This window comes from Humulus lupulus, chromosome 3 (assembly GCF_963169125.1).
Source record: "Humulus lupulus chromosome 3, drHumLupu1.1, whole genome shotgun sequence".
Classification (NCBI taxonomy): Eukaryota; Viridiplantae; Streptophyta; class Magnoliopsida; order Rosales; family Cannabaceae; genus Humulus; species Humulus lupulus.
In genome coordinates this window covers 224,594,104-224,666,192 of record NC_084795.1, presented here as the reverse complement: position 1 = coordinate 224,666,192, position 72,089 = coordinate 224,594,104, and the positions used below count along the sequence as shown (strand labels likewise).

Genomic DNA, 72,089 nt, shown 5'->3' with positions numbered 1-72,089 from the left:
GTTTAGAGAGGATGCCCGCATCTGCTGGGATATAGTGGTTCAGAGAAGGAATGTGGGAGTCATTACCTGGGAAGAGTTCAAGAACATCTTCAACGAGAAATATTGCAGTGTGGCAGTCTGAGCTGCAAAGGTTGATGAGTTTATCAGCCTGACTCAGAATCGGTTGACCGTGACTAAGTATGCTTTGAGGTTTGACCGGTTAGCAAAGTTTGTGCCAGATTTAATGCTGACAGATGCGGGAAGAAGAGATAGGTTTGTACGTGGATTGAACGTTATGATCGCCCGTGATGTGAAAATCACTTTGGATCCAGAGACTGCTACCTATGCTCAGGTTGTGGACAAGGCCCTTACAGCTGAGGGGGCCGGGGATTACATTTGGAGAGAGAGCACTGTTAAGCGCGATGCTAGGAGGATAATGCCACCTTTTATTGGATCTAGTCGGGGTAGTGGCCCCAGTGAGTAGAAGAGGAAAGCCCCAGATTCCTTTGTTCCTCCCAGCTCAGACAGAAGGGCACGGGGTGCTTCTACTGGCCGTCAGGGTGGAAGTGACAACTGGAGGAGTTTTCCGGTGTGTCCACGGTGCAGACGTCGGCACCCGGGTGAGTGCAGGATTAAGGCCTGCTTTGTCTGTTGGAGTGCTAACCATCTGGAGAGGGACTGCCCACAAGTCAGGAAAGAGGAGCCGAAGCAGAGTGACAGTCTCGCTCCTGCCAGAGTATTTGCTTTGACTCAGACTGAGGTGGAGGCTAGCCCCTCAGTCCTGACAGGTCAGATTTCTAGTGCTGGTTCTTTGTATACTTCATTGATTGATTTGGGAGCTACTCATTCCTTTGTGTCTACTAGAGTGATAGATCAGTTGTGTAGACCTAGTGTTTTGTATGCTAGGGGTTTTCAGACTTTGTTGCCAACTGGGGAGCTCGTGGTCTCTAGGAGATGGATTAGAGCTTTACCGGTAGAGGTAGATGGTAGAGAATTGTCTGTTGTTCTTATTGATCTTGGGATGGATGACTTTGATATGATTTTAGGGATGGATTGGTTATCGAAGTATGGGGCTACGATTGACTGTAAGCGTAGAATAGTGACTTTTGAACCAGAAGGGGATGTACCCTTTGTATTTGTGGGGACGGTTAGTGGACCGTGGGTGCCTATAATTTCTGCACTGAAGGCTAGAGACCTAGTGCAGGAAGGTTGTATGGGATTCCTAGCAAATTTTGTGGATACCTCCAAGGTTGTGTCAGTTGGACCAGGAGAGACCAGACTGGTGTGTGAGTTTCCAGATTTATTTCCAGCAGATTTACTAGGTTTGTCGACGCAGCAGGAGATTGAGTTCGATATAGAGTTGGCACCAGGGGCGGAGCTAGTATCCAGGACACCTCATAGAATGGCTCCAACAGAGTTGAAAGAGTTGAAGATTCTGTTACAGGAGTTACTAGATTTGGGTTCATCAGACCGAGTTTTTCGCCATGGGGTGGTCCAGTGTTGTTCGTCAAGAAGAAGGATGGATCTCTTAGGATGTGTATTTACTACAGGGAGCTGAACAAGTTGACCGTTAAGAATAAGTATCCACTGCCAAGGATCGATGATTTATTTGATCAGCTACAGGGAAGGACAGTGTTTTCCAAGATTGATCTCCGGTCAGGTTACCACCAGTTAAGAATCAAAGAAGATGACATACACAAGACTGCTTTCCGCACAAGGTATGGACACTATGAATTCCTGGTTATGTCCTTTGGATTAACCAATGCCCCAGCAGCTTTTATGGATATGATGAACAGGGTTTTCAAGGACTATCTGGATAAGTTTGTGATTGTATTCACCGACGACATTTTAGTGTATTCTAAGTCAAAATTAGAGCATGATCAGCATTTGCAGTTGGTATTGCAGGGGTTAAGGGAGCATAGGTTATATGCTAAGTTCAACAAGTGTGAGTTCTGGTTACCACGCAGGAAGGTTGCATAGGATTCCTAGAAAATTTTGTAGATACCTCTAGGGTGGTAATAGTGGGACCGAATGAAACCAGATTGGTCTGTGAGTTCCCAGACCTATTTCCAGCGGATTTTCCAGGACTGCTGCCACAGCGAGAGATCGAGTTCGTCATAGAGTTGGCACCGGGAGCAGAGCCAGTGTCCAGGGCACCCTATAGAATGGCTCCGGCGGAGTTAAAGGAGTTGAAGATTCAGTTACAGGAGCTATTGGATTTGGGGTTCATCAGACCGAGTTTCTCGCCATGGGGTGCTCCAGTGTTATTTGTTAAGAAGAAGGATGGATCACTTAGGATGTGCATTGATTACATGGAATCGAACAAATTGACTATTAAGAATAAGTATCCACTGCCTAGGATCGATGATTTATTTGATCAGTTATAGGGGAGTATGGTGTTTTCAAAGATTGATCTCCGGTCAGGTTATCATCAGTTGAGGATTAAAGAGGAGGACAAACCAAAGACTGCTTTCCGAACATGGTGTGGGCACTATGAATTTTTGGTTATGTCCTTTGGATTAACCAATGCCCTAGTAGTTTTTATGGATATGATGAATAGGATTTTCAAAGATTATCTGGATAAGTTTGTGATTTTATTTATCGATGATATCCTAGTGTACTCCCAGTCAGAGACAGAGCATGAGCATCATCTGCGCCTGGTATTGCAGCGATTGAGAGAGCATAAGTTATATGCTAAGTTCAGCAAGTGCGAGTTCTGGTTACCGCAATTTACATTTCTGGGCCATCTTGTCAGTAAGGAGGGGATACTGGTTGTCCCAAGTAAGATAGAGGCAGTGAGAGATTGGCCTAGACCGAGCAGTGTTCCTAAGGTCAGAAGTTTTCTTGGGTTGGCAGGATACTATCGACGATTTGTAGAGGGGTTCTTCAGAATTGCTACTCCATTGACAGAGCTGACAAGAAAGAAGACCAAGTATGTGTGGACAGATCGATGTGAGAACAGCTTCAGGGAATTGAAGCGTCGATTGGTTACTGCACCAGTGTTGAGTCTGCTGACAGATAATGAGAAGTTCGTGGTTTACTGTGACGCTTCCAGACAGGGTTTGGGATGTGTGTTGATGCAAGCTGGGGAAGTAATAGCTTATCCATCAAGGAAATTAAAGGAGTACGAGTAGAGATATCCCACACATGATCTGGAGTTGGCTGCAGTGGTATTCGCACTTAAGGTTTGGAGACATTACATGTATGGTGAAAGGTGCTAGATATACACTGATCACAAGAGTTTAAAGTATTTCTTTACTCAAAAAGATTTGAACATGTGCCAAAGATGATGGCTAGAATTGGTAAAGGATTATGATTGTGATATCTTATACCATCCTGGGAAGGCTAATGTAGTGGCTGATGCATTGAGCTGGAAGGGCCCAGGACAGTTGTTTAGTTCGAGGCAGGTATCGGACAAATTAGCTGAGGAGATGACCAGAGCAGGTATAGAGTTAGTGGTTGGTAGGTTAGCCAACATTACTCTTCAGTCAACGCTCCTTGAGAGGATTATGGAAGGACAGGGAAGGGATCCTCAGTTAGTTGAACGTAGAGAGAATGTCCTGGCTGGAACGACTGGGGACTTCTCTATCTCAGAGATGGGTTTATTAAAGTACAAGAGACGGATTTGTGTTCCGATCGATTCAGATATTCGGAGAGAGATTCTGGATGAGTCTCATACCACTCCCTACTCTTTACACCCAGGTACTACGAAGATGTACCAAGATTTGAGATTTTTGTATTGGTGGACAGACATGAAGAGGGATGTGGTAGACTATGTGGCTAGGTGCTTAACTTGTCAGTAGATTAAGGCTGAACATCAGAGGCCAGTTGGGTTATTGCAGCCTCTAGGGATTCCTGAGTGGAAATGGGAAGATATTACCATGGACTTTGTGGTTGGATTGCCGAAGACCATGGGTCAGCATGATTCGGTGTGGGTGATTGTGGACAGGTATACTAAGTCCGCCCACTTTTTTCCAGTGAGAACAACTTATACCGTGGAGTAGTATGCTGAGCTATATGTGAAGGAAATTGTTTGACTTCATGGGGCTCCAAGGTCGATAGTATCCGATAGAGACCCCACCTTTACCTCCAAGTTTTGGGAGAGCCTGCAGAAGGCAATGGGCACACAGTTACGGTTTAGTATCGCTTATCATCCTCAGACAGATGGGAAATCTGAGAGGACAATTCAGATACTGGAGGATATGTTACGAGCCTGTGTGTTGGATTTTGGGGGATCTTAGAGTAAGTATCTCCCTTTGATTGAGTTATCGTACAACAATAGTTATCAGGCGACTATCGGAGTGGCTCCGTATGAGATGTTGTATGGGAGAAAGTGCAGATCACCGATACACTGGGATGAGACAGGTGAGAGAAGATATCTAGGTCTAGAGATGGTTCAGAGGACCAATGAGGCAATTGAGAAGATTAGAGCTCGTATGCTCGCCTCCCAGAGTCGCCAAAAGAGTTATTCAGACCTGAGACGCAGGAACGCGGAATTTCAGGTCGGTGATCATGTGTTCCTTAAGGTTTCGCCCTTGAGAGGAGTGAAACGATTCGATGCTCGGGGCAAGCTGAGCCCCAGGTTTGTTGGCCCCTTCGAGGTTATAGAACGAGTTGGAGAGGCAGCTTATAGATTAGCGATGCCTCCAGCTCTATCAAGGGTGCATGACGTGTTTCATGTATCCATGCTCCGGAAATATGTATCAGATACTACTCATGTGTTGAGCTATGAAAATTTGGAGCTGGATCAGGATTTATCATACGAGGAGAAGCCTGTTCAGATCCTTGATAGAAAGGACAAAGTCTTGCGGAGCAAGACCATTGCCTTGGTTAAAGTGCTATGTAAGAACAGCAAGGTTGAAGAGGCGACATGGGAACTTGAGTCTGTTATGCGAGAGCGGCATCCCGAGTTATTCAGGTAATTTCGAGGATGAAATTTCTGTAAGGAGGGGATAATTGTAACACCCCAACTTGCTAATAAGGTTTAGGACCTTGATTAGCGTGCCTGGTGGGCAATAAATGAATTAGCATGTTTATATATGAGTTTAAATGAATATGTGATTAGAATGTATGTTTAGGTGGAATAAATATGCATTTGGGCCCCGTTTGTTTGTTAGGGGCAAATTGGAAATCTTAACCTGCTGAGGGCATAAATGTAATAATTATGTTATATGATTAATACCATGTGTGAGTGGTGATATTATTGTGATGCACGTGCCGAGACGGTCCTAGGGAGCTAATTAGTTTAAAAGTCACAACGGAATTAAATACCCGGCTCGGGAGGAGCCTAGGGGTATTTTGGGAATTTTATAATTTGAGTTTGTGAGTTAATGGTTAATGGTAATTGAGTAACTTGAGTGACCATTGGTAACTATTGAGAGTTTCAATTTTAGATGAGAAAAATGGTATAATTGTAGGAAAGGTGAAATGGAAAAAATGCCCTTGAGGTTTAGTTAGGAAAAGAATTACATGGAGGGGTAAAATGGTCTTTTGGCAGAATATAGAAACCTTCAGCTGAGGGAAAAGATGATTCACGTTTTAACACTTAGGCATATTTCTGTTCTTGCTGAAATTGGAAGAAAAACTGGAAGGAAAGGAAAAGGAGAAGAGAGCTGAAATTGGGAGACCTAGGAGGAGAATCAAGTGGTTTGAGGCAATTAAAGTTGATAATAACCAAGATTGTTCAGAGCTTGGTTATCAAGAGGAGTTGGCATGAAGCTGGGATTGGAGAGTGTTCAAAGTCGAATTCTTGATTGAGGTAAGGGTTCTAAGCATTTTTTAATTTTTGTTTCTAGTGTGGTTTAAGAATATTGAGGCATGGTTTACATTTTACAAGCCTTGGTTTAAGTTTTAGAAGCTATGGTTTAAGTTTCTGAAATTTGAAACCAAAGTGTGGATTTTGGGTGTGATTGAGCTTGTTGTTGGTGTTTATAGGTTATTAGATGGTTCATTTGTGGTTTCAAATTGGTTTTGGGGTTTAGGCATGTGTTTGGGTTGAATTTGAAGTGTTTTGGCTCGGGGAAAATGCAGGGGAAAACCCAGAAATCTGGGTTCGCGAAGGGGCGCCACAGCCCTGTTCTTTGGTGCCGCAGCACAAGGCTGCATCAGGAGTTGGGGGACTTTCTGGGCGCCGCGGCCCTAAAAGGGTAGTGTCGTGGCGCTAGGTTATTTTCTGGGCAGGGAAATTTTTCATTTTAGGGCTTTTGCCCCCGGGGCTTGGGGGATGTTTCCGTTACATTGTTTTGGGAAATTAGAGGTCCCGAGAGTACGGGATTGGTCCCGGGAAGTGGTTTTGGATTGGTTAGTATTAAAGAGTGTTTTATATGTGTTGTGACTAGGTTTTCGGAGAGACTCGGGTTAGAGGACCGTGCTCGTGACTTTGGTGCATTGTGAAGCTCGGGATACAGGTAAGAAAACTGTAGTACCCGTAGAGCAGGGCATGGGCCCATAGTGTTGTTGCAGGGCACGTCCCTAGATTGTATTACATGTTCGGGTGTAGCCTTGATTGAATTATTATACGCTTGAATGTTGTTTGAGTTATGCTATGTGTGATTATAGTAGAATGAACGGCAAAGGAGCCGGGAACGGCAAGGAGCCGAGAACGGCAAGGAGCCGAGAACGACGAAGGCCGAGAACGGCAATGGGGCCGGGAAGAACACTTAGAACATGGAGTGCTTACTGATAGGGTGAGACCCCAATGGATACATGGGATATCCTTACGGTGAGAACCGAGACCCCAGGCTTTGGTAACGCTTCTGGGACGGCATGGTCGTATTTGTTTAGTCTGATGGACTATCTGTTTATCTGTTGATTATCTAACATGTTGATTATATAATATGCATATGTTATGTGCTGTATGAGTTTTCTTGCTGGGCTTCGGCTCATGGGTGCTCTGTGTTGCAGGTAAGGGCAAAGAAAAAGTCAACCAACCATGAGTACCATGAAGCGGCGCGTACATGTTTGGCCTGCCCGACTGCTTTGGTTGGGGCATTTTGAGAAATGGCTGTATTAAACTGTGATTTTGATGGTTAATTATTTGTAAATCTATTTTGGGTTGTAAATATTTTATAAACCTTATTTTGGGATCCCAAATGTTAGACACTTGAAATTTTCAATGAAATAGAGTATTTTCAAAGATTACAGCCTTGACGTTTGCTTAGTCACACTTTTGTTCTAAAAACCTCGTTTAGCGAGTTAATTGCACATTTTAAACCCACTTAGTAACGGCTCTAAGGTAGTAGGGCGTTACAATAATTGTTTGTTAAAGTTCTTTGGTGTATTTAAACTACTGTTTATATCAATTATATATTTTAGTAACTAGTTACACTAACAACACTTGATGTTTCTCGTCAAGTATTGCAACCGACTGTGACCAGTTATAGATGCAACAATCTCATTGTTCATGAGTACAAGTTCAGTAAGGTTGTTGTAAAAGATGAAAAATTAAAAGTTACAATTTGATCTATGTTATATTCTTTCTACATTTTTCAGTGACTATTTTCATTGGAATATATAAGTTCACCACTGAAAAAGAAAAAATAATGCAAATGAATACACAATCAATTTTAACCAAGTTGAAGTGTCAATAACATTACTAAATTTCATATGATCCATATAGTTGACCCCACCACTCTACTAGTTCGTCGTGGTCCATCATATCTAATTAATCTTGGTTGTTTTGGCCTCGTCCTTCAATATTTTTGGCATCAACTCCTTCAGTTGATCCTTCGTCTCCTTCGTACCAAAATCCATGTAAGTTATCAAATATTCCATTGTTATCTTCACTTAAATTGACAGTAGCAGCCTCATCCTCATTTTTTTTATCTAAATGAGTTGTCAGGGACATCTTTAATATTTTTCTTATGTTTGCAAGTGGTCTTGTTGTGCCCCAGCTTCTTACAGTTCCTACATTTTCTTTGCCCTTGCCCACAACAAAAGTAAATCATGGATTCCAGAGGGAAAAAAATGTCCTATGGTTTTTGGTTACAAATAACACAGCACCACTACACTTCTTCTTCATCTACCCGATCGCACACAAAGTTCAATCACTCAGTCGTGTATCTTTCTTCAAATTTACCTTGGTAAAGAAATTTACCTTGGAGAAGAAGAAAAATCAAAATTTAAAATCCAAAACTCTAATTAAAAATTTAGTTATATAAGTTAGTTTTTATTTGAAATAATCTTCTTTTATGGAAAATGTATGTTTTTCTTCCCTTTAAAAAGTATTGATCTTTCACAGCAGTCATACAACAGTTCAAAAAGAGTTTTAGAATGTTGTCCAATACATGAGAATGCTATTCTTATTTCTTCATTTTATTTATTTATGGTATTGTGCTTGGATGCAGCCTACCAGACGATGGTAGAAAATCGAAACTCTTATCAAAAGAAGAAGGATATTTTTTTTTATTCATTATACTTTTTAAAATGTATATTTGTGTTTTTTAAAGTTAAGTTGTCACAATTTTTTTTCTTCAAAATTTAACATAAGATAGGGTGTTAAAATTTATAAAATGTTGGACCTTATAATATAATTTAGAAGACATGCCGTGTTTGTTTTAATTAAATTTTTGTGACAGTATGTATTGGTTTCTTTATTTTCTCTCACTTTTACATATTGTTGACCCTGATTTTGGCCAACTGACACAGAGTCAAATTTTCTTGATGTGGACAAACACGTTGGAAAGAATATGATGACGAAATAATAAAGAACACAAGAGTTTATAGTGGTTCGGCCCCAGAATCTGGTAATAACCTACGTCCACTTGAATTGTTATTGATATAGAATTCAAAGGAGTGATCAAAGAACTAGGGTTCAATGAGTTTCAGCAACCTCTGAAGAACAATACAATATGTCAAATAGAATCACTCTAGTCTCAAATAATTCAAAGGCCAAAAGTCCCCTCCTTGAGCTATCTTTCTCTATTTATAGGCTCAAGGGGGATTACATTCATTTTTTACAGATATTCTTTCCTAAATAATAGGATACTCAGGAAATCATGGGAGTCCATTTCGGGATTGACTAAGATCTTTATAAAAATATCATGAGATACGCAGAACCTGCGACCATACTGGTCGCAGGTAAGCCTCGACGGCCTTTTGTTTGTAATATCTCTTCTGGTCGATACCCTAGCAGAATTCCGCCAAGTGTCAGCCACGTGTCCAGAAGTCACTTGCCACGTCATTCGTGCCTGTTTTTTGGATAACACATATTATTTTTGTTAATTTGTTAGTTTATTTAATAACTTTTGAAGTCCATCCTTCATAAAACTCGATTAATTTTCATAAAGTTTTGCTTTTAGAAAATAGTAAATAAGATATATGGCGATAATAATGTTTTTCTTCTTTATTTCATTGATAACCATTTCACTCACCCAAACTATTTTTCTTCTTCTTCTACTCATTTTTCATTCATGGTTGACCATCGTCAACACTGAAATGTGCCACCCAAATGTGTTCGCTAACCGCCGAAGCCCTCAACCCTAAAACCTCGTCACCACACTTAACGCTAACTATCATGGGTGCAGAAGATAGAATTTTGTTTGAAAAATCATGTGAGACCACTGTATGTAAAATTTTGATGCAACTAACATTACTCTATTGTAAACTAATTACTATTGTTATAATTTCTTTATTAGTTTTTATTTACTAATGTTATTGTTTATTGTTTGATTTAGATATAACTCAAGCTCATTTACTTATTTTGAGAAATTATTGTCATTAATTACTAATGTTGTTAGTACTTTATTAGTTCTTAATTCACTACTACAAATAAGGCCTTTCGCGCCCTAAAAAACTTTTTTGCGTCTCGTATACGCGAGGCGCAATAGGCCTAGACACAAAAGCCTTGAATTTTTGCGTCACGAATAGTGTTGTGTGAAAAATATTTTTTGCATCGTGCATTGATAGAGTAGTTTTTATAGTGTTTTAGGGAAGTTTTGAGCTGATTTAGTTTTATTTTTGCAGCATGACATTTTTGTTGCCTGTGTTTAATAATATATCGGGATTTATGGAAAAATTTGATAAATGACCATGTTTGGCCTCGAAAAGATGTGATTTGATGAAAAAAAGACATTTGAGCCGCGACACTATGCATTTGGGCCACGACGCTGCGATTAGATAGAGACACAAAATTTTGAGAAATTAAGGGCCGCGACGCTGCCTTTCTGAGCTGCGACACCATTAGTTGGGGAATTAGAGCCGTGACGCACATGCATTAGACTTGCGACACTAGTTGAGGCAGAGACAAAATGATTTCGAATCTTGGACACGTACCGCAGTGCTTCTTTATTGGGCGCGACGCTTGAGGTGGTCAGAATGCGAATTAGGGCATTTTATGCAGAGGCAAAAGTGGAATTTCACATTTAGAACACAAACAACTATATAAGCAGCATTAAGATGATATTTGAAGGAAGAACCCTAAAGAGAGACTCAAGAAAACACTCAGTGGAGGCAAAAGCTTGGAGATCAACTAGTTTCTATCATTCTTTTTCTACTTCTTCTTTTACTTTCTCTTGTAGTGGTGTTTATATTTATTTTGCTGGATTTGATAATGTTTAGCATGAAATAATTTCTTATTTAGGGTGTTAATGGATTCTTCTTGTAACCTTATGATTATCTAATGAAGTTTTTATGAATTTCCTATCAATATTGTAAATTATTTGTCTTGTGTTTAATTCTTGTGATTAATTGGCCCTTAATTGCATCATTTATATGATTTTAACCCTAGATGTGAGAAGTGAAGGATAAATATGCTATAGTCAAATAATCATAGATTTATATTGGATGAGAGTACGTGTATGATTTGTGTAGCTTAGGGTTTACGTATTTAATGTCTGGAAAATGTTAATTATAAAGCGCCCTAATCTACCTTTTTGCAAAATGTTTCAATACTCATAAAAATATAGGAGAAAACCACTTAACATATGAAATCTAGTGGGGCCTTGATAAAACATGCAAGTTACGCCCAATAGTTTAAAATAAAAAAATAGGTGTACTTATGCAACGTTTAAAAATAAATAAAGTTTAAGTCCCACTGATAGGTATAAAACATTAAGGTCCATAACATTATTCTTTAGAATCCAACACTTATGTTGATCGTTTATTCGTTCATAGGATACCCCCACACCATACACTCTGACGTTGGAACTCCTCACATCATAGCGCGTGCCAAAGAGAAACCCTATTTATTACCTGAAAGGGGAAAAGTATGGGGGTGAGCTAAAAGCCCAGTAAGGAAGTACAAGCAACATAAAAGGAAAACACAATAAGAACATATCCATATCGTAAAGCTCACAACATACATCATATCCATACATCATCATACATCATCATCATACATCATACATCATAATCAAACGTCATCATCATATACCATAATCAAACATCGTCATCATACTTCATACTCAAACGTCATCATCATATATCATAATCAAACATCATCATTATACTCTTTGTGATCATGGTGCCACTATTGTCCATGTCACATCTTGAGGTAACCAGTAAAAGCATAAAACTGGAAAGACCTCTGTGAGGTAAACAGGAGGCTCTGGTCCTTGAATAACCTTAGCGCGTCTGCCCTATGAGTTACGTCATATCCTTAGTAACTCGGGTTACGTCATATCTTTAGTAGGCCATTTGTTGTGTCACGTTCAACATGCTAACAACCATTTTCTTTTTCATACAACATACAAACACAAGAAATCTATTTCAAACAACACAAAGGAAAACACATGTTGCACACACATTCATCATAGCATTTCAAGATAGAATTCCATACTTCAAATCTCATGGTCCTTCATCGTACATAGCATATCATTATTCTCATAACAGACCATTATTACCATTTCATAGCATAAACATAGAAATTCTATCTAACTTCCTTACCCCAGGTGCGAGCAAAGAAAAATGAGAAAATCTTCACAATGAGCCTATAATCATAACAAATATTTCTCTTTAGAATCACATGTAAATTCTCGTGTCCAACACATATACCCCATGTGTGCATGGGCCATGCACACATGGTGCAAATTGTCCATTAATTCTAAACAGGCACATTTTCACATAAAATTACAAAAGAATAATATCAATTCTACCTATTATCCCTTCATGGTTACAAAGTAAAAATTATATCTTTGAATATTAGGCATGTATTTGAATGTAAAAGGGCATTTTCATGCGGCATGCATACGTGGGAGCATTGTTAAAAAGTGACGTTTTAAAACGATAATTTCATCAAGCTCATTTCTAACATTTTCAAGTAAAAATTCAGCAACATATTCTTTTTACCATTATTTATTTAAGTCTCAAAGTTGATTAAAATAATTCATTTAACCTCTCTAAATTTCTCATAAAATAATATCTTCTTTTATTATTTTAAATTGCTTAGAAACAATAAAACTTGTAATTATTTAGAAATACTTATAAAAGTTCATGTTTCCTTTAGAACATAACATTTTCTTCTAAATTAATAAAATTACAAAATTAAGTGTGAAAAATTATAATTTAAAGTGTGGGAAATATATTTTTACTTGTATTATTTATGACTTAAATTATGTAAGTGTAAAACCCATTACTTTTAAACAAAATAATTATTTTAACTTAATAACATAAACTTTCAGCAACTATTTATTTTGTTTAAAAATCATAAGTGAATTTAAACCCAAACATTTTCTCATTAAAAAAAAAAAACTACACTTAATAATGATGTGAATATTCATGGTTACATTTTAAAAATATCAATTTAACATATACATAACTTAGAGTAAAAATTTATTCAATATACTCACATTATTTATTTCATTTTAAAGACATTTCTTATTTTTAATCAAAACTTTCCGCAACTATTTAATCGCTCAAAAATCATAAACTTGGATTAAAAACTATGTTTTCTTCTTACATATACAAAAAAGCTATAGGTATTAATTGAGTCAAAACACCATTTTAAATGTGAAATAAAATACCATTTTATTTACATAAAATCAAAATATCATTTGAGACATCACTTATGCATGCAGATCATTGTTTCACCAAATTTACTCACCAATTATACACAAAATCAAAAAGCATAACTCTTCATCAAATTCATCTTTAATTCATGCTTCTCAAAAAAACTGAAACTCTAATCTTAATATATCACTAATATACCAATTTATAAAAGATTCAAGACAACCCTTCATTTAACCAATTAACCTAGCATGTTCTTAATATGCACAAGTGACACAAAATAAAAACAACACAACATGCATCAAACCCTATAGGCTGAAACCTCATCATCAACATTTCATGTTTCTTTTTGCATGTTTACAAAAATATTGGGGAGAATAAATTAGCATAAAAATAGATCAAGACAACACTTAAGCCATAGTATGCATCTTTTAACATTTTAAAGGAACCCATTCAAAATCATACAAACAACCTGTCATGTTTCTAATATTACATTTGGCATTAAAACATAAGATGAAACTAAGCATGCTTGAGCATCACCCCTAGGCCGAAACTCTCCTAGCCAAAAACAACCAAATCTTTTCATGTCTTAAAACATCATCATATATTAGTAGATCAACAACCAAAGCCCTTGCATACTTTTACATAGAACTTTTAAACCAAACAAAACATAGCATCAAATCATAGGGAAAACCCTAGGTGTCATTACATCAATATCACCAAATCAAACACACAAAAAGAATAGAACACTACACCAAATACCCCTTAGCATAACACAAGAATATAATACTACTGAAAAAGTATTATTATATACATATATGTTGTAAAATAAAAAAATGGCGTTAATTTATTTTGGTGCCCGCCTATAACTTGTTATATTTTTTTCCCCTCTTTTCCTAGCCCGCCTATAACTCTCCCGTTTTCTTCTTCGTACCCATCTGCGCCTCTCCCTGCTTGAAATCTTCCTTAAGCATCTCTACCATCCCGACTGCATTATGCCCTGGCTCACTCACCATAACTCCTGCTCCGTTTGTCGGTTCCGGTTACCCACAGAGCAAGCCAAGCTGGACTCTTTTGGGGTCCCCGGAAGGGGTTTTGAGGTTAAGGGACTTGATGATGGGGGATGAGGACTGGTTTGAGGACTGGTAGCGGCAGATTGTGCCAGTTTCCAAGAGGCGCATAAAGCCAGAAGGTATTTGGTTATTTAGGGTTGTTGAGAAAGAAGAAGAGAAAAGAGAAAGCGTAAGAGAAATCTCTGTACACAGTCAACAATGGGGTTCTCTTCTCTGCTCAGATCTACCAACGAAGCTGCTCTGATTGAAGCATCTAGACCTGAAATCTTTGCGCCTCTTGCTTCCTCCAATCCTCCTCCTAAGGTCTTCTTCACTTTCTCTCTATCTCTAGCTAAGCTCTCCCGTAAACCCTTGGATCATTTTTAGCAATCAATAATCTTTGTTGTGCCATTTGATCGACAATTTTATTCCTATTATTTTGCCTAGTCAAGCTTAACGTGTTTATATATATTCACGTGTGTATATAAGTTTGTATGCAGTTTTCTTTTATTTTCCTCAAAGACCTATCTCGATTACATATTCTTTTGAATTTATTCCTCTATATTTTACGGTTTAAACTTGTTTATTTTCTCGATTATCGGCAGCGCATTTTTTTGTTCTTTTGTTTTTTTGTTGTTAAATTTGTTCGGAGTTTATAAATATATTATATACAATGTTTGATGTTTAAAGAACTCATGTCTATACTGTTAATGCTTTTTCAATGCTTGGCTCATATAGGTTTTGGTCGGATTGGAAGATTGGTTTTACGAGTAGCAATATTCAGGGATGATATTGACGTCGTGGCAGTGAATGATCCTTTTATTAATGCTAAATACATGTTAAGGATGTCAAGCTAGCTGCCAATGTTGTTGCTATGCTCATGAATAGTCATTATAATTTATAAATTAAAATGGCACTACTCAGATGATGCAAAAATGTTTTCTTATGTTTGTAAGACTACATCGAGCATAATATTTGGTTGACATGTCTTTGCTTACAACCTGGTTAGATGTTTGCTTCATAATGTATAATGATATGACTTAAGTCAAGTTTTTGTGCCATGCTTGCTTGATTTCTTATTGTGTTAATAGTATGTTGTTGAATGTGGTGATTTTTTTTGTCTAAAGTGGCTAAAATGATTCTGCTCCACTTTAATATGGTCAAGGCAAACTATGTTATAAAGTATGTGGAAGAACGTTTAAATTTAATTTTATTTTAGTAGCTATTAATTTTGATAAACACCTCATAGGAATGGAGGTGCTCATTGTGTGTTCTCTTAAGAAATCATCTAGTCTCCTGGACTTGTAATTCACTTTTATGCTATCTTCTCTTCATAGTTTTGACTAAATAATTTCTATTCTCACTGCTATTAAATGTGAGAGATGTCTTAAATCCGGATAATTAATTGCTTTGAAATTATTTTTATCACCTTAAACCCTCTATAAATGTTACCAAGTATTTAGTTGCATATAATTATCTCAATTATCTATTGATCAAAAAATGATTCTATTCTTTCAGATCTAACTTGAATCATGCTTCTGCTTGTTGTGTGTAATGCTTGCAGTTTGGATTTTATTGTGATTTTTTGTGAGCTTATTTTTATGTCAAGTTGAGAGCATGGCAGCTTCTTAACTTGGCACTTTAAAATTTCTCACATTTTTTGGATTATGGTCTGAGGTGAGTAGTGGCTGTAGTGATGAACCATGGTCATTAATAGGCTTATGATGCTACCTTGAATGACCTTTATATTACATGAAATTATATGTATCTGAATGAAATGAGTATTTTCAGAGTAGTTTATTAAATTGATGTCCTTTGCTAATAGTTCAACTTAAGTAACAGTTACTCCTAATTGTCTTCTAAGGTCATCCCATTATGTGAAAATGGTTATGATATTTTCTATTCTTTATCCAGGCCTACATGTTTAAATATGACTCTACTCATGGATTATTCAAAGGAAGCATTAAGGTTGTAGATGATTCAACCATAGAAATCAATGGGAAGCAGATTAAGGTTGTGAGTAAAAGGTAATTTTCATCAGATCTTAGCATGAAAGTGTATACATATTCTTTATTTTGCTTATAGCACTTGCAAATGTGGGTGTTTTTTGTTTAAAGCTTAATGTATTATGACTGGTTGTGTCATAAAAAATAGAGGAGATCAGATGGGCATATATATTTATATGTGGTCTATGCTTTATTATACAGGTATATAGCTATGAACTTCAACTGCACAGTTCCTAACAATCCAAAGTTCCAATGCAGCAACAATTGCAACAGAGTGGATCTAATTTGCTTCCATCTCAGGCACAACAACCACAACAGCAAATTGTGTCACAGATTCAGTCACAGTCGCAGATGCAACAACAGTTGGGTTTGCAACAACAGCCAAATCCACTACAACGTGAAATGAGGCTTCAACCATCAGGTCCAAATGTAATTGATCAGCAAAAGCAGTTATATCAACCATAAAGACCTCTTCTAGAGACATCATCAAGTATGTTGTTGCCTTGTATAGTTTTGCATTGTTTTAAAGGTTTCTATAATTAGCAATTTTGCATTTCTCATATGATATTATGTGAACATCCTTTTGTAGCATGTGTCGATTCAGCTGCAACTGGACATGCGAGTGGAGTTGATTGGCAAGAAGAGGTTTACCATAAGGTAATATGACTTGTTCATCAAACTAATTCCACCTATCTAGCTAGGATTCTGTAGCTGTTATGGAAGTAATTAAGATAATTGTGGATGACCAAGAATGTGAAACATACATGTAGTAATAAACTATAAATATCTGATTGGGAGGATAAAAAAACAATGAAGACATTATATGAATGATAGAAATTATGGTTGTTATTATATTTCATAAAAGCATGTACTATGTAGCTGACTGATGCATGTTAATTTAAGTTATCGACACCTGAAAAAGTTAAAGTTAACTGTTTTTTTTTCCATTTGTCGGCAGATCAAAACAATGAAGGAACTATACTTACCTGAACTTCATGAATTGTATCAGAAAATTGCTGGCAAATTACAGCAGGTACGTTCTCATTTTTACTTACACGGATCTGTTCAAAAATATATGAAATTTAATTAAAATAAACAAATTAATGAAAACCCATAGTATAAAAGTAGAAAAGGGAAAGAAATTGAAACTTTTTAGCTTAAGTGAACCTTTTCTTATACTGTAAGCTTACTTGAGTCTGTTTTTTCTTTTGCCAGCTTACTCGATCGTTTAATGAAAGCGGTTAGTCATTGCTTTTTCCTTTCACTTGATAATGTATTCATTTTTGGTGGTTCCTCATTTGTTGTTGGTTAATGATTTATAATAATCTCTGGTTTCTAGGTAAAATCTATGTCACCTAAGGCATTGAGTGCTTCTGTCAGGGACATTGGCTCTGTTGTCAGCATGGTTGATAGGTTTGCAGGATCAGCTCTCAGTAATGGATCTAAAGCTGCAGTTGATGAGGATTTAGTTGCTATGACAAACTGTCGTTTACAGGTAAGAAATTTCATGAGCCACGACAGAACTAACGGGACAAGGAAAATGAAGCGCTACACTAGTGCCATGCCCTTAAATGCTGTGCTGAGAGTTCATTTTATCATATCCATTCAGAAACTTATACCTGTGAAGTGACTATGGTGATCTTGTTGCAGGCAATTCATGCTCTTAAAGACGAAATTAGGGAAATAAATCAGCGTCTTATTGACACTGTTATTGATATTAGTGAGGAATCAAGTGTTGTAGCAGCAACTGCTGAAGGAGATGAAGGGACCATTGTCAAGTGCTCTTTCAGCGCCGTGGCACTTAGTCACCATAATTGCTTAATACGGTTTTTTTTTCTGGGTTATTGATCTCTTATGTAATTGAAGTTAATTTTATTGCCTCTGAACTTATATTTATGAGAATTTCCATTTATTAATGCAGCATTTTAACTCATATCTTGTTAATGAATTTTCATAATTTAATCCGATAAAAATCAATTTTTTAGCTGGAGTTTATACTGCTTTTATTCATATTGTTTCTGATAGTTTTTAGTAAATTCTCTTACATGGTTAAATTGTGTCTACTGACTGCGCATAGTCAATGCATTACTTCATAAGACCACTCAAGATAGTTTTATATGTAGTTAAGGAGTCTAATTAGTTAGCATCGGGATTAGGACTCCTAGTGAGACTAATTAGGCTCTTGGGCTTTCATTAAAATTTTCAACCTTTATTTTGAATACTTGTGCTCTGTAACTGTAAATTTTCTATATACAGTGAGCTTTGGAAGATGAACTATCCGCAGCAGAGAGCCAGCAAAAACCTTAGACACAGTATTAAAGTAAGGTGTTGTGGATACAAAGAATCTAGAACATTACCTTCTAAGTTCATAAAAATTCTATGTAGATCATTTCCTCTGTTCGTATGGTTGCCAATTTTCCACCCATCCTTCACAGAATCTTTTACATCAATTAGCCAAGTTGTTGGTGTTAAAAGTTTGTGCTTTTCCCCAAATTTCCAAATGGTTTAAAGGTTCTTTCTTTGATTCTGAATCTTAATATATTTTTCTATATTATGACATAATATAATTGGTTTGTCTTTAACAGTCTCCAATAGGAGATGAAGTTGCCCCCAATCCGGGTTCTCAAGGTCAAATACCCTGGTCTTGTAAGTCAACACACCTCTATAATTTTTTAGGCTAATGAGTTCTTATGAATATTGTTGACTGTTTTTAATAATAGATAATTTTTTAATTGTTTCATCTTTCTTTTGTCCAAGTAATCTATAGTGATTACTTTCTTTTTTAATAGTTCAGGGTATTTATTGGTTTTGTTTATGGTAGTTTAGAATCACCATGCTTGGATTTTATGTGTTTATATGCATTATTTTTTACTAATGATATATAGAGATGTTGTGTTTCCTGTTTTGTTAGACATATCCTGTAAAATATATGTTAGTTATTGGAATTTTAATGAAGCAATAATACTTCAGGAATTTTAATGTTAGTTATAGCAAAGTCTATTCCTTCCTTTTGGTCAACTGCTGTAAGTGATCTGTGTTTTCCTTTCCTTTTAACTTCTATAAAGAGATTACGACCTTCTGTTTTCTGGTTAATGAATAGTTTAAAAATAATGATTTTTCTTCTTCTTCTTCTTCTTCTTCTGTACAGTTTCTGAATCACCCTGCTTTTGGTTTGAGCAAGTGTTGATGGGCTGTTCTTGAAGCATATATAATAGCTATTTTTGGCCAGCCATTATGTTGTTATTGCCAAGTCACACAATTATCTTGCCATATTTTACATTTTATGTTCTCAATGAAGCTTATTAGCATTCATGTATTTTCTCAATATATGTATGCTCTTCAGTGTTTCTTGCTTGTAAGTGAATTTACTTGCACCTGATTCTTAAATTTTATTTTATTCTGTTTTAGCTACATGATTTTGATACATGCATTACAAAAAATGAAGAAGCTATTCAAATTGATCCTCGCTTTGCTGAGTGTTATGGAAACATGGCAAATGCTTGGAAGGTAATCTTTAGTATCTTTTATGGTTCCACTGTCAAGTATTTAGCCTGCAAGCATCTAATAGACAATTATTATGTTTCTGCTGCAGGAGAAGGGCAACATTGATGTTGCAATCCGCTACTATTTAATTGCTATCAAGGTTTGTTACATCCATCAATCTAGTCCATAAGTGGGGTTTTTTGTGTGATGTGTTTGCAATATATACTTTTTGAGTTCAAATTATATTTTCTATTTTTGTCTTACAGTTATTAGTTAACTCCTGATATATTCTCTCCACTGGTGGGGGTGTTTATGTTATTTGAAAGTGTTAATAATCAATTCTTTAGCTGACATAAGTTGGTGCTTGCTTAAATTATTACTTTAGTGTTGATAAATTCCAGTGAACACATGTATGTGTGTTTTTTCATAAACACATGTTTGCATAATAATCTATGAAGTTTTTTCTGATTCTCTTGATGTGATAATGTGTGCATAGAATATGTTTGATTAAATTCTTGAATGACTTGTATTTTCTTTAACACTTTGCTTCATCCTTCCTAGTAGTACACATTGCTGCTCTGAAATATGTTTTTGTTCATCAGTGTCCTACTTGCTGGTAAAATATAATGTCTGTCTTTGTTTTGTTTTGGTAAAAGGTAAATCCATAACATTGACATATATAACTCAGCATTGTTGAGTTGTGCATTGAAAAAATTATAGAGCAGTTACTGAGTGTGTATTTTCTTCTCTACAGGTTTCTATTCTGTCGGGTAGTGCATGCATTACATGCTCCTACCTTCAATAAGGATGAATTCATACCAAAATCTATGCCTGAGCTATGATGATAATGTCAAGAAAACTACTGGTGGACGAAATGGGTATGGTGCTAAGCTCACTAATATCTTCTCAACTGAGTTTATCATCGAGACCGTGAATGGAAAGCGTCTGAAGAAGTACAAGAAGGTATAGAAGTTCATTTCTTGATTAGGATGTCAGACAAGTTATCTTTTTAGTTAATTTGAATTTTGAGCTTAGTATACTTGTTTAGTGGACTGGGTGTTTCGTGTTGAATATTTGAAGGTTTTCCCTAATTTGGAAATAATTTGTTTATTCATGTGTTTTATTGATTAGGGTTTCAGACAAGCTCTCTTTTTAAGTTAAAGATCATTTCTTGATTTGGGTTTCAGACAAGCTCTTTTTTTTAGTTAAAGATCATATCTTGATTTGGGTTTCCGACAAGCTCTCTTTTTTAGTTAATTTGAAATTTTGGTTAGCATAGTTTGGCAGACATTGTGATTTGATTGGGTTTGTGTGTTTACGATTTGAAGTTCTTCCATAAATTGGGACTAATTTGTTTATAAATTTCATTTCTTGATTTTGATTTAAGACAAGCTCTCTACTGTGGTTAATTTGAAATTGGGTTCAGCATACATATTGATTTGATTGGATTTTCTTTTGATTGTTTGAAGGTTTTCTCCAATAACATGGGGAAGAAAACTGATCCAATGATCACAAAGTGCAAGGAGAGTGACAACTGGACCAAGGTGACTTTTAAGCCAGATTTGGCTAAGTTTAACATGACACATTTAGAAGATGATATTGTTGCGCTGATGAAAAAGAGAGTTTTTGATATGGCTGGATGCCTTGGGAATAATGTGAAAGTGGAACTTAATGGAAAACGAGGTCCTGTGAAATCATTTTTAGATTATGCTGATCTTTATTTGCGCTCTGCCCGCAAATCAGATGCTACTATTCCAAGGTTTTTTTTTCACACTGATTCTAGTTAAGGTTTTTTTTTTCCCTTCATTTGTTATCTTTTTTGCTAACATACTCTTTTGACCATTTCTCTACAGGATCACAGAGAAAGTGAATGACAGGTGGGAGGTTTGTGTGAGCCTTAGTGATGGGCAATTTTAACAGGTATTTGAATTTTTATGTTAAATGAGAGTACTTTTGTAACGCCCTGGTTACCCCAGAACAGTTACGGTGAACGGTGAACCAAAAATTTGACTCATTGCCTGAATCCTTTGGTTAAAAACGTGTTCTAAGTGTTATTAACAGGTTAAGGTGAAAACCAACAAAAAGGAAAGGATATGTTTTATTGATACACAAAGTTGTTCATGGGCCCACAAGAACATTTACAAGTTATTTACAACTCAAAAAGGTCATTACTGTTCCAAAAGTTCAAACCCCGCCGACCTAAGCGACAAAAATAAGGGTAAACCCCCTAGTTCCTCTGAGAACTCCTTGGCCGTGGTGGTCAAGCGGCCGCATATGTACACATCACCACCTAAGCTCTCCACTCAAGGCTGGGTGAGCTTTTCTTTTCCTTTACCTGCACCACATAGCACCCATGAGCCAAAGCCCAGCAAGAAAACATAACACTATATGTAAACATCATCAAATGATTATCATTATAATCACAGAGAGCTCATACCTTTCAAACAGATGAGTGAATATCACTTGAGGTTCTGGTAAACCATACTGAGTGACTGGCAAGCAAGTCACTAATTCAAATGGAAGAGTGGCTGCTGGGTAACCCACTAGCCTTCAACAGGTTCTGGTAAACCATACTGAGTGACTGACAAGCAGGTCACTAATTCAAATGGAAGAGTGGCTGCTGGGTAAGCCACTAGCCTTCAAGCGCTTATAATATTCATCGAACTTAAGGTCGGTCTGGCATTAATGCTCTTTGAGTCATTCAATGCAGAAAGTCAATTAGATCTAATATTTGTTGGCTTGCATTGAACACATTAATGCCGTCCTGACTAATGAGTCAGCACTATGTGACCAGTGCCCAGTACCACTGCCGAACCTGACTAATAAGTCACAGCTTCACAACTGATACTAACACCTTTGCCAAATCTGACTAATGAGTCAGTACCATGCACAAGTGAGCAACATTTGATAAGTATTCCACATTCAATTCATGTCCACATTTATAAAACCAACATGCCTCATGAATAACAATGCATGTCACATTTGGGGTGCAGTTTTCTTACCTCTGATTCGAGCTAGAATGAACAAAAGAACGACCCTTGAGAACGATTTAGCTTTTAGTCCTTTCGCGGTTACCTAATCATAACGCATTATAGGATACCATCAATAACATGATAATCAAAGGTTCTCAAACCAATATCTAGCCTCCGAGAGATCAATCCAAACTAATCAAAGTAGTAGGGACACTCTCAAGGCCTAAAACTAGGTTCCCGGGGTCAAAACGAGCAAACGGGGCGAAAACTGGGCAAGGGCTGCGACCCTAGCACCTTGGGCCGCGGCCCCCAGAGTTCCCTGAAGCAAGGGCCGTCGTGCCCTCCATCAAGGGCCGCGGTGCTCAGCAGGCACAAAAAGCCCCACCTGCTTCTTCAAGACAAGGCCGCGACACCCCAACAGGGTCGCGGCCCCCAACTCTGGGCCATTCCCAAACGTGTTTTTAACACTCCAAAATCTCCAAAAACATACCTAAACATTCCCCAATCATCAAAACAAGATTCCCAAGCTTCCCAATGCACCAAAACCCTCAAAACCCAAGGTTCAAACGAATCGAAAACTCAACAATTCACTAAGTCCAATTCAAAGCATAGAAACTCTAAGAACTCAAAACTTTAAACTTATATTACCTTCGATTAGGTTGTTTTCTGTCAAATCCTTCAGTCAAGAAGCTTCCAATCTTTCCTAGGATCGCTACGCCTCGATCCTCACCTGATTCTGACTCCTAGAACTCAAGATTTCTTCAAATATGCTTCGGGTGGCAAAAATGAACTAACGAAGGAGAACGAGAGGTTTTCTAATCGTACGTTCTATCTGACAGCTAGTTCAAGCTTAAGTAACCTCAAATAAAACCTAATGCTTGGGGTTCCAAAAATACCCCCAGGGACATTATAGTCCAAATCTCCAGAATTTCACCCTGATCTCAAATATTCCCAATTTATCAACAAATAAACATTCCTATTATCCCAAAATTGACCCCGTTATGACAAAACCGCTAATCCACTAAAAATGACCGTCTCATGCCGAATAGCTCGAATATATCTCCATAATGATGGAATCTCATTCACAAATCACATCATGCACCTAGATACACAAATTTACCCTCAATGGGCCAAATTATCAAAGCAGCATAATATTTCAAATGTGGACCCACATGCATGCATATGGCATCATATTATAATATAATTCACATAAACATGCATATATTCATTTAATGGCGTAATTAAACAATTACGGCCCTCCCGGCCAACTAAACCGCCACTAAACCACATCGAAGAATTCGGGGCATTACAACTTTGATGCCGTTCTGCACTTTTAAGGGTGTTTTATTCTGATTGTTTTCTCTTGTCAAACCAGGTTAGCTTTGTAAATTTGATTGCCACAATCAAGGGTGGAACTCATGTAGATCACGTCACAAGTCAGATCACTAATCATGTCATGAATCTTGTAAATAAGAAGAACAAGAATGCCAACTTGAAAGCCCACAATGTGAAGAATTATTTATGGGTTTTTTTCAATGCTCTTATTGACAATCCTGCTTTTGATTCTCAAACTAAAGAAACTCTTACCATTCGTCCAAGCAGTTTTGGGTCTAAATGTGAACTCCCACCAGAGTTCTTAAAGAAAGGTTCGGGAAGCTCTTTGCTTGTTTATGTAGATGCACTCTTATCATTACTTTCTGTATCTTTGTTTATGTTTTACCTTTCAAACTTGCAGTGGCAAAGTCTGGCATTGTGGATAGTCTTCTTTCCTGGGCCAACTTCAAGCAGAACAAGGATCTTAAGAAAACAGATGGAGCTAAGACAAAAAGGGTTCACAATATCAATAAGCTGGAGGATCAGGTACTGAGTTTATATTTCAAATGAATTTCCTTTTGTTTCCACACTTTATTTAATAGTATTGAAACTTGAAAGAGCTTGGTTATATGTATATATATAGTAATTCGAATAGTAGTTCATAGTTATACCATCAAGACAAAATAGAAAAACACAGATTTTGGTGGAGCATAAACCTATACATATAATATAATCTAATTCAAAAAAATGAGGTGCACACCAACCGTTTGTTAAATGGTCTCTCAAAAATCTGTTATTGTCATTTGTATTAGTTCTATTTTGGATGCAACAAGTTAAAATGGTTGGTGTTGTCATTTCTTTCATTTTAATTAGCAGTTATTGTTGTCACCTAAAACTTAAATTAGTTATCAGTAGTGTTAGTGTTGAATTTATTCTTCAATATATTTATGAGCTTATATGCCTGTGGTCGTGCATTATGCAGGCTGATCATTCTCAATTTATTTTGGTCTATGTGTATTATTAATTTTCATCATGTCCTGATGCAATTTATGCTATTTGGTAAATGCCTTGTTCTAATTACAATTCATTTATCAACAAATTTATACTTATGGTTCAAGACTAGACTATTTAATTGGTGAAAAGATTATCTGGTCTAAACTTGCTAGACTAAAATAATTTTTTTAGTATCATTTGGTAGATATTGTCTTAAGGACAACTTTTTTAGCAATGATTTATGGCAAGATTTATCATTGTATTTATGTGAATGAACATATATTATAGAATCTGTATTTGTTATGCCTTTGACTTTAACTCTGTTTAAATATGTATTTTCTTGTTTTGAAATTGGAAAAGTCAAGAACACGAGTTGGACATTTTCTCTTTTTTTTTTTTCTGTAGTATGGATTTTGGAGTATGGAAAGAAAACAGCAGAAACACTTACAACAAATGGGACGGGGTTGCTCGCAGCACCACACAGGTACTCATGTCTTGTAACTATAACCAAATTTAATAGTTTGATCAGCAAAACCTCAATTTGATTCTTGTCATGACAATGAAATGATGTTTCCTGAGGTTGGTAAAATAGTGCATGGACCAATTTTTTTTCTCAGCTTTCATGGTTCCTAAATTGAACTCATTAAAGAGAGTTAGTCAAGAGCTTTATTTATATAGAGAATGGTAGTACAGAGGGGGTAGTTATGAAACTAACTACCATATAACAAACTCATCAGCAGACAAACTAACATAACTAAATAATATTAACAACTAGTGCTTTCAGAAGTGAATCATGTCTTGTTAACAGAATGATTTTTCAACTGGTTACAGGTCTTTCCCAGAGCTTGGACAACAATTTTGATTTCTCTAGTAATCTTATTCATTTTTTTCTCTGCTATATATATTGGGACCTGTTCATGTTTTCATTCATTAGTAATCTTATTATTATAAATAATATGAATATATTATCATTAGAAATATAAACAAATAAGTGGTAGTCAAAAAAGTTACCACATAAGAGAAAATTCCAATGCCATATCATGTGAATAGTCTTCCCATGTCAAGGGACATAGCTCCCTGTATCATAATTTTTTTCAACTCAGAAACTGACCCATTTAGTTTTGTAGCCTCTGCTTTTCTCTTTGAATTTATTTTGATTCTTCAATTCCTTATTTACTTTTAATCTGATACTTGTGTTTCTTACGTTTTGGGCATTAAAACTATGGTGTTTCCCTTTTTTGGCTCCTATACTTGTGTTACAGGAAATTCAATGAAATTATACATATAATGAATTATGTTTGTGTAAAAATTATTTATATAAACATACAATTAATTTCAGTCACATTTTTTTACAAGTGGTTTGAATCATATTCAGATTGAAAAGAGAGAATGAAAAAGATAAGTGAAGGGACTAAACTATAAGTTGCAATCAACATGAAGGGACTAAACAATAAGTTGCATCCATTCCATATATTTCATAAGTTAATTAAAGTATGTGATGATTCTCAATGAATCACTGATAAGTGAATTGGCTATATGGCACTTTAGTTAGTTATATAAACTAGTTCATATAACTAATTTAAACATTATATGCTTACAGGTGGAAACTAGCTTAAGTCTTATGTTCTTAATAATAAAAGGATTTTTTTTTTACAATGAGCAGGTATATTGAGATGATTTCTTTGGAGCAATTCTTGACAACATTTGTAGTTGAGGCCTTTAGAATGGAAGAATGTATTTCACTAATTTTTGTATACATTTCCTGTTTTGTATTTAGTGATAAAGGAATCTGAATTGGGCATAAATTATGTTGTAATATGATTTCTTAAGCCTAGACTAGTAGACTAAATATTGTAATTACATTTGAGTAATTAATAAAAATCTATTTATGTTACCTTATTTGGCTTCAACTTTCATATTTGTTTTCCTAGTTTTGTGTACGTAAAAAAAGATTATGTTTCTCTGAGCTAATATAACACATGTGTTATACTAAAGTGTAGTATAACACAAATAATGTGTTATAGTAAAGTATAGTATAACACAAAAAATGTGTTATACTAAAGTGTAGCATAACACAAAAAAAGTGTTATACTAAAGTGTAGCATAACACAAAAATAGTGTTATACTAAAGTGTAGTATAACACAAAAAAAGTGTTATACTAAAGTGCAGTATAGCACAAATTTATAAGTACTGAAATGTGTTATATAATCGACTATAAATAACTTAATTAAACACTTATCTATTTATTAAAATAACACAGATATTGTGTTATCGTTGACAGTATAATAACACATCTATATAACAATGATAAAGTGTTATGTAAAGTACCCTAACCTACGATAACATAGTCGGTCTTAACACATCAAAAAGTGTGATGGTATGTTTTGATAACACATTTTCAGTGTTATTAAAAGCATCTTTTCTTGTAGTTGAAGTGGATCCATTACCTCTCTTGATTGTAAAATCAACAACCCAAAATAATCACCACCTTTAATCAACCCCTAAGGATTTGAAACCCACAAAAAGAAAAACAAGAATATTAACATGAATACTAGAGATTAAGAAGATGAGAGGATTAAACCACCAAGAATGAAAGACACTCACCTAGGATTTGAAATTTCTTCCCCTTCCCCTTCCTCTTCCTTCTTTCTTTCTTTCTTCTTTTCTCTATTTCTCTCTCTAGCTCACACGCACTCTCTCTCTCCTCCTAGGCGTCAATAATAAGAGCACAGAATGCTATTCTCTTTTCTTTCTTTCCCTTTTATCACCCTAAGGCAAAACTAGTCCAAATAAGAAAAAGGGTAAGTTTCCTATTTTTGTGTATTTTGTTTTTTATTTGATATTTTTTCTTAAGTATAGGAAAATAAAATGTGTATAAAGATGAGAACTCTTTCCCTATTTTATCTAATGTTCATCCAATCAAATTAATCTAAGACCAAACCAAATAGGAAAGAAAATCGCTCATTTTCCACTCTCCTACATGCCACTTCTCCTTTCCTCTTCTTTTATTTTATTTTTAATTCTTTTTATTAAATAAAAAAACCAATAAATGAAAATTAAAGTGTAGAAAATCTATTGCATGCACACCATTCAACCATGCACATGGACACCCCCAATTTCTAAGGTGCATCTCTACTTACGATGCACCTTGGTGCATTCAATCAAAACTCATTTTATTCACAAAATAAAAATGATAAATAAAAGAATTAACAATTATATTTACTCAATTCCTACTAAACAATTCAAACAATAATAAAAAAAATTCATATAACTTAACAATTAAAAATCAAACAAAGCACAAAATTAAAAAAAAATTGGTGCGCTACAATATACCCTCCTTAAAAGGAATATCGTCCTGAAATTATTTCATACCAAATAACTCGGGGTATCTTTCTCTCATATCTTCCTCCAAGTCCCATGTTGCTTCTCGTTTCGTACTATTCTTCCATAGGACCTTAACTAATGGAATCTTTTTGGATCTCAGTTCCTTGATTCCCTTTCTATAACACGCTCGGACTGTTCATCGTAATTCAAGTCCTGCTTCAGTTGTAACGACTCATAACTTAGAACATGAGAGGGATATGACACATTCTTACGCAACATCGAGATGTGAAATACATTATGTGTTTTAGCTAGTGCTGGGGGCAGTGCTAAATGGTACGCAACTTGCCCTACTCTGTCCAAAATCTAAACTTGACCTATATTTCTCGGGCTCAACTTACCTTTCTTCCCAAAATGCATAACACCTTTCATTGGCGAGGCTCTCAAGAACACAAACTCGCCCACTGAAAAATCGATGTACCTTCTCTTAAGGTCTTCATAACTCTTTTGCCTACTTTGAGCAGTAAGCATCCTTTGGCGAATTTTCTCAATCGCCTCGCTAGCTTCCTTAACTGCCTCAGGGCCTAATATTTGCTTCTCCTCAACTTCATCCCACTGCAAAGGAGATCTACACTTGCAACATTGATCCTTGATTAGAAATTATCAACTTTGGAACCCCATGAAGTCTCACTATCTCACTCACATACAATTCTGCATATTGGTCCGCTGGGTAGGTGGTCTTAACTGGTAGGAAATGGGCAGACTTAGTGAGCCTATCGACTATTACCTAAGCAGAATCATGTTGCTTTGTAGTTCTGGGTAGTTCTACCATAAAATCTATTGTTATATCTTCCCCTTCCATTTCGGAACGTAAAGTGGTTGAAGTAACCCTGCTGGCCTTTGGTATTTGTCCTTGACTTGCTGGCATGTCAAAAATCTAGCAACAAACTCAGTAATGTCCTTCTTCATCCCAGGCCACCAATACAATGCCTTAAGGTCTTGTTACATCTTTGCGACCCTGGATGTAAGAAATAGGGTGTTGTATGCGCCTCTTTCATAATACTTTCCTTAATCTCATCATTATTTGGCACACAAATCCTATCCTTATATCGCAGCAATCCACCGTTGGACATAGTGAAGTCACCACTACCACTCATCTGTACATTCTCACGCTCCCATCCTTCTTTTTCACAAATAGGATGATGCCCCCAATGGCGAATGACTAGGTCTTATGAACCCCTTATCCAAAAATTCCTCTATCTAGATCTTGAGTTCCTTCAACTCTGCAGGTGCCATTCGATAGGGTGCTTTAGATATTGGTGCTGTTTCTGGTGCATGTTTGATCACAAATTTGATTTCTCTGTCCGGGGGTAAACCTAGTAATTCCTTGGGAAACTTTTTCGGAAACTCACAGACAATATGAACATTTTATTGTTTTAACTCTGTCTCCTTGGATTTATCAACCACACTAGCCAGAAATGTCAAACAGCCATGCTGCATCATATTCCATGCTTCTAGTGACGATATTATGGGTGTATGAAAACTCGCTACCTCTCCTTTAAAAGAAAAGACTTTTCCTTCTTCTGGTCTGAACTCCACGGTCTTTTCCCGACAATCAATTGTCACTCCATGTTTGGATAACCAATCCATCCCAAGTATGGCATCATTGTCTAGTATGTATAATTCTATAAGATCTATCGGACATTCCCTGCCCTGTATTGTTATAGGTGCTGACTGTAACCAATTAGTTGACAACATCATGTATCCCGATGGTAACATTCTACTAAAACTATGCTCAAACAGTTTAAAAGGCATACCCAATTAATCAATCATATTCATAGAAATATAAGAGTGAGTCGCTCCAGAATCAATAAGGACTCTACACATCATACCAGAAATAAGGACCTGGCCTGTGACTACGGTGGTACTATCGGCTGCTTCACTTTTGGTTAAAGCAAAAATCCATGCTGGCACTAGGTTGTTATTGCTATTTTGTCTCTCTTTCCATTGTGGGCAATCTTTCTCAGATGTCTTTCCTGACCGCAATTGTAACATTTGTTGGTGCCGGCCTCACATTCTCCCATATGTCGTCTCGAGCATTTAGGACAGCTAGGGTGCTCAACTTTGTTTCTTTGATGATTCCACGGTTTCAATCATTATTGCAACTGTTGCGGTTGTTATGGTGTTATGAGTGTTGTAACTGTTGTTATTTGTGGCCAGGGGTCTAGGTCTCTTGTCGGTACCACTATTCTACCCGTCATTAGCTTTCCTCTTATTGGCCTCATGGAAGCCCTTATTTCGGTGGGCCTCTCTTCTGGCAGCATTGTCCTTCCATATCTGGTCCTCCAAGTATTATGCTTCGATTGCCTTATCCAGTACTTCAACATAATTGACCACCTCGGCATTGGTCATCTTAACGTCCCTAGCAATCATTGGCTTGAGTCATCTCATAAACCCTTGGACTCCCAGGGCTTCCGTTGGTACAGCTTCAGGAGCAAATTTAGCCAACCTATCGAACTTCTGATCATAGTCAGTGATAGATAGGTTTCCCTGGACCAAAGTGACGAACTCATATCATTATTCGCATAACAGACCATTCTTACCATTTCATAGCATAAACATAGAAATTCTATCTAACTTCCTTACCTTAGGTCCGAGCAAAGCAAAATGAGAAAATCTTCACAACGAGCCTATAATCATAACCAAATATTTCTCTTTAGAATCACATGTAAAATATCGTACCCAACACATATACATCATGGGCCATGCACACATGGTGCAAATTGTCCATTAATTCTAAACATGCACATTTTCACATAAAATCACAAAAGAATAATGTCAGTTCTACCTATTATCCCTTCACGGTTACAAAGTAAAAATTATATGTTTGAATAATAGGCATATATTTGAACGTAAAAGTGTATTTTCATGCGACATGCATACGTGAGAGTGTTGTTAAAAAGTGACATTTTAAAACGATTCTTCATGCGCAATTCTAAACTTTTCAAGTAAAAATTCAGAAACATATTCTTTTTACCATTATTTATTTAAGTCTCAAAGTTGATTAAAATAATTCATTTAACCTCTCTAAATTTCTCATAAAATAATATCTTCTTTTATTATTTTAAATTTTATAGAAACAATAAAACTTGTAATTATTTAGAAACACTTATAAAAATCCATGTTTCCTTTAGAAAATAACATTTTCTTCTAAATTAATCAAATTACAAGATTAAGTGTGAAAATTATAATATAAAGTGTGGGAAAATATGTTTTTACTTATATTATTTAAGACTTACATTATGTAAGTGTAAAATCCATTAATTTTAAACAAAATAAATATTTTAACTTAATAACATAAACTTTCAGCAACTATTTATTTTGTTTAAAAATCCTAAGTGAATCTAAACCCAAACATTTTCATATTAAAATAAAAAAAACTGCACTTAATAATGATGTGAAAATTCATGGTTACGTTTTAAAAATATCAATTCAACATACACATAACTTAGGGTAAAAATTTATTCAATATACTCACTTAATTTATTTAATTTTAAAGACATTTCTTATTTTTAATCAAAACTTCCATAACCTATTTAATTGCTAAAAAATAAAAAACATGGATTAAAAACTATACTTTCTTCATAAAATGTAACGCCCTGGGTAACCAAGACCGTTACTCTGTGCTTTTAAAATAGTGAAAGGCCTGCTAATTAGGTCATTTGAACTGAAATGTGTTTCTAAAGTCATCTGATAGCTTAGGGTTGAAAGATTTTGATTATAAGATGATAGATTTTCATTAAAATAAGAATTTGATACATGGGATCCCAAAAATAAGATTTACAAGATGGAAACGATTCTCAAAAGTTAATACAACAGTAGCCAGTCTAAATGGCAAAATAAAATTTAGAGCTCTAGTTCGTGTAAATTCCATCATCCGTGGCAGTCGAGCAGCTGTCGATGTACACTCCGCCCCTAGAGCTCTCCAACTCATGGTTGGTCAAGTATTCATTTTCCTTTACCAGCACCACGTAGCACCCATGAGCCCAGGCTCAGCTAGAAAACCATAAACAACAAGCACAGACACAAACTAGAGTATATAACAAACTTCATCCAACTAGTTAAATTTATCACCAGAATACAAGTATTAAGCTACGTAATGATAAACATATACATTCGAACTTATAACTCAATCTATAATACAAATATTTAGGTGCAGGAACCCTTAGGTCGAGCCCTTTGGTTATTTAGCTGATCCCGACTCACTTAGGTCGAGTTGTGTTCAGCACGCTTATCATCAGCCCCAGCACCCTTAGGTCGTATTTTCACATAACATATAAGAGATATATAGTTCATAGAACACACATGTTCAATTACAAGGAATCCCAGTCCCTTTCACAATCACATGGGTGCAGTTTTCTTACCTTGAGTCCCAAGTGTTAGACAAAGATCGGTTCCGAGCACGATCCCCAATCCTGAGCCAACAGTAACCCTAGTCATAAGCAAAAATTGATTGCTATCCAATTCTAATCAAATTAAATGTTTTGGAAATAAATTCTAGCCTCTGGGACCTCGAATTTTACTAAATCGGGTAGTAGAATTCGTCCCGAGCGCTTAGGCTTAAATCCCCAAGCCTCCTCGAGCCTAGAAACAATCATAGGCTAAAATTGTCTAGGCGGGCCGCGAACTGCCCCTAAGGATCACGGCACACCTCAAGTCAGAGGCACAAACTCTGCATTTGGGGGAGGCAGGTCGCGACGCGCCCTCAAAATAGCAAGCCCTCCCAGGGTGCCCATGAATTTGGTCGTGGTTCGACCCTGCGTACCCAGAATTCCCTGGGTTTTCAGCGTGTTTACCCAACTTTCAGCCCCAAATATCCAATATTAACATGCATCCTAGCCAAAACCAGGTTCAGATACGAGTCTAGGACTCTTAATCATATATCTTAAGCGTAAAACACCCAAAAATTCTACTGAAACGACAATCTCAATTCAGCTACAAATCATCAATCAAAACCCATTCAAATTAACCCTAACAATCTAAATTCTCAACAAAACAACATAGGATCCTTACCTCAGTTTGAAGCTTCAATCCTTATAGATTTCTTTGACTGATCCTAACTTTAATCCCCTAAGTTCTCCCAGCGCAAATCCATGCTTAGTTCCCTGACATTTCCTTCAAATTTCCTTTACCTTCAAGGCACAAGAAGAGAATGAGAGAGAGTATGTGAGTGAGGGGGAGAGAAAATGTTGAGAACTTAGTGGTTTCTGGTGGGTTTTGGTTATGCCTAGAATTCCCACTGGTTTTATCCCTTAAATTTAAAAAGACCAAACTGCCCCTTAAACTTTCCCAACCCTCTAATTTCTTCTAAGGGTAAACTGGTCATTTTCTCGATTCCCGTTAATTCCTCAAATCATCCTACAAATTCTCAATTAATCCCGACATGCCCAATTAATCACCAAATACCTAGGCATTATTTAATAAATCCCAAATATACACTGAACTTCCCAAAATACCCCTATCTCACCCTATGCCGAGTATTAAACCCTGTTGTGATTACTTCGCTAATCTGCTCACTAGGATCGCCTCGAGCCATATACTGCAAATATATCCACATAATAATGTGGTCTCAATCGTTTAACACATATAATCCCATTTCTGCCCTTGACGATCCAAATTACAAATATGCCCTTATAAACAAGAACAAGCCCACATGCATATTTAATACTCATAAACATGTTTCTAAATATATTCATATCATCATAAATATCATGAATGCCACATAGTCACACATTTAATCAATAAATCACACATATATCGAATTATGCCCTCCCAGCACGCTAACCAAGGCACTAAACCTTATTAGCATTTTTTGGTCGTTACAACTATCCCCTCCTACTGAGAATTTCGTCCTCAAAATTTTATGTGAATAACTCAGGTTACTGATCCCACATAGCTAACTCAAGTTCCCAGGTCTCTTCCTCGACCTTGCTATTCCTCCATAATACTTTGACTAAAGGAATCGTCTTGTTCTGTAGAACCTTATCTTTTCTATCTAAGATCTAAACTGGCTGGTCTTCATACGATAAATCAATCTGTAGCTCTAGACCCTCATATCCCAATACATGAGTCGTATCTAAGATGTACTTTCGAAGCATAGAGATGTGGAATATGTCATGAACACCTGATAATGATGGTGGCAAATCCAATATGTATGCTATTTTCCCGATCCTCTCCAAGATCTTGAAAGGTTCTATGATCTAGGGCTCAGCTTGCCCTTTTTCCAAAACCTCCTTACCCTTCGCAATGGTGAAACTCGAAGAAACACGTGGTCCCCTACCTGGAACTCCACGTCCTTACGCTTAGGATCAACATGGCTTTTCTGTCTGCTCTACGAAGCGAGCATTCGAGCTCTGGTCTTCTCAATAGATTCATTATTCATCAGAACCATCTCCGGTCCCAAATACTTCCTCTCCCCCATCTCATCCCAATGAATGGGCAATCTACTTCTCCTTCCATACAACATCTCGTATGGAGCTACTCTAATCATTGATTGATAACTGTTGTTGTACGAAAACTCAATCAACGGGAGATACTTACTCCAAGACCCCTCGAAGTCTAACACACATGCTCTAAGCATGTCCTCCAGTATCTGAATTGTCCTCTTAGATTGTCCGTCTATCTGAGGATAAAAGGTTGTACTGAACTTTAGTTGAGTTCCCATAGCCTTCTGCAAACCACTCCAAAAATTGGAGGTAAATATGGGATCCCGGTCCAATACTATTGATTTAAGAACCCCATGGAGACGTACAATCTCCCTCACATACAACTCTGCATACTGATCCACAGTATAGGTCATCCTCACTTGCAGAAAGTGAGCTGACTTGGTGTATCTGTCTATTATCACCCACACTGAGTCATGTAGCCCCACTGTCTTGGGTAAACCTCCCATGAAATCCATAGTAATGTCTTCCCACTTCCACTTTGGAATACCCAAAGGCTGTAGCAACCCTCTAGTCGCTGATGTTCAGCCTTTACCTGCTGACAGGTTAGACACTGTCAACCTTCGTGGTGCCTGGATGGAGTGAATATGGTATAGTATGGGATTCATAAAGTATCTCTCGTCTAACTCCCATACTCATCATAACATAGATTTGATCATTGTACCGCAGTAAACTCATCTCTTATATTGAATAATCCTTAGCCACTCTTGCTAGGACATTCCCTCTAACCTCCTGCAACTACGCATCATCCAACTGACCCTCTCTTATCCTATCTAGGAGGGTAGACTGTAAAGTAATATTGGCCAACCATCCCACAACCAGCTATATCCTTGCTCTGGCCATCTCCTCTGCCAGTTTCTTCTCTATCTGCTTCAAACTAAATAATTGTCATGGGCCCCTTCGGCTCAAGGCATTTTCCACTACATTGGCTTTTTCTGGGTGGTAAAGGATGTCACAATCGTAGTCCTTCACCAATTCCAGCCAACGTCTCTGTCTCATGTTAGGTCCTTCTTGATGAAGAAATACTTCAAACTCTTATGATGGGTGTATATCTCACATTTCTCTCCATACAGGTAATGTTGCCAAACTTTCAGTGCGAATACCACCGCTGTTCATAATCCTTCAACTACCGCAATGCATAGGCAACAACCTTCTCATTATGCATCAACATGCACCTCAATCCCAGTCTCAATGCATTACAATACACAACAAACTTCCCTCCCTCCGAAGGGAGGCTAAACATCGGAGTAGTAATCAATCTTCGCTTCAACTCCTGAAAGATACCCTCACACTCGTCTGACCAGGTGAACTTCAGATTCTTCCATGTCAACTCAGTCAATGGTGTGGCAATCTTTGAAAACCCTTCTACGAACCGTCTATAATATCCTGCTAGTCCAAGGAAGCTCCTAACCTCCGAGGCATTCCTTGGCCTTGGTCAAATCTACCTTAATCCCATCTCCACTAACAATGTGTCCAAGGAATGTCACTTTTGATAGCCAGAACTCACACTTCTTAAACTTATCATACAACCGATGCTCTCTCAATCTCTGTAACACCCGTCGGAGATGCTGCTCATGCTCTGCCTCTGAACTGGAGCAAACTAAGATGTTGTCGATGAAGACAATCACAAACTGATCCAAGAAATCCTTGAACACCCTGTTCATCAAATCCATAAACGATGCTGGGGCATTGGTCAAACCAAACGACATGAGCAAGAACTCATAATGCCCATACCTCGTACGGAAGGCCGTCTTCAGAATGTCTTCGTCCTTGATCCTCAACTGGTGATTACCAGATCAAAGATCAATCTTCAAGAATACCGTCTTACCCTGCAGTTGATCGAATAGGTCATCTATCCTTGGTAAGGGCTACTTGTTCTTGATTGTTAACTTGTTCAACTCCCTGTAGTCTATACATATTCTTAGAGTCTCATCCTTCTTCTTCACAAATAAAATCGGAGCACCCTATGGAGAAAAGCTAGGTCTGATAAATCCAAAGTCTAGAAGCTCTTGGAACGGTATCTTCAATTCCTTTAACTCTGTCAGAGCCATCCTATATGGTGCCCTCAACACTGGCTCTATACCCAGTGCTAACTCGATGACAAGCTGAATCTCCCTGTAAGTCCTCAGGAAACACATCTAAGAACTCACATACCAATCTAGTCTCTCCCAGCCCCACTGGTGTAACCCTAATGGTATCCACCACACTAGCTAGAAAGCCTATAAAACCTTCTTGTAATATGTCCCTAGCCCTCATTGCTGATATCATAGGAATGCGGGGTCCATGCATAGCACCCACAAAAACAAAGGGGTCCTCAACCTCAGGCTCAAAAGTCACCATATTCTTCCTACAATCTATTGTCATTACCAAGGGACTAGCCTAAACCTCTGCTTGAATCAAGTTGAACACTCGAGCTGGAGTCAAGTTGTCCACCATCCCTGGTTCCTCCTTCTTCGGCGTTTGGAAATCTTTCTTGATGTGTCCAACCACCTCGCAAAAGTAACAAGCCTTGGCCTGACATTCACCCAGATGGCGCTTCTGCATTTAGTGCACTCTCGATAGCTCCTCCATGTCTCACTGCCTCCATTGTGGCCACCCTGGACACCCCGGCCCCACCTATCAAGACCAGTAGTAGTCGAGGTGTCAGGGGTCTTCCTCTTCTGATCACTGGGGCCTCCACCCCTACCAAACCCTATATATGGAGGCATTGCCCTACGAGCATCCCGTCTTGGAACATTCTCCCTCCACATCTTGTTCTTCGCCTCCTGAACAATTAGGGCCTTCTCAACCACCTAGGCATAACTTGTTCCCCCAGGTATTGATGTGATCCTCCTATCTCAGGCTATCATAACATTAAGCCCTCGAATAAAATTGTCCTGCCTAGCTGCAACTGTAGGCATTAAGTCTGGTGCAAACTTCGTCAGCCTGTTAAATTTTAGGATGTACTCAATAATTGTCATGCTGCCCTGAACCAACCCAATGAACTCATTCACCCTTGCCGCCCTAACGACAATGTTATAATATTTCTGGTTGAATAGATCTCTAAATCCATTCCAACTCATATCAGAAACATCCTGAGTTTGTGATGCCACATCCCACCAAATACGGGCATCCTCTCTAAGCATGTAGGTGGCACATGCCACCCTGTCATTACCTTCCACCCTCATAAAGTCTCAGATTAAGGTGATCATACTCATCCATTGTTCAGCCTTCAGTGATTCTGGTCCTCCCTCAAAGGTTGGAGGATGCTATCTCCTAAATCTTTAATAGAGTGGCTCCCACCTATTTCCAATCTCAGGTGGCTGTACAGCTGGTGCCACAGCAGGTGGCAAGTTAGGTGCAGCACTCCCTAACGAAGCCTATTGCCTCAGGAGATAAATTTTCTCTTCCTAACTCTGAAGTCTAGAATGCATATCAGCAAGCAACTGCAGCAAGTTCTTAGGGACTGGCAGAGGGTTCTGGCCCTGCTCATCATCTCTAACCTCGACCCCAGTGTCGGCTAGTCGTATTGATCACCTTGGATGAATAACTATCCAAGATTATCTGCAATCAATGACTTGGCTCGTCTGGCAATGATAATATGTTCATATTCATGCCATGGTCCAACGCCAATATCCAGGCCACAGTGCACAATCAAGATGCAAACAGACATTTAAATAATTATTCACATACAGTAGCAATTCTAATAAGCATGCCTTAACATATTCTCATAGCAGTCAAGGGACAAGCCCTATCAGTATATCTCATGCTCCCAATTAATCATGTAGATAAAGCATTTTTAATTTAAACATTAAAGCATATAGTCACATATTTGGTTACCAAACCCCAAGTCGAGCATGTATTTAACGACGAGTGTACATGCCCAGCTAGTCTTCAAGAACCCTTAAACCAAGACAACTCTAATACCAAGTTGTAATGTCCTGGGTAACCAGGACCATTACTCTTTGTGTTTAAAATAGTGCAAGACCTGCTAATCAGGCCATTTGAGTTGAAATGTATTTCTAAAGTCATCTAACAACCTATGGTTAAAAGATTTGATTATAAAATGATCGATTTTCATTAAAATAAGAATTTGACACATGGGATCCCGAAAATAAGATTTAGAAGTTCGAAATAATTCTCAAAAGTTAATACAATTGTAGCTAGTCTAAATGGAAAAATACAATTTAGAGCTCTAGTTCGTGTAAAGTCCCTCGGCCGTGGCGGTCGAGCAGCTGTCAAGTTTTCCTTTTCCTTTACCTTCACCACGTAGCACCAATGAGCTAAGGATTAGTGAGAAAACCATAAAAAAACAAGTATCGACAGCAACAAGAGTATATAACAAACTTTAATCCAACTTGTTCAATAAATCAACATAATACAAGTATTAACCCAGGCAACGATAAACATATACCTTCAAACATATAACTTAATATGTAATACAAATATTTAGGTGTCGATGCCTTTAGGCTGAGCCCTCTGGTTATTTAGCTGATCTCGGCTCGCTTAGGCCGAGCTGCATTCAACACACTTATCACCAGCCCCAACACACTTAGGCCGTATTTTCACATGACATATAACAGATATATAGTTCACAGAACACACATGTTCAATTACAGGGAATCTCAATCCCTTTCACAACCACATGGTTGCAGTTTTCTTACCTCGAGTCTCGAGCGTTGGATAAAGAATGGTTTCGAGCACGATCCCTAGTCCTGAGCCTTAACGGTAACCTCAGTCATAAGCAACAATGGACAGCTATCAAATTTTAACCCAATTAAATGTTTTGGAAACAAATACAAGCCTCTAGGACCTCAAATTTTACTAAACCGGGTAGTAGAATTCATCTCAAGTGCTTAGGCTTAAATCTCCAAGACTCCCTGAGCATAGAAAAATCCTAGGCTAAAAATGTCTAGGTAAGCCGCGACCTAGCCCTAAGGGTCACTGCGTGTCTCAAGTTAGAGGGGTAGCCTTAGTATGTTCGGGGGGGGAGGCGGGTCGCGACTTGCCCCTTAGGGTCGTGGTGCACCCTCAAAACAGCAAGCCCTCCCAAGGACTTCATGTCACGCGGCCAGTGCCACTCATGAACTGGGTCGCGTCGCGCCCCCATTTATCCAGAAATCCCTTGGTTTCTAGCATGTTTACCCAACTTTCAACCCCAAAAATCCAACCTTAACATGCATCCTAGCCAAAACCAGGTTCAACAACGAGTCTAGGACTCTTAATCATATATCTTAAGCATAAAACACCCAAAATTATATTGAAACTACCATCTCAATTCAGCTACAAATCATCACTCAAAATCCAGTCAAATTCACCCTAACAATCTTAATTCTTAGCACAAAAACATAGGATCCTTACCTCAGTTTAAAACTTCAATCCTCATAGATTTCTTTGGTTGATTCTAGCTTCAATCCCATAAGTTCTCCTAGCGCAAATCCAAGCTTAGTTCCCCGACATTTCCTTCAAATCTCCATTAGCATCAAGGCACAAGAAGAGAAGGAGAGAGAGTACGTGAGTGAGGGGGAGAGAAAATGCTGAGAACTTAGTTGTTTTTGGTGGGTTCAGGTTATGCCTAGAATTCCCACCAGGTTTATCTCTTAAATCTAAAAAGACCAAATTGCCCCTTAAACTTTCCCAACCCTATAATTTCTTCTAAGGGTAAACTAGTCATTTTCTCGATTCCGGCTAATTCCTCAAATCATCCTACCAATTCCCAATTAATCTCGACATGCCCAATTAATCACCAAATACCTACCCGTTATTTAATAAATCCCAAATATACACTGAACTTCCCAAAATACCCCTAATCTCACCCGAAGTCGGGTATTAAACCCTGTTGTGATTGCTCCGCTAATCCGCTCACTAGGATCGCCTCGAGCCATATACTGCAAATATATCCACATATAATTGCATTTCTTCCCTTGATGAGCCAAATTACAGATATGCCCTTATAAAAAAGAACGGGCCCACACACATATTTAATACTTATAAACTTGCATCTAAATATATTTATATCATCATATATATCATGCATGCCACATAGTCACATATTTAATCAATAAATCACACATATATCCAATTATACCGTCCCAACACGCTAACCAAGGCACTAAACCTTATTAGCATTTTTGAGTCGTTTCATGAAATATACAAAAAATGCTGTAGGTATTAATTGAGTGAAAACAACATTTTAAATGTTAAATAATATACCATTTTATTTACATAAAATCAACATATCATCTGAGACATCACTTATGCATGCAGATCATTGTTTCACCAAATTTACTCCCCAATTATAAACAAAATGAGCAAGCAAAACTCTTCATAAAATTCATCTTTAATTCATGCTTCTAAAAAAACTCAAACTATAATCTTCATGTATCACTAATATATCAATTTATAAAAGATTCAAGACAACCATTCATTTAACCAATTAACCTAGCTTGTTCTTAATATGCATAAGTGACACAAAATAAAAACAACACAACATGCATCACACCCTATAGGCTGAAACCTCATCATCAACATTTCATGTTTCTTTTTGCATGTTTACAAAAATATTGGGGAGAACACATTAACATAAAAATAGATCAAGACAACGCTTATGCCCTAGCATGAATCTATTAACATTTTAAAGAAACCAATTAAAATTATACAAACGACATATCATGTTTCTAAGATTACATTTGGCATTAAAACATAAGATGAAACTAAGCATGCTTGAGCATCACCCCTAGGCTGAAACTCTTCTAGCCAAAAACAACCAAATTTTTTCATGTGTTAAAACATCATTATATATTAGTAGATCAACAACCAAAACCCTTACATGCTTTTACATAGAACTTTTAAACCAAACAAAACATAACATCAAATCATAGGGAAAACCCTAGGTGTCATAACATCAATATCACCAAATCAAACACACAAAAAGAATAGAAATGGATCAATTACCTCTCTTGATTGTAAAATCAAGAACCCAAAATAACCACCACCTTTTATCAACCCCTAAGGATTTGAAACCCACAAAAAGAAAAACAAGAACATTAACATGAATACTAGAGATTAAGGAGATGAGAATATAGATGAGAGGATTAAACCACCAAGAATCAAAGACACTCACCTAGGTTTCGAAATTTCTTCCCCTTCCTCTTCCTTCTTTCTTTCTTTCTTCTTTTCTCTGTTTCTCTCTCTAGCTCACACGCGCTCTCTCTCTCTCCTCCTAGGCATCGGTCACAAGAGCATAAAATGCTATTCTCTTTTCTTTCTTTCCCTTTTATCACCCTAAGGCAATACTAGTCCAAATAAGAAAAAGGGCAAGTTTCCTATTTGTGTTTATTTTCATTTATTTTGTTTTTTATTTGATTTTTTTTCTTAAGTATAGGAAAATAAAATGTGTATAAAGATGACAACTCCTTCCCTATTTTATCTAATGTTCATCCAATCAAATTAATCTAAGACCAAACCAAATAGGAAAGAAAATCCCTCATTTTCCACTCTCCTCCATGCCACTTCTCCTTTCCTCTTCTTTTATTTTATTTTAATTCTTTTTATTAAATAAAAAAACCAATAAGTGAAAATCAATGTGTAGAAAATCTATTGCATGCACACCATGCAACCATGCACATGCACACCCCCAATTTCTAAGGTGCATCTCTACTTACCATGAACCTTCTTGCATTCAACCAAAACTCATTTTATTCACAAAATAAATATAATAAATAAAACAATTAACAATTATATGTACACAATTCATACCAAACAATTCAAACAATAATAAAAATAATTCATAAAACTTAACAGTTAAAAATAAAACAAAGCAAAAAATTAATTAAAATTTTTTTTTGGTGCGCTACATTTATTTACCACAAAGATGTAGGAGATTTGCTTATTGTAGAGAGTTATATGTCCTAGTAAGAATATAATTTATAAATGTAATCTGCTATCACAATAGAGATAGGAATTCTTAAATTCATATTAGAGAAGCATAGGTGGATAGTTAATCAAATTAATAACTCTAATTCTTATTCCATTGAAGTGATATTTTAGTATTGAATTCTCTATTGTTTTTGTTTATTGTTTTATTTTGTTTAGTTTTAGTAAAGTCTATATTCATTATTCGACAAATAAATATTGATTCTTGGTAATTAGTAACAATCCTCATGGGAACGATACTCCACATACTATTTTATTACTTATTACGATTGCGTATACTTGCGTATATAATTTCCACAACAAGTTTTTAGCACCGTTGCCAGGGATTGTATTATTAACATCAACATAGTTGATTTTTTTTTCTAACTTGGTTTTTTTTATTTATCATTCTAATTTGTTAGTGTTGTAATATTGTGCTTTCAGGAAACATTGGTATATGCGAAGAAGTAGACAAAAGGATCTGGCACTGGTAGATCTTGAAATTGAGAGAACTTGCAGACAAAACCGAAAGATTAAGAAAATATTGGAGTTTGATATGGCGGAAAATTAGGGGAATGTAGCGAACAATGATACTAATAATATTCCTTATGTATTAGAGGTCCCTGTGGAACATGGACCAAGGACGCTTAGAGATTATGTGCTTCCCACTGTCACGAAAGTGCATTCATGCATCAGACACCCCACAGTTGTTGCTAATAACTTTGAGATCAAGAAGGAAATATTACAAATGGTGCAGTCTATCATTCAATTTGGGGAGTTGCTGACTGAAGATCATAATTTACACATAGCCAATTTTCTGGAGCTGTGTGCAACTTTTAAGATGAATGGGGTGAGTGATGATGTAATTAGACTGAGATTATTCCCATTTTCCCTCAGAGAGCGAGCAAAGAGTTGGCTAATTTCTCTCCAAGAGAATTCCATTACACCATGGGAGGAACTAGCCCAAAAGTTCCTTGCAAAGTTTTTCCCTCCAACAAAAGTTGCAAAGTTGAGAGGAAAAATTAATAATTTATACCAGATGGAAGGGGAATCAATGTATGATGCATGTGAGAGATTCAAAGAGCTTTTAAGGAAGTGCCCTCATCATGGTATAGAGAAGTGGATGTTGGTTCAAAATTTTTATAATGGGTTAAATTGCACTACTCGCACAATAATTGATGCAGCAACAAGGGGTGCGTTCAAGGCAAGAGTGTTATTGAGGCATATGAATTACAAGAAGAAATGGCTATGAAAAATTACCGATGGCTTAATGAGAGGGGACAAACAAAGAAGGTGGCTAGTATGATTGCATTGGATGTTATTTCCTTACTTACAGCTCAAGTGGCGGCTTTAATAAAACAATTACAATAGAGAAATCTTCCATCTCAAGCAATACAAGTACATAATATATGTGGGGCATGTGGGAGTACCCATCATTCAAATTAGTGCCCTTCCCTGGATATGAATAATATGCCCATGGAACAAGTGAAAGCCATAGGGAATTTCCAAAGGCCAACCAATAACTCTTTTACAATGTCATCCAACCAAGGGTGGAGGAACCACCCTCACTTTTCATGGACGAATAACCAAGCCGCACATCAGCCTTTCCCTCAAAATCAGCAATAGTTCCCACCTCTACAAGCACAACCACAATAGTCATTCCAACAACCTCCTACTGGATTCTACAACCACACGCTAGACCCTCACAACAACAAACTATAATGAAGCAGCCTGATCTATTGAATCAGGTTATGATCGAGACAAGGGCTATCAGGAGTTTGGAGACTCAGTTTGGTTAGTTGGCTACTTTAATGACAAACAAGGCTCAAAGTAACTTATCGAAGGCTCAAGTGAATCCTAAAGAGAAGTGCAATGCAATCTCTTTGAGAAGTGGAAAGGTGATAGATTAACCCACACAAAAAAACATTACTGAAGAAAATGTGTCTGATAAGGAGAAGGAAGTGAGTGGGTCAATGGTTACTGAGAACCTAGAGAAGCATCCAGAAATAAACATAGATCACCATATCAAGATCCCATATCCTCAGAGGCTTCAAAATAATAAGCTTGACATGAAATTTTCCAAGTTTTTAGATGTATTTCAAAAGCTTCACATCAACATTCCATTTACTAAGGCACTTGAACAAATGCCAAGTTATGTGAAGTTTATGAAAGAAAATATGTGAAAGAAAAGGAAACTAAGGGACTATGAGATAGTGACACTTACTTAGGAGTGCAGTGCGATACTTCAAAAGAAGCTATCTCCCAAACTTAAAGGTCATGGAGTTTCAATATCCCATGCTCTATAGGGGCTCAGAGTTGCAAAGGCTATATGTAATTTAGGGGCCAGCGTGAATGTAATGCCTCTATCGTTCTTTCACAAGTTGAAATCGGGAGAAGCTCAACCTACTACCATGTCCTTACAAATGGCGCATCATTCAATTAAACATCCTTGTGGAATGATTGAGGATGTATTCGTGAAAGTGGACAAATTTATCTTTCCTGCATAATTTATTATTCTTGATATGGAGGAAGATGAAAACACCTCAATAATTCTTTGAAGGCCATTTTTTGCTACTGGTAGGGCATTAATCGATGTACAAAAGGGTGAGTTGAAGCTACGAGTGCAAAAAGAGGAGGTAACATTTAATGTCTTTGCAGCAACAGAAATTCCAACTTGTTGTAGAGTTGATAGAGTAAAAAACAGGAGAAAACGAGTTGGAAGTCTTTAAGCAAAGGTCCAAGGTTAAAAGTGGTATACAAAAAGTGTGTTATCATTTAAAAAGGTTCTTTAGTGAGAAGATTTGAATGTTACATGAGCAAGGGAAAGCTCCACCAATTTGCAATAACAAGAAGCGTGCATCCACTCATGACACTATGGCTCTTAAGATCATGATGGGTGGACTTGATCCAAGTTGATATTGAAGAGGAATTCAACGTCCGGCTAAATGATGTTAACGAGAGCGCCCTTGGGAGGCATCCCAATCTTTTTATTGTTTTGTTATTTTGTTTAAGTTTGGACAATTTTTCTATGTTGAGTTTTAATTTTTATGCTTTTATAATTTTAGACTTTAATTTTTCATTTAGGAGACGTGGAAATCATGAAAAAAAATAAAAATTAAGCAGGCTTTGAGCCACAGCGCCCTGTATTTGAGCCACGCTGCTTGAGAAGTCAAAGGCCTCAGGGATTTTCAAAGAGACTCAGGCGTCGCGGTGCGCCTACCCAGAAAAAAATCCACCATACTAATGTGGTGCGTGTTTTGGTAAGTCCTCCTCCCTTATTCTTTTTCTGTCACATTGGGGGCAATGTGCAATTTAAGTTTGGAGGAGAGTTTTTCATTAGTTTTTAGTATTTTTTTTAGTTGTTTTCATGTTTTTAGTTGTTAATTGTGAATTAAGTTGTTTGGTTGCCAATGATACTAATGACCATGTGATATGAGTGAAGATTTTTGAATTGTATAAACTTATGTGTGCTAGGTGAGGTTAATGTTTTGATGAGCTTTGATCTGAATTTTTAATTGCCATGAAACACTTAACTAATAAATTTCTTACAATCTTTTAGTATATGCCTGTTAAGTGGGTTTGTGGAATGACATTTGAAAAATATTTTAGAACTTGTATAGTTTGTTGATTAAGCTCAAATTGGAATGATGCATGCTTAGGAAGATGATTTAGGAAATTCTTTGGAACGATTGAGCCTTTCAAGCCAACCTTAATGTATTAAATTCCTAGTTACCCAATTTTGAGCCTAACATGATTCTTTTGTTGTTTGACACTTATTTTGAGCCTATTTGAAACTTTGTTATTTATCTTTCCCTTTGATATACCATGAGCATATGAAAAGTGATTGGGAGGGGAATGATTTGTAATGGGATTCATGTGAAAAATAACATTGTATCAACAAAAGAAAAAAATATATATTGAGAGAGAAAAAAATATTGACAAATGAACTACAGTCCAAATAAGAATATAAAAAATAAGTTTGGGGGAGTGTAGTATCATTAAATAGAAAAAACATTCAAAATTTTGAAGTATGAATTCTCTCAAAGTAGGAAAGTTTTGAAATTTTTGGGATTGTTTGTGTGTTTTCAAGTTAAGAAAGATTGGTTTGTTTGAGTTGTGTGCTTATGGTATAGTTGAGCCTAAATAAAATTTAATTTACCAACCTAAGCCTAAGCCTTTTGTTATAAGCTAAAAAAGTCCTTTTTATGCTTGAGCATGTATTATTATATTAAGGGAGATTGATGAATTATGCAAGCATGTGAAATACTTGATTTTGATGGAATGATTTGGAATATTTGACATGTATATGGTATTTTCATTGTGTGTTTTTTATAGGTTAAAGTTAATTGGTGTAGCAAAGATTAAAGTTGATTAATGAATTAATTTTGCTGAAATTCTGGATAAAATGCAATTGAAAAATTTTGAACTTATATTTTATGGTGTGTTTTAGGTTGAGGTTTGTTAGGTTATAACTTGATTCATGCGTGTTAGTTAGAAAGTGTCAACATGTTTTACTCGAGGATGAGTAAAAGTTAAGTTTGGGGGAGTTTGATAGAATAGTTTTTATAGTGTTTTAGAGAGTTGTTTTAGGGAATTTTTGAGCTAATTACTTATATTTGTGTAGTATGACGCTTTTGTTGCCTGTGTTTGATAAATGACCATGTTTGGCCTCAAAAAGATTTGGTGAAAAAAAGACATTTGAGTAGCGGCGCTGTGGTTAGACAAAGATGCAAAATTATGAGAAATTAAGAGTGGTGGTGCTACCTTTCTAAGCCGCGACGCCATTAGTTGGGGAATTAGGACCACAACGCTCATGGATTAGAGTCGCGACGCTTGTTGAGGCAGAGACTAGACGATTTCAAATCTTGGACACAGGTCACAACGCTTCATTATGGGGCTGCGGCGCCTAAGGCGGTCAGAATGTGAATTAGGGCATTTTAGAAAACAAACAACTATATAAGAAACATTATGACGATTTTTGAAGGAAGAACCCTAAGAAGAGACTCAAGAAAACACTTGGTGGAGGAAAAATCTTTGAGATCAACTAGTTTCTATCATTATTTTTCTTCTTCTTCTTTTACTTTCTCTTGTAGTGATGTTTATATTTAGTTTGATGGATTTGTTTTTGTTTCGCATGAACTAATTTTTTATTTAGGCTGTTAATGGATTCTTATTGAAACCTTATGATTATGTAATGAAGTTTTTATGAATTTCTTATCAATATTGTAAATTATTTGTCTTGTGTTTAATGTTTGTGATTAATTGGCCTTTAATTGCATGATTTATATGATTTTAACTTGAGATGTGAGAAGTGAAGGATAAATATGCTAGAGTCAAATAATCATAGATTTATATTTGACAAGAGTACCTATATGATTTGTGTAGGTTAGGGATTACGTGTTTAATGCTTGAGATATGTTAATTTACCACAGAGATGTAGGAGATTTGTTTATTGTATAGAGTTACATGTCCTAGGAAGAATATAATTTGCAATTATATTCTACTATCACAACAGAGATATGAATTCTTAAATTCACATCAAAGAGACATAGGTGGATAGTTGATGAAGTTAATAACCATAATTCTTATTCCATTGAATTAATATTTTAGATTGAGCTCTCTATTGTTCTAGTTTATTTTTTTATTTTGTTTAGTTTTAGTAAAGTCTATAATCATTATTCGACAAATCAATTAGCAATAAATATTAATTCTCGGTAATTAGTATCAGTGCTTGATGGAAAATGGCGTGAAAGTGTTCTTGGTACTTTATGTAGATGATATTTTTCTCATTGGTAACAATGTGAAGAAATTATCAGACATAAAGAACTGGCTTCGAACCATATTTCAGATGAAAGATTTGGGTGAAGCTAGTTACGTTCTCCATATCCTGATCATTTGGGACAGGAAGAACAAGATAATGGTGCTATCTCAAGTAGCGTACATAGATAAGGTACTTGAACGTTTCTCTATGACAAACTCAAAGAAGGGACTATTTCCATCCCGACATCGAGTTCATCTTTCTAAGAAGCAGTCTCCACAGACTCCTCAAGAGGAAGAAGAGATGAAACAGATTCCCTATGCATCCGTAGTTGGAAGTCTTATGTATGATATGTTATGCACTATACTGGACATCTACCATGCAGTGGGAGTTGTAAGAAGGTACCAGTCGAATCCTGGTAGACAACATTGGGCACCGGTCAAGCACATACTAAAGTATCTACGAAGAACAAAGGATTATGTGCTGGTCTATTCGGGTGGTTTACTGGACCCAACAGGCTACACTGATTCTGATTTTCAAATGGATGTCGATGATAGGAAGTCTACTTATGGAATGGTGTTTACTCATGGGGGTGGAGCTGTGATTTGGAAAAGCGTTAAGCAATCTGCCATTTCAGATTCCACCATGGAGGCTGAGTACATAGTTGCGTCTGAAGCGGCTAAGGAAATAGTTTGGCTGAAGAAGTTCTACACGGATCTCAGTGTTATTCCAGGAATGGATAAACCACTCATATTGTACTATGACAATAATGGGGCTATAGAAAATTCGAAAGAACCTCAAAGCAACAAAAGAGCAAAGCATATCGAGAGAAAGCACCACATTATCAAGGATATGTGGGGAAAGCGTCATGTGAAGGTGATGAAGATAGCATTGGAAGGCAATCTTTCATATCCCTTTATAAAGATATAAGCAGAGAGCATAATTGTGAAGCATGTTGAATGCATGGTTTTGAGAAACATGTCCCATTTTTTTTAAAGAGGGAAAGTGGGAGTTTTTTTTGGGTTTTATGCCCTTATAAAACCATGTCGGACATGTAACACAATTTCATATTGTAAATAAAGGTAGTAGAAATCATTTAGTTTTACAACTGTGTTGCTTGCTTGTTTTATTACATGATTATTGAAATAATAAAAACATTTATAAAATCCCAAACATATGGATAGTTACAAATATAGTGACTAGGTCACAATGGATTATAGTTGTAATTATATGTTCAAAAGAACAAGTCCTAAGATTAGATCAGTGCATTGGATTTTCATTGATTAGGCAATCTACGATATGATCTACTTACACAATCGGGGTGTGATGTCTTGTCCAAGGCATTGACCAAGTAGATAAGATCGGATGTATTTGGTTACATAGGAGTAGGACCGTTGTTGATTATTGATTGATAAATAAGTAATGTTGTTATTGAATCTAATCAGTGCCACAACGATGACCATAGGTTAAGTCAATCTCAATTCTTGGTGATAATATTCTACTAATTATAATATTTAAATATTTTGACTTGTTCGTTACCAGCTTACCCTACGGTCTAGCCCATACATACATCTTGGAGATTTAGTAATGTAATTAAGTGGGAGTATTATTCATAGATATAAAATCTACAACTTCTGTATGAGAAGTGAAAAGATGATTTCCTTAATCTCTTTGTTCAAAAGGCTAAATGATTGGGATCTCATTTCCGTGATGAAGTTCACGGAAATATAATTTATAAGGAACTTAGTGGGAGTTAAGGATAAAATACTGATGAGGGGTAAAAGGGTAATTTTCACCTAGCTCGTTAGTAAGTCATCGATAAAGGGTTGACTAACTGTAATGGTTAAAATAATGGATAACGTATTTATGGTTTGGATAATACATTCTATGAATTCATGAGTTCAATTCCGAGTCTATAGTGGAGTCACGAGGAATTAATAAGGTAGTGAAATTATTAGTAAATAAATTCACGGTAACTTATTGGGGCTTGATTTCATGGATCCATGGTCCCCGCATCACCTTTAAGTAAATCATCTAGAATGTCTCAATTAATTGATTTAATTATCAATTAGGATTTTTAAAGTTGACTAGGTCAATTTTGGAAAATTTACAGAGATACGAGGTTTAAAGAATAAAAGAGAATCTTTAGATAAATTTATTAATATTGATCAATTGGTGTCAATATAAATAAATAATATTAAATCAAGTTTCAAATTATAATTAGTTAATTTGAATAAGGATTTAATTAATTAATTAAAAAATAAAAGGTTTTGAATTTAATCACAATTGGGATTTAAATTCAAAACAAAGAGATTGGCCCCAAGTCCATTTGTGGGAGCACAAGGCTTTTATCTTTTTGTTTATTATATTAATTAATATAAATTTAAATAATGCTCATTAAGTTGTCTATATAAAGAATATGATATCTAGGGTTTTCATAAGTCAGTCTCAGTTGATTCATTGGGTAAGTGAAAACCTAGACACTCTAATCCTTTCTTAGCCACTATCTCTTCTTCTCTTCTAGATCTATATCTCATGTGTTGAGAACTAGCCACACTAGTTCTAGGTTGATCAAAGGCTTGGTGTGGAAGACTGTGTTGCTGACCTAGTTCAATCTCTTGCTAATACTCTGCTATAGAAAAGAATCAAGGGTTAGAGAGATTGAAGGAATGAGTTGTTCAAGTTCCGATGTGTATTCGTAAGTTCTAAATCTTTGTGTTATGTTAATTTACGAATCTGATGTTCATATGTATGTCATGTTATTCTATGTTTCTATTATGTGTTTGGAAAAATTATAGGAAGCATGCATCTAGATTAAAATTCCAAGATCGTACAATCCACACCGTCGTTGAGCCCCCAAGCCCAAGCCCCGTCGAGCCCCATGGTATCCGTGGTTGTGAGGAAGAGTGAGTAGAAGAGAGAGATGTATGAGAAAGATAGATAAATGAAAGAGGGGGAGAGGCGACTGTGAGGAAATGTGGAAGAAAAAATAGGTTAGGGGGATATTAGGTTACGGTTACAAATAAAATGGGAGGGACTCGTTTTTATTATTATTTAAAAGAATATACTTTTTGCACTCCTAAAATTGGGGAGCAATAGTTTACTACGCCAAACTAGTAGCGTAAAAAAGAGGATTATTACTTTGCTAAAATTGCGTAATAAGTCTTTCACATTTTGTAGTAATGATTAATAATCCTATTGTTTTATTGTTAATTTTTTAGATCAAATTAATGTTGGTATTAACATAATAAAATCATGAATGCAGCAGAAAGGGATGGTGGTTTTAAAAACATTAATACCGAACCACGATCAATACATATATTTATACATTAAATCTATATACAAATAAGAAAGAAGAATACCTCTTGTAGCCCATCAAGAGTCCTTGAGTCTTTTTGTATAATCAAACTGTGACGACCCTCAAAACATACAAGACTAAAACATGAGGAAATCTAAACTTTTACTTTAAATCATTGTAACAAATATCCATATAAAAAAACTTTTAAAAAGGTCGTGTGCGCACACTTTTAGTTTAGCAAACTGAAATACAACTTCCCTTCCACAGAGTTATAACAAAAAATTATACCAAATGAAATAACAAACTTCCAACTTTTTCTTTTAAAAATGGTGATCCATCAAAAACCTCCCCAGGCTAGACCACATGTACATATCCACAAGCAGACTCTGGCGCTCACTGCTCCAATTTGCTTTGCACTTACCTAGAACATGAAACAACTAGGTAAGCGAAAACTCTTAGTAAGAATAGCCTTGCGCACAAATATAATAAAATTAAACACATGAGATATTGTTAGGAAACTTATACATGATCTTTATTTATTTTCATGTAGATCTACTATTAAACAAATTAATATGAGATAACTTAGAACATGTTTCTAAAATTGAATTCAAAGAGAAATAATGATAAGAATACTTACATTATATGCAACGGAATGAATGAGTCATTCCTTCAGTTTCTCTAACCCTTGTATCCTTTCTGTCTCGGAGTATTACCATGAAACTGAACTGATCTTCAATTTTCTTTACAGCCTTCCAAAGTATCCTTGGAATCACCTAGAATAGGTGGGAAATTCTCAACACATGAGATAGATACAGAGAGAAGAAGTGAAATGAACAATGAGGCTTAGAAAAAGACTTATGTTTAGAGGGAATCTAAAACCTATCAGAAACTTGTGTTTCAGAAATCTGAACTTTTCTTGTGTTTTCAATTCTCTCTTAACATTCCTTTTATAGACTCATTTAGGTCATTTATTTAATTAAAAAATCAATAAAATAATAGTCAATAATCAACCCTAGGTCAAAATTATCATGGGCTTTAGGCCCATGAAATTTCCCATTTGATTATAAGCCTATTGGACTTAAAATAAGGCCTGCATTATTTTCTATTGATTTAATTAATTAAATAATTATTTCAATCCTTTATTAAATTAATTATTTATAATTTGAGCCTTGACTTAAACATATTTATTAATTTGGATACCAATATATCTTAATTAATAAATATGCCCTAATTTCTCTTTTCTTCTCTAAATTACATAACTCTGTAAAATTATCCAAAATTGACCTAGTCAACTTTGATAATTCTAATTGATAATTAAATTAATTAATTGAGACTATCTAGATGATTTTATTCAAGGTACAGTGGGGACCATGGGCCTATGAAATCAATCTCCAATAAGTTATCATAAATCTAACAAATAAATTTACTAACTTATTAATTCCTCAAGACTCCACTAAAGACTCGGAATTGCACTATTGAATTCATAGAACTCTCTAAAACAAATATAGATACGCTATTAAATATCCATTGTTACAACCATAATTGTCACTCAATCCTATATAGATGGTCTACAATGAGATGGCACTAAATATCATTTTACCCCTCATTGTATTTTATCCTTAAAACACTTAGTTCCTTGTAATGATATTTCAGTAAACTAATATTAATTACTGAAATGAGATCTCTAGCATTTAGCACCTTGAACCCAAACTAAAAGGAAACCATCGTTTCGCTTCTTCATCAGAAGCTGTAGATGTTCATATCTATGATTCACATTCCCACTCAATTATACTACCGAGTTCCCCAGATGTAAGTAAGGGCTAGTCCGTAGGGTAAGCTGGTAACGAATAAGTCAAAGAACTCAAATAATACAATTAGTTAGAATACTAACCACTCAGAATTAAGATTGAATTGACCTATGGTCAACTATATGATCTGACTAGAATAGATAATAAAGGTGTGTTTACTTATCCTATCTACTGTCAATATCGGTCCAGTCTGAAGTAACAAATACATCCGATCTTATCTACTTTGCTAATGTTCTGGAAAGAACATAACACTCGGATGTGTAAGTAGAACATATCGTAGATTGGCAAGTCAGTGTAAATCCTGTGCACTGACTAATCTTAGGACTAACTTATTTTGAACATATAATCATATTTATATTCTACTGTGATTACGTCACTATAAATATGATTAGCTATATGCTCAGGATTTAATATAAGTTTATATTAAACAAATAATCATGAAAATAAAACATGTGAGCAAAGTGATTGACCAAGTCAGAAAAAGATTTCTATTCTTTTATTGATAATAAAATGAGATTACAAAGAAATTGGGTTTTAATTAGGGCATAAAATCCTAACAAACTCCCACTTGCACTAATTGAAACTAATGCCTTAATTCTACTAATCCCATTTCCTTGATATGCTTAGCAAATGTAGCTTTTGGTAGTGTCTTCGTAAATGGATCTGAAAGATTGTCTTCAGATGCAATCTTCATAACCTTCAAATCTCCCCTGGCCACATATTCTCGAATAATGTGATACTTCCTTTCTATATGATTACTCCTCTTGTGACTACGAGATTCTTTCGAGTTGGCTATCACTCTGGTATTGTCACAAAACAACACAAGTGGTTTATCCATGTATGGAATAACACCAAGATCCTAATAGAACTTCTTTAGCCAGACTATTTCCTTAGTTGCTTCTGATGCGGCTATGTACTCAACCTACATGGTGGAATCTAAGATTTCAGACTGCTTTACGCTTCTCCATATCACAGCTCCACCCCCAAGAGTAAACACCATTCCAGAAGTAGACTTCCTGTCATCAACATCAGTTTGAAAATCTGAATCGGTGTAGCCTACAGGGTTCAAAACACCACCCTTGTAGACTAACATATAATCCCTTGTTTGTCGTAAATACTTCAGGATATGCTTAACTGCTATCCAATGTTTCGGACTTGGGTTCAACTGTTACCTGCTCACTACTCCCATGGAATAGTAGATGTCTCCCCTAGTACACATCATGGCATACATCAGACTTCAAACTACAGATGCGTAAGGAACTTTTCTCATTGCATCTTCCTCTTAAGGGGTCTGGGGAGACTGCTTCTTTGAAAGATGAATTCCATGGCGGGATGGTAAACGACCTTTCTTGGAATTTGTGATTGAGAAATGTTCAAGCACTTTATCTATGTAAGCTACTTGAGATAGAGATAAGAGTATGTTATTTCTATCTCTGATGATCTCAATACCTAGAACATAACTTGCTTCACCAAAATCTTTCATCTGGAATTGAGTGCTTAGCCAATTCTTCACATTTGATAATTTCTTAACATTGTTTCCAATGAGTAAGATATCATCTACATAAAGAACTAGGAATAACACTATTTGATTTGTTTTCAGTTGGTAAATAGAAGGCTCATCAATATTTTGTTCAAAGTCATAGGTCTTGATTATTTCATCAAACTTAAGATTCCAGGAACGAGAAGCTTGCTTAAGTCCATAAATGGACTTATTCAACTTGCAAAATCTTCCTTCTTGTCCAGCTACTTTAAAACCATCTGGTTGATCCATATAAATGACTTTGTCAAGCTTCCCATTAAGAAAATTTGTCTTGACATCCATTTGCCAGATCTCATAGTCGAGAGCGACTACTATGGATAGGAGGATGCGAATGGACTTGAGCATGGCTACCAGACTAAAAGTTTCCTCATAGTCCACGCCTTCTCTTTGGGTATAACCCTTTGTCACTAATCAAGCTTTATAAGTGTCGATATTTCCATCAACACCTCATTTCTTCTTGTAGATCCACTTTCAACCAATGGACCTAAATTCACTAGGTGCTTCCACAAGATCCCAGACAGAATTTGAGTACATGGACTACATTTCCTATTTCATGGCTCCGAGCCATAGTTCCTTTTCAGGGCTAGCCATTGCCTGTTTGAAAGACAATGGATCATCATCACTAGTGTCACCAATAACCATATTGGTTTCACCATCCAAACCATAGTGAACTAGGTTCCTAGAAACCCTCCCACTACGACGAGGCTACGTGACTGTTTGCTCAGGAACAGTGGTACTTTCTTCATTTAAATCGACTTGTATTAGTTGAACATGAAGAGTGAGAATTTCATCATCAACTCAGATTGATGACGATGGAACATTGGTTGTAGTCAATTCTTTAACCATCTCCTCTAAAACAACTTTGCTACGAGGTTTGAAGTTTTGGACATAGTCATTTTCCAGAAAAGTAGCATTCGCAGAAGTAAACACTTTCTTTTATGAATGACTATAGAAAAGTCAACCCCGAGTACCTTTAGGATAGCCAACAAACATGCAAACTTTAGTTCGCGGTTCTAGCTTTCCTTCCTTTTTCCTCAGGACGTGGGCGGGACACCCCCGGATTTTATAATGGCGTAAACTAGGTTCATGACCATTCCAGCGTTCTAAAGGTGTTTTGGGGATTGATTTCGATGGCACAACATTGAGAATGTCATTCGTGGTTTCAATTTCATGCCCCCATAACAAAGTTGGCAGAGTTAAGTAACTAAGCATGCATCTAACCATTTCTAATAAAGGTCTGTTCCGGCATTCTGCTACACCATTTTGTTGCAGAGTACCTGGGGCAGTAAGTTGTGATAAAATCCCAATTTAGTTAAATGATCTTGGAACTGAATATCCAAATATTCTCCACCCCTATAAATTTGCAAGATCTTTACCATTTTACCTAATTGGTTCTGAGCCAAGCTAAGAATTCTTGAAACTTTGAAAAAATTTCTAATTTCCTATGCATTAGGTAAGGACATGAGTATCTAGAGTAATCGTCAATGAAAGTAACGAAATACTCAAAACCACCCCTGGCATACACATTCAAAGGTCCACAAACATTTGAATGCACAAGTCCAAGTGGTTCTTTGGCCTTATCACCCTTTGCAGAGAATGGACGCTTGGTCACCTTGCCTTCTAGACAAGATTCACAAACAGTTAATTCACCTAAGGTGAGTTCCCTCAAAGGCCCGTCCTTTGTAAGTCTTTGAATCCTATCATAGTCAATGTGACCTAGTCTCAAGTGCCATAAATACTTCATATTTTCGTTATCGGTCTTTTGACGTTTATGGTCCTAGGTTTAGCTACTTTGAATAAATCATTGTTACGAGCGAGGGGTTCATTAGGTTGTAGAATATAAAGCCTGTTTTCCAAACATGCAATACACAATTGTGATCCATTGAAAGAAATAGATATATTAGAACTTGTGAAAGTCAAAACAAATTGTTCTAATTGCAACATGGAAACTGAAATTAAATTTCTACTAAAATCCAGAATGAAAAATACATCATTTAAAATAAAGTAATTATTTTTGAACTTCAGATGAGCTCTTCCTCTAGCTTGGACCGCAACGAATGCTCTGTTCCCAACTCTAAGCTTTAAGCTGCCTTTGTCCACTGCCTTTCACGATTCAAGAAACTGTAAAGAGTTACAAACATGGTTAGGAGATCTAGAATCAATAATCCAAACAGATTTATCATCCTCTAAAACACATGTTTCCAAGATAAATGAACTATAATCATTACCTTTGTTTTTAGCGGCTAGAAAGTTGGGGCAATGCAGTTTCCAATGCCCCTTCTATTTGCAGTGAAAACACTTGCCTTTACTTTTCTTGTTTTTCTTGTTCTTCCCCTTAGGCGTCTGTCCATTTGGTTGTGCACTCATCTTTGTAGCCTTGGCTAGCTTGGGGTTGTTGTTTTGTCCACCTTTCCTCTTGTTTCAAGCTTTTGAAGACGAAGCTTGGTTAGCTTCAGCCTTAGCTGGATCAGCAACAATAGAAGTAGTCTTATTTTCTCCTCCTTTACTAGGTCTACCCATGATAGGCTCAATAATTTGAAGCTCGTTCATGAGCTACGTTAGACCATAGTTAAGTTGATCACGAACGTGCAGATTGTAACAAACCGAATTTTCAAGACTCGATAATGCGGAAATATAAACGTTTTTATTTAACAAAATGTCTCAAAAACCCATGTAAAATAACTTTTCAAAAGTTGTATGTCCATACTTAACATTTAATACAAACATAGTTTATGAAGTGTAAAGTGAGCCTAGTTTATGAAAATAACACAACATTTCCAAAAACAAAACGGCTTCCCAAAAGGTCCATCCACATGTACATTGTAGAGTCCTAGGACTTTACTTTGCTAGTTAGATAGTAGTAGTAGTAGTAGTAGTAGTAGTAGTAGTAGTAGTAGTAGTAGTTGTAGTAGTAGCTAGTAGTAGTTATAGTATGATAACTACTGTGGATTTTGGTTCAAGTCATGACTTAGTTGAACACTCGTAGCAACACTTATAGATTTTATAAGTTTAGCCTATAGTTTAAGAATATTAATTATAACATAAGGTTTGATTAATATAGTTGATTATAAAGATGTTATTTATTATACTATAAGGTTTAGATAAAATTAATAAGATCATGACACTTGCCGTGTCCATGTTTATTCAAGGATTTAATTATAGTTTAAATAAAAGAAAGTTTAAGAAAGCTCTAGAATCTTCCAAGACCCTTAAGAGCATGACATTTGTCACAATCTTGTTTATTTCAGGATTTAAGCATTTTAAGTGGATAATTCAAAAATTGAAGTTTCTAGAAGCTCTAGACCCTTCCAGAACTTGCTGGAATCTCGTATTACTCAGTCAAACATAATTAATCAATTCAAATTATGTTAAAAAAGTGTAGTTACGTGTTTAATATATTCACATATGCCAATATATCGCAGCATAGGAGCCGATGTATCGCCACACGGTGAATAAGAAAAACACGTCAAGTTTGCACAAACAAAACGACGAGTATTCAGGACATAGGGCCAGGCTATATATCGCCTATGATGGGCGATATATCGGCCCTAGGGCCATATTTTCAAACGTTGTTGAAACCGAGCCTGATTCATTCCCTAACCTCTTGACTAGCCTCTGAACGTTTTGACCAAGTCTTCAGCACCTGTTGAACGAATATTCAAATATTTTTCAATTAATACTCATTATTTTCATTCAAGCTAAAAGGAGATAGTTCACTCCTTGAACTCTATAAATAGGACCTAGTGCCCAGCCATTTCTCTCATTCTTTAAGCTGTGTCAGAGCCTTCAAGTTGCTAGGGCTACAATAGAGTGATAAACACTTGGGTTGGGATAAAAACTTTATCATCTTAAGCTTTATAAACACCTGGGAAGTGAGATTTGTAGTGTATTTTCAATATCAAGGTGTAGTTCGGTTATAGTACATTCAAAGGTATTCATAATCTTAAGTTCATTTCTGTAAGGTTCCTTAGTTTCCTTTAGTTTTCTTTACTCAAATCGTAACTCATTGTTTCCATTCTTGGTTAGGTATTCAAGTTCTTTGAAATTAAGGTTTCTTGTCGGTAAGTTTCATCTTGGTGGTTTAGTTCATTTCTTTATCATCTCTTTCTTTAGAGTTGCTCACATTCTTATTATTGGTTTTAGAAGTGTTTCGAATTCCGTCCTTGTTCTCATAAATCCCGGTATTGGTAAGGAAAATAGGATAGATTTTGTATGCTTTTATGTTTTGATATGTTTAAGTTATATGTATGATATGTTTTTAGTTGTTTTAGTATATGATTTGTTTAGATAACAATCACATAATTTGTTTAGATAACAAACATATAACTTGTTTAGATAACAAGTCCCAATAAAATATTCCTTGGGCATATGATTGTTTAGATAATGAGCTTCATAAATTTATATGACTTGTTTCGATAAATAAGCCCCGTAAATTTATGGGCATATGATTGCTTAGCTAGCAAGTCCCAAGAAGTATGATGGCCATTATAATGCATGTTTTATAGTCATATGTTTTGTAGTCTTATGTTTATGTTTTTTTCTATATGTGTTAGTAGATTTTCCTTGCTGGGCATTAGGCTCACTCCTTTATTTTTATGTATGCAGGAAAATAGATATGGGCAGAATGATTGGTAGTAGCTTGGCTTGTGTATTAAGGATGAAGGGATTCGATGGGCTGCGTGACGATTTGAGGACAACGTTATTTTTAGTCTCTTTAAATTATGTTTTTATGTATTTTCCACATTTAGCTTTGTAAACAATTTCCTTTAGTTTAAAGTTATGTTTTATTTTAAAACAATAGGATCCCATACCCCACATTTATGTATTTCAATATTTACTTTGGAGATTTTAATAAAGTTGTGAATATTTCTTATGTATGTTTTCTCAAAAATAGTATCTAACACTACAAGAAAAAACAGTATTTATAACACTTAAAAAGTGCTATCTGGGACTATTGATAGCACTTCTGAAAATGCTAACGTAGCCCATGTTATTAAAAGTCCAGTCTTTTCTATAACATTTTTTGAATGTTATGTTCGGTGTTATCTTAAACTATTCAATAACACATTTTTAGGTGCTATAATATTCAAATAATAACATTTAGATAGAGTTTTTTATTATAAATTTGAAGTTTAATCTTGTACTTTTTTCATAACACTTTTCAACTGTTACATTTGATTATTTTGATAACATTTTTAGTTTGTTATATTATATAAACCATAACGATTTTTTACGCTTATAATATGTTTTTAAATCATAACATATTAAAAGTCTAGTAATAAAATTTTGTTACTTTAGTGTAGATAATATATTTTAAATTTTATTTTGATAAATATACTTATAAGGTTTTTTTTTAATTAAAAGATTTTCATTATTGTATTTTGATAAAAAAAAAATCAAAATTAATCATAAAATGTAATTCTCAATAGATTGATAAACCACAAGTATTACATTAATCAATAACTAATTCAAACCATGAATATGTCTAATTCATGAGATCTTAGTTCTAACTTAAATTTGAAAGCATAACATAATAAAGTAATATAATCTTGAACATTTTTTACTTTAAAAATGAAAAACAAAAACATTACAAAATACACAAAAGTAAACCATGCATGAAACTTGCTCCATCCTTCAATTCATCATCCAACCAAGTACTTGCTGCTGAAGTTATTTGTTGCCATCTGAAGCTCTCTAAATTGAAATCTCCTCAGGTTTCCAAGGCAAACCTCCTCATGATGTTGCTCTGAAATTTTTTAAAACACTGCAAAATTTAGTCAAATAAACAGTATGGTAATAGTTCAAAAGCTTGGCATCTATCACTCTCTAATCCAGTGAGTCAAAGAGACCTCTTCTATGCTCATATAAGTTGCATATTAATTACAATGATCAAGTGTCATCAAAGGTGAGTACAAAAAGTATCCTAAGCAGTCAACACTTAATGATCCTTTGGCAAATTTATCATGACAGCAGAAAAGCTACAAGTTATACTATTATAATAATTAGTTTTTCAAAATTGATAAATCAAATCAATAAAATTACTCATAAGCAAAGGAGATTACATAGCAAAAAGAGATCGAGGCATAGAGAATGTTTCAACAATTTACGCTAGCAGCAATTTATTGTTTCAACAATTTACTAGTTGCTTCATTAACATAGATATGAATATAGTAGACAATTTTATAGAGAGAGCTACAATTATAATATGAGATTCAGATTCAGATTTTACCCAAAATTGCAGAAAAAAAAGATGACACTTGGATTTCTAGAGAAAATCTAAAATGACAGAGAGAGGCTCAAATTTTACACCTTAAACATGAAATGTTGAAATGAGATAGATAAATGCTTCAATACAAGGGAAATGAGATAGGCATGCCATTGCACACACTGATAATGATAAATGAAACCTCAATCAGAATTAGTGTATAAGAACTAGACTAGATCAGTAAGTTTAGACAACATTAAAGCACTCTTCTGGATTAAGGTTGTTGTTGTTCAACAATATAAATAACATCAAAGCAATACTAGTTCCCTTTTATAACACGTAATAAAGTCAGAGAGAAACTAACATCAACATCAGATAAATGCCCTGCCATTATTCGCAAAGGTTGTATTCTTTCCATAGACCATATCCTTGCTGTCCGGTCGTGTGATGCACTAGCGAAATAGTGTCCTACAGGACTATACTGCTCCGAGAATTCATAACCAAAGAAGTTATTATATAACATTAAAATCATTACTAAGGAAAGATGACCATTATTTAATGTGGTGAAGGGAAAGAGAAGAGACAAAGTAAAGAAGTCAAAACAATTGTATGGCAGAAAATAGTAATAACACAAGTAATTGAATAGGTACAAAAGTAAAACCAATACCCCTAATATCGCTTTTTTTTTAACTTGAATTTAAAGAAGCAAATTCTTTTTGAGAGAAAAAAAAAGTAAAGTAGAGGAAAATCTAAAATTGTATAACACCTTATTCAATATATTTATAAAAGTTATAAATTTTAGAAAATTGCATCCAAACAAGAGAAAAAAAATCTCAATTTTTATTTGAATCCAAACAAGAGAGAAAAAAATCTTTTGGATTTTCTTTTTTCCATCCTAGAATCCAAATTCCAAATAGAGGGCAAATGTTTAAGTGGCCAAGAAAGGAAACTAAAAAGGAGAATGCACACACACACACATATATATATTGGCCACTCATTTCATGTCAAATCAACAGCAGAGATGCAAAAGAACTGCTAATATGAACAATTTACAACTGAAAATGATGAGATATACCTGTACATCCCATACTGGGTAATTATGACCATTGTAGCAAACAAGATTTGCATTTAGTTCAGTGCTCCATAACCGAACTGCACGAAAACAATGTAATTCTTTCATAAACAAAACAAAGAGGGAAAGAGGGAGAGAGAATAAATGACTGTACTTGTTGAATCGGCTGAAGAGGAAAGTATAAAATCTCCCATAGGACTAAAAGAAGCTGAATAAACTGGTCCTAAGTGCCCCTGAAATAAGGTATAGGGTCTTTTTCCTCCATTTGAACCAAACTCATTTGGATTTGCATCATCGTCACCCTACAAAACAGCTAATAGCAGCAGTATTTTAAAAATAAGATATGCTTTGACCAAAATACAGAATACAGAGCAAACAAAACATACTTTTCAACAAACTAACATAGCTTTAATAAACCTAAAGAGATATTACCATCCTTAACTAGCTTTTAACTCCATGACTGCCAGCAATTTTTTAACCAAATGTTTGTTGCACTTACAGCCGAAAAAACCTAGCAATTTATGAAGGCTTAAATTGTGTTTCTATATATCCTAGACTAATTTATACACTGTAAAACACGTGCATATCTTTTTTTAACTTTGATTTATGTACAAGAATATCTCAACACAGTAGAAACAGAGGATTGACTTACTACCAACAGCCTGTTGCCCAAGCTTTGCCATATCCCAAATCTGCACAATGTGTACCAAATTTAGTAGAAAACACAAACAATTGACATGTCACATGCAACGAAAATGTAATCAAGAAAAAACCTTCAGCGATGAATCTGAAAATCCAGCAGCAACCAATGACCCGTCAGGGGGTATAGTTGAACAGTTTAAACTAGAAAAAGATAAACAGGAAGATAAGAAATTGAGAAATTTTTTTTTACTAAAACAGAAAGATAATGTTGAACCGAAAAAAAATCGAGGACAATACCCATTATGTGCATTGATAAATGTATAAAAACTAACGGATGGCAGAGCAACACTGCTCAGCTGTACATGGTTTCTCAAGTCATCAAGTATAAACTGCTCAACCTCTACTGAACTGAAGCAACAAAATAAAAGATTAATCAAATAACCTAGATCAAAAGTTAACATTACAAAAACAGTGGTAGATTTCCCTTTTTTTTGCTAGAATAAACATCATAGGTATGCAAACACTAAGACTAAATCCCTCTTAAAGACTTCGATTGGCAGAGAGAATTAAAACTGGAAACAACATATTCCATCATAAAAAGATCTATTTAAACTATCGAGAATAGTCACATTCACACAAAACCAATATACATAAACTATGTTCCTCAAGCTATACAAAAGCTAAAAATATGCATCCTCATATCTGAAAGCAACTATAAAAATATGGCAACTACTTAAATTTCCTATTACTAACAAACATATATGGGAAACTGTCATATAGAAAGAAAAAAAAAAACCTCTTTTAGGCTACTAAATAACTCTCTGTAGGTTGACCAAGTTTTAAATAATTAATTTAGAAAAGAAGAATGATGCTTATCATTCCTAAATAATTTTGAATGAAAATGAAAAAGGGAAAAACATGTGATAAATACTGAGATCAGAAGACAAATGAAAAAGGAATGAATAAAAGACATTTAGATTCCATTTTAACTTCAACATGCCAACATGAATCAATGGATCATAAGTGTAATACTTAGAGCACAAAGAGGGGGTAACAGAAAAAAGCAAACCCGATTGAAACAAGATAACTTTGTTGACTCACCCCCCAATATATTTCCTTCTGATTAATCTGACTGACTGCATCCTGGCTGCTGCCAGTCAATGTAACAGCCTCCGCATCATCAGAAATTGAGTTAGGCTGTCCAAGAGAAATTGCAAACCAGTACACATGCATACATTACACATCATATAAAAATAAAGGAAGCATTTTTACATAAGCGGTAAAAGAAGAAACATGTACCTTGAAAGTTGATATGCTCATTGATAATACCAAGTACAGTGGTAGATTGAGACTTATGCAGAAATTGCAGAAGAAGCTCATAAGAATACTGAGAAGACAACAAGTCATGAGTTTTTTTATACTGCTGCCTCACTGATTCAAGTATACGTATAAATAAGAATTCAGGCAAACAATGGAACCATGAAACACACAAATTTTACTAAAAGGAGCAAGAAAATTTATTGAGCTTGTGAAACAGAAGTACCAGAATAGAAGACAGACCCAGATTTATACTAGTTTTTGTCTCCTTTCATTTATACTAGTTTTTTCAAACAACTTCGTTTTTGTCTCCTTTCATTTATACTAGTTTTTTCAAAGACAAAACAATATTTTTATGATTGAAACACACACAAAGTAATAAGAGAAGAGCAGCAAGAGCATATCCTCAAAAAAGGAACAAAAAGAAAATTAAAAAAAAAATATAAATGATCCTACCTACTGAAGTAAAGAAATTAAACACATATATTTAAAACTATTTGAAGAACAAGACAAAAAGGAAATTTGTAAAGCTTGAGAAGAAGAAATTTGTAAAGTTTGAGAATAAGAAGATTTGAACATGGCAGGTGGGTCTTTTGCAGGTTTGGCCATGGAGAGAGCAGATCAGTACCAAGGAAAGGTCACCTCCTATGTTATCATCGCCTGTCTTGTTGCGGCCATTGGAGGGTCGATATTTGGCTATGATATTGGGATTTCAGGTTAGTGATTTGAACCTTTTTTTTTCATAAAAACAAATTTTTGTTTCTGATGAGAGAATATACTTTGTTATCTGTCATAATTTAGTTTCATTATGAATATAGTATGGACCTTTTTTGTTCTTTAGTTTTTGGAGTCAAAGGGCGAAAAGTTAGGCGTGTAAAGTTGGAAAATTTTCATTTCAAATATAAAAAAGGGTTAAATTTGGAAAGGGTGTTAGTGTATTGCTCTCTCTTTGATTATAAGAAAAATAAGTACTTGGATTTAAAATTAAAAAATAGGGCAGTGACAGCCTACTAAAAATAGCTATATAACTTGAATGTAACCTCAGTTTATTTTTATTTTTACTTTCAAAGTTAACATATATTTGAATGATCATATAGACAAGTTTGGATACTCAATTGGGAAGATTGAAGTAGAAAAATGTCTCACTATAGAACACATATGAAACAGGAGGAGTTGCATCAATGGATGGATTTTTTCCTACTTTTATGAACAACCATAGTGTATTTTTTTTACTTCCAAAGGGAACATATTTTAAAGGATCATATAGACAAGTTTGGATACAGGAAAAGATAAACCAGAAAACAAAACTAGGCTGCATAGCACACCACTATCAGAAACAAAATTCCCAAAACTAGCAGCATGTATAGCATGTTGTAAACAGTAAACACAACTAGGATAAACAAACAAACTATATACAGAAACATAAAACACAAAAACTCTAAATCTAAAACCAATATAAAAAACAGAATACCCAAAGATGATGCCTAAGAATAATGGTACAAGTTTAATCATAAATGTGATAATAGACAAAGAACAGGGACTTTAATTTAAATTACAACATCACCAAAAGATGAAATAAGACTTAGCAGGCTCTCATTAAGATCTCTTTTGAATAATAAACAAACTATTATTTTGGCATAATGAAGATTGAAAAAGAAAACAGGGACATACGCATAACCAAGAGTGGCTCTACTTATGTGCCCAAGAAGCAAAGAACCTTGAAACAGCATGCTTGGAACCTGCACCAGGTCTCCCATGGCATCAGGATTAGATGAAAGCAGCAGACCAACAACAAACATTGAAAAGGACAATGCAGCACCTGTAATGACACCTTAGAACAAATAATAAAACTTATCTCAAACTAACACTTAAACAATTAAACAAACTGTTATGAACAAAAACGAATTAAGAACAAGAAATTTTCAAACAGGTTCTTCAACACGCAGCAAGAACCAACACTTTCACAACATTTGTGCTCTCAAAAGTTTCTCTCTTAACACATAAAAGCTCTTTGCTCTTTCTTGTATTCTTGCTCAGCTAAATGGAAAAAATTACTAGCAAACTAAAGCATGAAGAAAAAAATAACAACTTTTCCTCAAAATTGGGTAAAAAGATGAGCAATATTTGCTGACAAGCCAATATTGTAAAACATGAAAAATGATCACCAATCACATAAATTTGACTTTCTTATAACAACACATTTATAAAAACCTCATTTCTCTTACAGGTTATGTATGCAAGCCACCCTTTTGAAAAGATGGTAGAAGGCTAACTTGGACTAAAACAAGATACAAATGGCTTGAGAATGCCCAAAGAGGGTGATATGATATCTTTTATGAACACTTAATAGAAAGTAAGGAAAAAACACTGAGCAAGATACTTACCACTGAAACTGAAGTTACAAGGTCATACATCATTATCCCTGCATCTGCTAGAGCTACACTAGCGCATGAAATCACAACAGGCAAATCACCTACAAACAAAAAAAGGATAAAGCCAAAGAGCATGCTAATTACCTTGCTTTCTTGTATACTGAACAGGAGCTAAATTCTGACACGGAAAGACCAAATTGCACAAGAACATAATAAATGAATCTTTACATTTCTTGCTCTTCTTATAGTACTGCAAGAACCCATTTTTTCTATGATTGCAAATAGACATTAAATTTTTTTGTTAATATATAATCTCATCTAAGCATTTATACTTATTCAAACAAAAAGTAAGATTCCTATATCCCAGACATCCTTCACATGCTGGCCAATTCCTATATCCTAGCTAACACTCAGCACAATGTGGCTCATCAAAACAATAACTTACAAGTGCAACAAAAAGAATCTTCGGTGCACAAGTAAAAATTCAAATCATGTATCAATAAGACATTATAAATAAACTATCACAGGTACTTAGTAATTGTACTTTATGAAAACTAAAATGTGAGAAAGGAGGCATCATACTGTGCCTAAGCATAACATGAGTTTGGAAACTCAAAACAATTATCAAACCCATAAATGTTGTAGAATAACCTCACTAAAGTCAAACCCGTCGAATAAACCACCGTCGCAAGCACCGTCGCACCCATGAGCGAGCCACGCCGTAGAACCACGAGTCAAGCCTCCGTGTCACACGACCCAAGTCGTGGGCCTCCACCACCTTGTTACACACCTGCAACAAACAGAGAGAAAGAAAGAAAGATTGAACACTAGAGTAGCTCAGAGAGAAAGATAGAGCGAGAGAGAGTTACCGTTGAAGAATGATGTCGTCGCACTGTCCCTCTCCAAAGCTAGTTTCCGAGAGAAGCCCCTGCACACTTCCATTCACCCGTCGACCATGTGAAAGAAATAGAGGGAGAAGAACAGAGAGAAAAGAGATCGAGAGAGAGTCGGAACGGTTAGGGCAGAGAGGTTCCATTTCAGAAAGAGAGCTTTTTGTTTTTCTTTTGTTTTCTGATTTTATATAATCAGATTGTGAATTAAAAGGAGGGGACGAAGTAAAGGCGCCATATTACTATTTTATTTGGCGCCTGAATTTCATTTGCTGTTTACTCCGTGTTTTCATTTACTTATTCAACAATAGCATTTTAAAAATTATGTTATATTTTACCGTAATATTTACTCATATTTGTTGTAGTGTAAGTCTAGTAGTTTTTAATGGTCCAAGGTCTTAGAATTAGTTGGGCCATTATAGTTGGCATCAGAGCAACGGTTCATTCGCATGAAGTTCTCCTTGATACACACGCTCAAGCTCTGAATCTAACGGCCAATGTAAGTTTTTATGTGATAGTTATTATGTTTATGTGTTTAGCTAATATTTTAGCCTTATGTTTTTAGTTAAGAATGAATGGAGCATTAACTTATGAGGATATCTGAGCCATTAAGGCCTTGAAAAGAATTAGAGAGCCAAGAAACACTGTAGGAGTGCTAGAAAGAATCACTCGAAGATTAATCTTTGTACGCCCTAAATATCCACGGGTTATTAGCGAGCTGGAAAAGGGCATAATTCTATCAGCCACGTGGAAGCCACCTACCCGAAGCTACTATTACAAGTCTCTACCTCTTTAGCTTGAGATAGCCAAAGGTTTAGTGAGATTACCAAGGCATCGAGTCAAGCAGTGTGGACACCACGAGCTGAGACTACATCAAGCTCGGGGTACGAGCTTGAGCTGACACCTCCGACCCTTTATAAAGTCAAGCACGCAATGTAAACGTGCATATATCAGACATCACGTGTTTGCCCCATTCCTTAATTCTCGGACACGCAGCATAAATGTGCATGTTCAGGCACCCCACGACTGGTTTGGGCCATGCGATCCATTATCCTCCTTACCTATTGATTAGACCACACTTCATTGTTAGGTTTTAGGAATTAATCATGAATGTCACAGAAGTGGCATGATGGGTAAGAAGGTCACGGGATGACCCCCTTTGCCAACACCCAAGTGTCCTCTCCCTATAAATATGGAGACCCTGGGAGTTACAAAGGGTTGGCTTCTAATTTGTAAAGAAATACCCTGTAAGGAATATCGGAGATATATCAATAATATTGGCTGGTGGACTAGAAGGATTTTAACCTTTGAACCACCTAAAAAAGTATTCGAGTTATAATATTCCTTTGAGATCATTCAACTATTATAGTTCATCATTTAGCACTAATCCCTCTCCTTATTCATATAATTATCTGTTGTCGAAGAACCGTGTCAATAGTTTGGTGCTTTCATTGAAAGCTTTTAGATTGGTGTTATCGCAAATACCCAACCATGGTAGTTACTCACTCAAGACATGGCAACGAGGCGGAACAACGTGATGGACAGGAGGCCCACCATGCCGCCATGTCCGATGAGCAGAACCTTGAGGTTCAGTAGCGACTGGACAAGTAGCCAATGGGCCAAGATAACACCGGAAGTTCAGCTCCCCGACCGCCTAATCCGAACCCGGATTTCTACACGGCGGTAGAAATGGAAAATGCACAGTTGAGGAGTCAGCTGGCAAAAGCAAACCAGCAGATTCAAGAGGTTTTGGCCTGGTTACCCCCTCTAACAACCGACGCTAACGTCAAAAAGAGGCATGGTGAGACTCATAAGTCCCGCTGGGGTAACCGGTCCAGGTCCAGTCGGTCGGTCAGACCCCCAACATCAAATTCTACTCCCATGTCACATCACCAAGAAACCGAATTTGAGGAACTTCCTAGGGCCGATCAGCAATTCAGCTGATCGGTCTGGACCTTAACTCCTAGCTCACTCCCGCCCTCGAGTGCACCCAGGAGGACTCGAGGAAGCTCACAGAGGATATCCGGGGAGGGCTCGCGACGACAGCCGGCCCCGGCCAGTTGTCTTGCGCCCCGCTTAGACCGCCGAGCATAGGACACGGAGGATGGTAAAGCGGAGCGGTCGTGACCTAGCTTAATCCGCCCTGACGGGACTAGAATCGCGTCCCCAGTTAGGCATCCTCCTTCACCAATAAGATACCCATTTTCTCCCCGTCCAGTCCGAGACATTCTGGCTCATGGGAGCAGTAGGAGAAATCCTCCATCCGTTGGACCCTCCCATCGTAGCCGGGCGCCCAGGGAAGTCTCGGATCCTCACTCTCAGTGGCGGGCTCCGAGCTTTTCAAATGGAAGTTACTGGACTAGGAGTCATCGAAGTGACATCTCTGGCGGAGACCTGCGCCATCGCTTGAGCTCGGCGCAAAGCCCTCAGGCCGCCCCGAGGGTCGACCTCCGAGATCGTCTAAACTCTCAGAGAGGAGACCCAGTTGGAAATGGCAGTTGTGCTCGCCAAGGGGAAGGCCTATCTGAAGTACGTGACAGCCGGAATGTCTCATATAACCTATCTCAAGATAGGAGGGACAATTAACCGCCTAACGCATACCATGGAACCGGAGCTGTTGAACAGCCCCGGAACAACCAAGGAAGTCAGGACCAAACCCTTGAGCGTCTGGCTCAGATGGAGGAGCTGATGAGGAAGCTCTTATCAGAAAAATAAAAAGATGAGTATGACTCGGGGGACGAACTCGAGCTCTTCGCCCCCAGCATAGCAGCTACGACGTATCCACCTGGTTTCCGTATGCCTCACTTGTCCAAGTTCAATGGGGACGGGGACCCGTCAGATCATCTGGGTATGTTCAACACCCTGATGATGGCCCACAACATTGGTCCCGAGTTGAGATGTTTGACATTTCCCTCCACCTTGACTGGGCCGGCTAGGCAATTGTTCAAGCAGAGTAAAAAGCAGTCCATCAGCTCGCGGAAAACCTTTTCTGCCGACTTTAAGAGGGCATTCCGAGCTTCTCAGGCTGCCCGCGTCAAGGCCGACACCCTGGCGAATGTAAGACAACAGCCCGATGAACCTTTGAAAGCTTACCTGAGCGGATTCGCGAACGTTGCTGCTCGAGTCAGGGACGCAGATGACAGCTCCAAGCTCATGGCCTTGAGGACTGGGATCCTCGTCGGAGGCGGACTCTGGGAAGAGATACAGAGAAAGGGAGTCAACACCATAAACGAATTCCTAAATAGAGCCCAGGGATGGATAAATCTGGAGGAGGCACGAGCATCGGCCACGGGGACCAGCCAGGCCCCTGAACAACCCGCTGGAGTGGGAACGGATGGTGTGATAGCGACACAAACCGTTACACAGAATAGCCAGTTAGGTGGAGGCAAAAGAAAAAGGAGCAGCGAGGGCGGCCAGCACGGCCCAAAGAAGAACAAGTCCGTGGAAAAATTTAAGCCAGTCTACGCGACTTATACCGAGCTCACACACACTAGGGAGAACATTTTACTAGCAAACTCTGCTCGCCTCCCCTGGAAGAAGCCGGAACCGTTGAAGCACCAAACGGGTAAGTGAGACCCCTCCAAGTTTTTTCGGTTCCACAACGACATTGGACACAACACTAATGATTGTAGGCACCTGAAGGATGAGATCGAGACTGTCATCAGAGCCAGACCCTTGGCTTAGTATGCGCGGAATAGAGTTCCCGCCGGCCAACCAGCTCCGGAAGTTCCAATAAGTCAGCCCGGGTCTCGGATAGATCAGGACATCCCTCCTCCTGTGATAGGAGGAGAGATCTCCACGATCTCAGGAGGCCCCCATCTAGCTGGCACGAGCAAAGGTGCCCAGAGGAGATATGTCAATGAACTTAAGGCTCATAATGGAGTGGTGTTCGTCCCTGAGCAGCATCTACCCAAACAACAACGATTGGAGAGGCAACCAATCATATTCACCGAGGAAGATGCCAGTCACATCCAGTTCCCTCATAATGACCCTCTGGTCATAGCTGATCAGCTCGCTAACCGGAGAGTTAGGAGAATACTAGTCGATAATGGGAGCTCGGTGAACCTGCTGTTCCGGTCTACGCTAGAAAAGATGGGTTTATCAGTCACCGAGTTGAAAGCCACCCCCATGATGCTATATGGATTCTCTGGAGAAGGGGCAGAAGCAATAGGAACAATCGAGCTGGTGATCACCCTGGGAGAGGGACCCCAGACTGTCTCAAAACTCCTCGAGTTTGTGGTCATCGATTGTCCCACCACGTACAATGTTATTTTGGGCCGACCTAATTTGATAGCGTTCGAAGCAATAACCTCCATCCGCCACCTTGCGCTAAAATTCCCCTCTTCCTCGGGGATATGCACGGTCCGAGGTGATCAGCTCGCTGCCAGGGAATGCTATAGCATTTCTAAGAAGGTAAAATAAAAACCCGGGCAGCTGACGATGACCATCCAGGGCGGGAATGAGGAATCTCAGGAACTTGTGCCTTGTCCTGAGATTGAAAAACCTCAGAGTGCCAAAGGAGAGAATATCATCTTAAATAATGATATCGACCCCAGAATAGGCGAGGATAGATCCGAGCTCCAGGCCATCGAAGAGCTCCAGGAGGTAAGCATCGATCCACAAGATCCCTTGAAGGTGGTAAAGCTCGGGAAAAATTTATGTAGCAAAAGGAAGGCGGAGCTCATTAAGTTTCTGCAGGAGAATCTAGATGTGTTCGCCTGGACTCAT

General features: G+C 36.6%; 4 protein-coding genes and 1 non-coding gene across 6 annotated transcripts; 3 read left to right on the top strand and 2 right to left on the bottom strand.

Moving 5' to 3' along the window:
- The first annotated feature begins 15,834 nt into the window (after positions 1-15,834).
- Positions 15,835-16,458, top strand: LOC133821542 (uncharacterized). The gene is made up of 2 exons (XM_062253775.1): positions 15,835-16,000; positions 16,181-16,458. Exons 1-2 carry the CDS (start codon positions 15,894-15,896, stop codon positions 16,383-16,385), a joined length of 312 nt encoding a protein of 103 aa, XP_062109759.1. The 5' UTR covers positions 15,835-15,893; the 3' UTR covers positions 16,386-16,458.
- Positions 16,459-16,926: 468 nt separating this feature from the next.
- On the top strand, positions 16,927-17,742 carry LOC133821541 (mediator of RNA polymerase II transcription subunit 15a-like). Of its 2 annotated transcripts, XM_062253774.1 has the most exons (3): positions 16,927-17,012; positions 17,195-17,219; positions 17,319-17,742. In XM_062253774.1, the coding sequence occupies exons 1-3, from the start codon at positions 16,975-16,977 to the stop codon at positions 17,607-17,609; spliced, it is 354 nt and encodes a 117-aa protein (XP_062109758.1). In that variant the 5' UTR covers positions 16,927-16,974; the 3' UTR covers positions 17,610-17,742. The 2 variants fall into 2 exon arrangements, with proteins under 2 accessions (XP_062109758.1, XP_062109757.1); XM_062253773.1 differs by lacking the exon at positions 17,195-17,219 and having other exon boundaries at positions 16,933-17,012.
- Positions 17,743-19,377: 1,635 nt separating this feature from the next.
- On the top strand, positions 19,378-26,635 carry LOC133821540 (DNA topoisomerase 2-like). Its single transcript, XM_062253772.1, has 7 exons — positions 19,378-19,486; positions 19,572-19,622; positions 20,932-21,221; positions 21,316-21,339; positions 23,810-24,080; positions 24,170-24,294; positions 26,405-26,635. The coding sequence occupies exons 1-5, from the start codon at positions 19,469-19,471 to the stop codon at positions 23,820-23,822; spliced, it is 396 nt and encodes a 131-aa protein (XP_062109756.1). The 5' UTR covers positions 19,378-19,468; the 3' UTR covers positions 23,823-24,080; positions 24,170-24,294; positions 26,405-26,635.
- Positions 26,636-43,465: 16,830 nt separating this feature from the next.
- Positions 43,466-43,572, bottom strand: LOC133828097 (small nucleolar RNA R71). Its single transcript, XR_009890739.1, has one exon. It is a non-coding gene; the product is annotated as a small nucleolar RNA R71 (small nucleolar RNA).
- Positions 43,573-61,166: 17,594 nt separating this feature from the next.
- Positions 61,167-62,544, bottom strand: LOC133825426 (transcription initiation factor TFIID subunit 5-like). The gene is made up of 5 exons (XM_062258369.1): positions 62,539-62,544; positions 62,295-62,442; positions 62,144-62,220; positions 61,433-61,549; positions 61,167-61,250 (listed from the first exon to the last, which is right to left on the bottom strand). Exons 1-5 carry the CDS (start codon positions 62,542-62,544, stop codon positions 61,167-61,169), a joined length of 432 nt encoding a protein of 143 aa, XP_062114353.1.
- Positions 62,545-72,089: the final 9,545 nt, after the last annotated feature.

Bases quoted from the DNA above. Each gene is read 5' to 3' on its own strand.
- LOC133821542 (XM_062253775.1), top strand. From the start codon at position 15,894: ATGTTTAAATATGACTCTACTCATGGATTATTCAAAGGAAGCATTAAG. The intron at 16,001-16,180 runs GTAATTTTCATC...TTTATTATACAG, and splicing joins ATTAAGGTTGTGAGTAAAAG to GTATATAGCTATGAACTTCA.
- LOC133821541 (XM_062253773.1), top strand. From the start codon at position 16,947: ATGAAGGAACTATACTTACCTGAACTTCATGAATTGTATCAGAAAATT. The intron at 17,013-17,318 runs GTACGTTCTCAT...TCTGGTTTCTAG, and splicing joins TTGCTGGCAAATTACAGCAG to GTAAAATCTATGTCACCTAA.
- LOC133821540 (XM_062253772.1), top strand. The intron at 19,623-20,931 runs GTTTGTTACATC...GATTGTTTGAAG, and splicing joins ACTATTTAATTGCTATCAAG to GTTTTCTCCAATAACATGGG. The intron at 21,222-21,315 runs GTTTTTTTTTCA...ATTTCTCTACAG, and splicing joins TCAGATGCTACTATTCCAAG to GATCACAGAGAAAGTGAATG.
- LOC133825426 (XM_062258369.1), bottom strand. The intron at 61,550-62,143 runs GTATATCTCATC...TTCTCGGAGCAG, and splicing joins ACCCAGTATGGGATGTACAG to TATAGTCCTGTAGGACACTA. The intron at 61,251-61,432 runs GTTAGTTTCTCT...TATCATTATCAG, and splicing joins GGCATTTATCTGATGTTGAT to TGTGTGCAATGGCATGCCTA.